The sequence below is a fragment of the Cricetulus griseus genome, chromosome 2 (assembly GCF_003668045.3).
Source record: "Cricetulus griseus strain 17A/GY chromosome 2, alternate assembly CriGri-PICRH-1.0, whole genome shotgun sequence".
Lineage (NCBI taxonomy): Eukaryota > Metazoa > Chordata > Mammalia > Rodentia > Cricetidae > Cricetulus > Cricetulus griseus.
Genome location: NC_048595.1, coordinates 191,758,520 through 191,821,623, shown reverse-complemented (window position 1 = coordinate 191,821,623; position 63,104 = coordinate 191,758,520). Strand labels below are relative to the sequence as shown.

Genomic DNA, 63,104 nt, shown 5'->3' with positions numbered 1-63,104 from the left:
AAGAACAGATAAGCAATTTAAACAGACCTATAACCCCTAATGAAATAGAAGTAGTCATCATAAGTCTACCAACCAAAAAAAGCCCAGGGGATGGTTTCAGTGCAGAATTATTCTACCAGAAATTCAAAGAAGAGCTAATACCAGCACTCCTCAAATTGTTCCACACAATAGAAGCAGAAAGGACATTACCAAGCTCTTTCTATGAGACTACAATTACCTTGGTACCCAAGCACACAAAGACACAACCAAAAAAAAAAAAGAGAATTAAAGACCAATATCCCTTATGAAGATCGATGCAAAAATATTCAACAAAATACTGGCAAATCCAATTCAAAACACATCAGAGAAATCATCCACCATGATCAAGTTGACTTTATCCCAGGAATTCAGGGATGGTTCAACATACAAAAATCCATCAATGTAATCCACCATATAAACAAACTGAAAAAGAAAAACCACATTATCATCTCGTCAGATGTTGAAAAAGACTTTGACAAAAATCCCACATCCCTTCATGATAAAAGTCTTGGAGAGATCAGAAATAACAGGAACATATCTAAACACGATAAAAGCAATGTACAGCAAACCAACAACCAACATCAAACTAAATGGAGAGAAACTCAAGGTAATTCCTCTAAAATCAGGAACAAGACAAGGCTGTCCACTCTCTCCATAGCTCTTCAATATTGTACTTGAAGTTCTAGCTAGAGCAATAAGGCAACAAAAGGAGATCAAGGGGATACATATTGGGAAGGAAGAAGTCAAACTTTCCCTATTTGCAGATGATATGATAGTTTACATAAGTGACCTGAAAAACTCTACCAGGAAACTACTACAGCTGATAAACACCTTCAGCAAAGTGGCAGGATACAAGATTAACTCAAAGAATTCAGTAGCCCTACTATATACAGAAGATAAATGTGCTGAGAAAGAAGTCAGAGAACCATCACCCTTTACAATAGCAACTAACAGCATAAAATATCTTGTGGTAACACTAACCAAAAAATGAGAAAGACCTGTATAGTAAGAACTTTGAGTCTTTAAAGAAAGAAATTAAAGAATATACCAGAAAACGGAAAAATCTCCCATGCTCTTGAGTAAGTAGGATCAATCTTGCCAAAAGCAATCTACAGATTCAATGCAACTCCCATCAAAATCCCAACACAATTCTTCACAGACCTTGAAAGAACAATACTCAACTTCATATGGAAAAACAAATAAAAACCAGGATACACAAAACAACCCTGTATAATAAAGGAACTTCTGGAGGCATCACCATCCTGGACTTCAAGCTCTATTATAGAGCTATAGTCCTGAAAACAGCTTGGTATTGGCACAAAAATAGACAGGTAGACCAATGGAATGGAATTGAAAACCCTGATATTAACCCACACACCTATGAATACCTGATTTTTGACAAAGAAGCTAAAGTTATACAATGGAAAAAAGAAAGCATCTTCAACAAATGGTGTTGGCATAACTAGATTCGGACATGTAGAATACTGCAGTTAGATCCATATCTATCGCCATGCACAAAACTTAAGTCCAAATGGATCAAAGACCTCAACATAAATTCAGCCACACTGGACCTCCTAAAAGAGAAGGTCTGTGGTACCCTTGAACAAATTGGTACAGGAGACTGTTTTCTGAACATAACACCAGTAGCACAAACATTGAGATTGACAATTGATAAATGGGACCTCCTGAAATGGAGAAGCTTCTGTAAGGCAAAGGACACAGTCAGCAAGACAAAACGCCAGCCCACAGATTAGGAAAAGATATTCACCAACCCCACATCTGACAGAGGGCTGATCAACAAAATATACAATGAATTCAAGAGGCTAGCCACCAAAACACCAAAAAATGTAATTAAAAGTTGGTGTGCAGAACTAAATAGGGAATTCTCAACAGAGGAATCCAAAATGGCTGAAAGACACTTGAGAAAGTGCTTAGCATCCTTAGCCATTAGGGAAATGCAACTCAAAACCACTCTGAGATACCATCTTACTCTTGTCAGAATGGCTAAAATCAATAACACCAGTGACAATCTATGCTGGAGAGGATGTGGAGAAAGAGGTACTTGTCCCGCGCAATCGCCTCGCCAGCAAGAACCACACAGGACATTCGGATCCTTCTGCAGTAAAGCTTTAATGTGTCTTGAGAGGAGAGCATAAGCTTACCAGAGCGGAGACCCAGAGCCAAGAATCCCGTCCCCTAATAAAGGCTGGCAGCCGCCGCCTGGGACGTGTCACCCTATGATTGGCTGCAGCTCATCAGGCCATATGACGCCACGGAATAGGCAGAGATCAAGGAATGGAAAATTACCCAGCGTCCTGCGCAATAATCTTGTTTACATTCAGTGCCTGCCGGATGCAGGTGCCATCATTGTAATGGAGAATGCAGGGACGGCTCCCTACAGGTACTCTCCTCCATTGCTGGTGGGAGTGCAAACTTGTACAAACACTTTGGAAATCAGTATGGCGGTTTCTCAGGAAAATGGGAATCAGTCTACCTCAAGATCCAGCAATTCCTCTCTTGGGCATATACCCAAATAATGCACACTCATACAATAAGGACATATGTTCAACTATGTTCATAGCAGCATTATTTGTAATATCCAGAACCTGGAAACAACCTAGATGCCCCTCAACTGAAGAATGGATATAGAAAATGTGGTACATTTACACAATGGAGTACTACTCAGTGGAAAAAAAAAATGGCATCTTGAAAGTCCCAGGCAAATGGATGGAACTAGAAGAAACCATCCTCAGTGAGGTAATCCAATCACAAAAAGATAAACATGTTATTTGCTCACTCATTTTTGATTTTTAGACATAGAATAAAGGATTACCAGCCTATAATCCACACTGCCAGAGGAGCTAGGAAACAAAGAGGACCCCAAGAGAAGATTGCATATTACCTTGAAAAAGGGTAGGGGGACAAGAACCCCTGAACAAAGTAGGAGCATGGGGCATGGGTGGAGAGGAAGGAGGTGGGAAGGGAAGAGGAGGGGCAAGGAGAACAAGAGGACCGAGACAGGGGGAGGATTAGAGGAGGGCAAGAAAGGAGATGCCTTGATAGAAAGAGACAGTACAGGTATGGAGAGAGGTCTGGCACAGGGAAAATGTTAGGGGATTCACAGGGATGACCCCAACTAAGAAGCCAGACAGTGGTGGAGAGGATGCCATTGATGCCCTTCCCCTATGATGAAATTGATGCCTAGCTTGGTTACCATTCCTAGAGCCTTCATCCAGTTGCTGTTAAAGCAGAAACAGGCACCCGCAGCTAAGCACTGAACCATACATACTACTGGAATTCAGTTGTGGAGAGGGAGGAGGGATGAGCAAAGGAGCCAAGACAGGGTTGGAGAGACCGGCAGAAACAGTGGACCTGACCTACTGATAGCATGGAGACCCTAGTGATAATGCTGAGGAAACAGCATTGGATGGAACCAAGCCGTCTGAATGTGGGTGCCAGCTAGGAGGCCCAGACTGTCTATGGGACTTCTAACAGTGGAGCCAGTCTTTAACCCTAGAGCACAAATAGACTTTGAGAGCCCACTCCCTATGGAGGGATACTATTGCAGCCCAGATACAGCAAGGAGGGCCTAGATCCTCCCCCAAATGATATGACAGACTTTGAAGATCCCTGTGGAGGGCCTCAGTATCCCTGAGGAGGAGTTTGGGGGTGGGTTGGGTGGGTGAGTTCAGAGGGAACATGGGAGGATGGGAGGGCGAGGGAATGGGGGGATGCGTATGTAAATATGAGTAGTAATTAAAGAATTTAAATTTAAAAAAAGACACTGAATGTGGTCCACAGCACCCAACCAATCACAGCCTTTGCTCACAGCAACCTAACCAACCACAGGCCTGGCTCCCAGCATCCTAACCAACCAACCACAGCCCCAGCTCACAGCACCCTAACCAACCACAGCCCTGGCTCACAGCATCCTCTAACCACAGGCTAACAGCAACTTAGCCATAGCCACAGATTTGAGTTGGAAGTTATAGCTCTTCATTTACTGACAGATGCATAGTTTTGAATTCCATCAGGAGAAACATTCTATTGCACTTTCCACTACAGACCATTCTTCTGCTAAGTCTACCACCATTTTCTTCCTTGGGCATCTCTGAAACACAGTAGTAATATTTATGAATATTTCCTCAGAGAAGCTATAGGGCCACATTAGTATAAATGAGAAAATTATTCTAGGGGTGCATCAGCCTGTTGGGAGAGCTCTGTGTTTCTGAAAGGAATTTTGCAGTATGGTGTTTACACTCAAATAGAAAAATGGTTAATATTTTTCTTATAATGTGTAAAAATTCATAATATCAAATGTGTCTTGCTCTGTGTAATTTATATTTATTTGAAATATTTGTGTTTTGTATAACACTAAAGGGGTTTTAAATCCCTTTTCTCAATGTACTGTTAAAACATATTTGGCTAAGGTGTATTAAAGGGACGATACCACAAAATTCAGCCACAAAGGTACTCATTTGGCAACAAATTTTTAAACATTTGTTATACATTACTCCATTGCTTTGCTAATAATGAAACAAAAATGCCTATTAAAATAATGTACTCAACACCTACTAAGTCTCAAGTAATTTCTACTCACCAGCTAAATGAATATTACCAATTGTATAACTGAGGTGGAGAAAAGTTTTAGCCATACATGAACATAGTCCTACTTTAGTTAAGAAAACTTCTAAATAGCAAGTTCAAATATTCCCTTTCTTTTCCTAAAAGACACAGTAAAGGCTTAATGCTGGACATTTCTTCTTGAAAGGAAAATCTGAAAATAATGCCATAGGAGGAAAATTTTCCAATTAAAATTTCAAAACAAAAGAAAAAATTGCCAGTTTTCTTTTCATCTTGAGTGTAAGTCTCAGGGCATTGCTTAAATACTGAAGTTAGAGAATTTCCTTAATTCTAGATAAATTCTGCAGAAGCAAAACCTGACTGTTAGTCCACTTCTAATTCTCTAATTGCCCATCGCACCTTATCTGCATTTTCCTGGTGACTACTGCAGGTGGGAAGCAGAGACAGTCATGCAGCTTTCCCTTTGCCTTCTGCCTACGGCATAGTACCTGACTGATCACTGTCTTCCATGGTGCATGGGTCTTCCTGCCTTGTCATAGGACTTCGAGAAATGTGAGCAAAAAATCTAAACACATTTAGTAGCCTTCTTTGCAGAAGGCCTTGTCCATGGATGGCAGGAGAAGTTGTTAGGTGGTTAGGTGGGTTCTCTAAAAAGCAGTGTATCACCATCTTCGGCTGTTGAGGAGAACCTGAGGCTGGAAGTCAGGCACTGAGATGAACCAAGATGAAAGAGGCCCATAACCGGAAGATAGTGGGCCTGTAATTACAACTCCCATTACCCACCTCATACTTCTTTCATTTAACAAGAAATGATGACTAGAATTTGCTTAATCCATGTCTTCTGCTGTTTGCAACTAAACACAAATCCAATAGAAAGAGTCACTTTATCGCCATCTAACTTAAAAAAAAAAAAAACATTACTGGGGCTCATCAGTTAAGAGTACTGAATGCTCTCTCAGAGGACCTGGGTTCAAGTCCCTGCACCTACATGGTGGTTCACAACCATCTATTACTCCAGTTCCAGGGGACCAGACTACCTCTCTGCCTCTTTTGACCTCTTTAGACACCAGCCACACACATGGTTTACATACACACAGGCAGGCAAAACACTCAGACACATAAAATAAAATAATCTAAACAATTTTTGAGAGAGGGAGAGAGGGGGAGAGAGGGAGAGAGAGAGAGAGAGAGAGAGAGAGAGAGAGAGAGAGAGAGAGAGAGAGTTTGGAGGAGGTCAGAGGAATCTGTGGATGTCCGTACTCTACTTCTACCATGTAGGTTCTAGGGATCAGGTTGTCTGGCTTACCAGGAAGTGCTTTTTACTTGCTGAGCTATCTTGCAGGTCCCCATTTGTCTCTTAATATCTCATTAAACTTCTCTGCACCTCACTCTAGTCTTATTAACTGGGCACAGTATTGACCCAAAGATTATTACAAGTACTGAACTAAGATGGGTAAAGAATTGAGAAGGCTATTCAGCCTGGACTGAGAGCTCAGCGAATCCTCTGTGGCTGTCATTCACCTGCATCACCCTCGGCACAGTAGGTGGAGTGTAAATGCAATCGGTGCATGAAGAGGGGAAAAAAACCTCTGCTGGTGTTTCTTATCACCTTCATTAGAGCACAGGCCTGGGCACAGAGCTTCACAGAACACAAGTTATATCTCAACAAAAAAGTTCAGTACAGATTGTGAGGCAGTTTCACCTATCTGAGTTGGCCTAATACCTACCAGAATTTCTGAGGAGGAAATGTTGGTGTTGGTTTGAATGGCAGGTCATAATGAGGGTCTATATAGCTCGATCAGTTGCAGTTCAAGTTCACTGCACCAATAAAGGCCAAGTTGGCTTAGACCTGTTTCATGACCCCAGACTGGTTACAGCTGCTGGACTGTGATTCCAATTTTAAAGCATGTGGGAGAGGAAATGAATGGCTGTAAGTTTTATGTTATGATAAATCTTTCTGCCAAAAGCCACTGAGCCCCACCACCATGTGTGAGCTTTATGCAAGCTGCCCGCCCTAGTCTGGGCCCAAATGAATACACAGAAACTTGTATTAGGTTCAAAGCTGCTTGGCCAATGACTAGGATTCTCATCTGTTAGCTTAGTCTCAATTATCACACATCTATATATTTTATAAGACTTATCTTATCAGATGCCTTATTGGCGTCCCTCCTTGCCGGTGGCTCATATCCTGCTGCTGGAGGAGGCGAACAGGAAAAAGGGGCCCAACCTGTTTCTCCTTTGCTTAAATATGAGTCTCCTTGCTATGTCGCTTCCTGCCTGGATCAGCACGTCTCTACTACATTTCCCAGAATCCTCTTTGACTCCTAGTCCTGTCTACTTGCTGTCTCATTGGCCAAACAGTATTTTATTTAACAATAAATAAGATAAACATACACAGAAGTACTTTCCCCATCAGTTTTACATGTGTTATTTTCCAAAGTGCTGGGGACTGAACCAAGGTCCTTATACATGCTGGCGGGCACACCACCACTGACTGAGCTGTATCCCCAAACCTACTCTGATTTTTTTTTTACTTCCTCTCTTGAGGAACTCACTAAGTTGCCCAGGCTGATCTTGACCTTTCAATTTTCCTGCCTCAGCCTCCCAAATGGCTGGCTTACAGGCATGCACTGATACACCCAGTTGAAATCTCAAATGTTTCCCCAGAGAGTTTCTTTAGAGGCCTTATGAGCCTCTGGGTTTAAACTGCAGTATGCCTCCAGGTAAGCTCTATAGTATGTCTCCACCTTCCACAGGCACAGTGACAGGGATTAGTAAGTGCTGACACTCTGAGCCGAGCATCTGTGCAATGCTTATTCATATTGTCCCATTTAATCCCACAAAATTCCCGAAGGCATGGTCTGTAGAACCTGCCTTTCAAAGAGGAGCAGAGGGTCGAGCAATAGAGGACTGAGTGAGAGTTTGCAGATGAAACAGTGGCAGTCTCCTGACAGACCAGGCCTGCATCTGTAAACACCCCACTTTTCTGCCTTGTTTTTCAAGCCACAACTGCTCAGTTGTTTCTGGGTGTGTTGTAGCGCCCAGGTGCCTTTGAGTGTGGACATACCTTTATTATTGTTACTCCATCTTCCTTTCAGCTATCTCACAGGATTACCCTCTGCTAGTCAGCTCCCTGCACCAGTTTGGCTTCTATCTGGAAGCTTATTGCTTTGATGGGAACTTCTTTCATTTCTTCCCACTTTCAAGTCCTCAGGAGTCTCTGCCCTGGGAGTCCAAGGTCAGCCCTCCAGGGGAATTAGTTCTAAGGATTCTCTTGCTGCTATACAGTTGGGTGAGACCAGCCTCCTGTAATGTACACAAAATGGTGCTTTTCCTTGATCCTAACAGGTACTGCCAATACAATTAGAGCTCTTGTGGAGATGAGGGGTAGAGAGATAAGACTTCTAAAAAGATAGATGATATATATATATATATATATATATATATATATATATATATACATATATATATATATATGTAGATAGATACAAGATAGATGACAGAGAGAGATTAGATGATAGACAGGTAGATAGATGATACATAGATAATTGATAGATGGGTCCTTTTCTTTTTATCATTTTCTTCCTCAAACTTTTAATTCCTGTCTAATTCTGACAGAAGCATCAAGCAAATCCTAGTTGGGGACCATTCCACAAAATACATGGCCAGTCATCAAGAATAAGGAGAGACTCAGAACTGTCACAGCCAAGAGAAGACATGATAATGAAATGTAACACGGCATCCTGGTAGATGTCTTAGAACCAGAAGAAGGCCATTCAATAAAGCCTAAGGAAATCAAATACAGTTAAACATGATACACTGATATTGATTCATTAGCTATAATAAATATACCAAGATGCCCATAATAGGAAGCTAGGTAGGGTTTTTAGGGATCTACTGCAGGTTTTCTGCAAATCCTAAAGTGTCCTAAAGAAATGGCTCTGGGTGTTTTTAAAAGCTCCAACAGTGTGAAGCTGGTGACTCTCCTGGGCTGGCTGCTGTGGTGATCTGGCTTTATGGAGACCTTACATGCTGCCATCACCTCTGCCACTGCACTTCATAGACAAGCACACACTGGCTTTTATTGTTCGTGCCAATCCAGGTGGCAATGAGTTTATGATGACTGTGCTACACAGTCACATGAACTGGATGGGGAATGGCTTGCTAAAGGTCACTAGGATGAGGGCGTTGCTGGGTGTGGTTGTTTAGCACTCCCAATGCCCTTAGAGGCTGAGTGGGAAAGCCACTTAGATTAATTCAGTTCCACTCAATTCAACACATGTTAACTTGCATTTATTATGCATTGTGAGAGCTGGGAATCTGAAACAGAAATGGACGAAGGTTCCTTTTCAAGTCCACCCGGTGCAGTTGGAGAACAACAACTATGAACCAATTAAAGTTCAAGAAACAAAACACCACCACAGGTGTTACAGGTGTGGCATGTGGGGGACACTTCACCAGATTGGAGGGAGTTACTTAGCCCCAGGGCAAAGTCTGAGTCTGAAGCACTAGATATTTCTGACTAAGGGAAGAAAGTGTCTTAGTTCTATAGAGGTTTTGCCACTGCTGGGTTTTCAGAGCCTCAAGGCTTTTGTGAAGTTACTTGGTACCAGTAGGGGGACTAAACTAAGGCCAGTTTTCTTGGCAGGGCATCAATCTGACATTCAGTGGTCCAGTTTTTGTGAGAACATGAAAGGGCTTTGATATGTATGAGTATCAAAATCACAGCTCAAGTGAGTTGGCTCACTCTTGTGCCTCCGAGGTATGAATGGTGGAGAGAGGTTTGTACCGAATTTTCCAGGCTGTAAAACATGTTGGCACCTTTAGAAGAGTGGACACAATCTTTCGTTTTCGTTTATGACCTTAGGACTGATTAGCAAATGAAGACAATGGAGAGAAATGTGCTTTCTTATATCCTTTGATTGGAAGACAAGGTTTGTGTTTTTTCTTTATATATGAGCCAGCTCTGGGAAACTGCTTCTTTGGGTTCTTTTATTCTCTGTGTAATTTAGCAAGTCATGTTCTCTTTAGCTCATAGTTGTAAGGCACTGGGGTAATGCCCATTTTTGCCAACAAGGGTTTTTTTTTTTTTTTCCTTCTTTGACATTAGGTCATCACATTAGAAAAGCAAATTTCCAACATAAAGGTTCCAAGTCAGTTGTCTGTTCCTTGTAAATCCATTCTACATAGATTGGAATTAATCTTCCATTTTCCATGTCATTTTCTGAGGAATGGAGAACAGTCAGCTATTAGCCCCTACCTCTCTGTTTCTCCCTTTCCCTCCCAGGCAATTGCACATCTCATAGCCTGAGAGACTTGATAGCCCTTCCTTCACAGTTTCCTAAGCACCAGAAACTCTACCTGATTGGCTTTACTTAGCACCTGTGTGGCCTCACAGGCTGCATGTTGTGGGTAAATTATACCAACAACTGTCAGGGCAAACTTTTGCTGTTGTTATTTGGAAACAAAGTCTTGATATGTAGCTGTGGTAGGCTTGCTTCTATATAGGACCAGACTGACCTTGCATTTACAGAGACCCCCCTCCCGCCATCTCTCCAGTCCTAGGGTTGAAGGCGTAAACCACTACATCCAGCCTAAAATTTACATGTATGAGTGTTTTCCAAACTGCATGTATGTCTACACATTACATGTGTGGTGCCCTCAGAGTCCAGAAGAGGGCATCAGACCCCCTAAGAACTGGAGTTATGGACCAGTGTAAGCGACTGTGTAGGTGCTGGGAGTTGAACCTAGGACCTCCAAAAGAACAACCAGTGCTTTTAACTGCTGAGCCAGCTCTCCAGCCCAGAGAAATTGGTTTTTTAATATTTTCACTTTTGAGACTTCCCATGATGATGGACAACCCCAGCAAACAAATGAAGATTTAGAAGGTAATGTGTGTGACTACCTTAATAATTCATGAGCTAGATATGATATAAAACCATGATTTTTAAAGTGGATAGACAAGAATTAAGGAGAGTCATTTATCTTTGAGAAGAATGAGTGGTTAATAATTGGATATACATCAGGGAAATTCAAATCAAAGACACTTTGTTTTCATCTTACCCCAGTCAGAATAGCCAAGACCAATAAAACAAATGACAGCACATTCTGCTGAGAATTCAGGGAAAGTGGAACATGAATTCATTGCTGGAGAGAGTGCAAACTGATATAGACACTACAGATATCAGTGTGGCAGTTCTTCAGGAAGCTGAAAACTGATCTATCTCAAGATCCAGCTATACCACTCTTGAGCACTGTATTAGGGTTCTCTAGAGAAACAGAACTTACAGAATGACCCTTCCTCCCTCCCTCTCTCTATAACTCTATCTCTATCTCTCAGATCAGGATGTAAGCTCCCAGCTACTTCTATAACACCATGCCTGTCTGACTGCTGACATGTTCCCTACCACGATTGCCAAGAACTAACTCTGTAAAACTGCAAGCAAGTCCCCCACCCCATCAAATGTTTTTATAAGTTGCCTTGGTCATGGCATGGTGTCTCTTCACAGAAACAGAGCAGTAACTAAGACAATCATATTTTTTTAATGTGCTTTCTCAGGATTGGAGGTGTAGAGTAATTGACAGATTATTTGCCTAGCATGTATGAAGCCCTAGCTGGGTTCAGTTCCCAGCATCACATAAACTGGGTATGATGATTCACACTTGTAATTTCATCAATTGAGAGGTGGAGGCAAAAAGATCAGAAATTCAAGATCATCCTCAGGGACATAACAAGTGTCAGGTCAGCCTTGAATACATAAAGCCCTTCAGTTAGTAATTTCTGCCATATGTTCAGACAACAGTGAAATGACTGACATGACACAAAAGAACCAGAGGAAAAGACATTCGTTTTCAATGCCCATCTCTCTGCCATCCCTCACCACCAACTATCTCCCAGAACTCTGGGGGAAAGCACACTACAGCTATGTGTTCTATGGGCCAGTGACATTTAATGGAGTGCTTCCAGTACACTATAATATATTTATAAGCACGGAAGAAGCATTATTATCTCCCATAAATACTGTATTAAACATTCAAAAGCTAGAATTCAGTCTGCAATCCCCTGACTTACATAAAACCTCATTTAATAAACTGGAGTGAGCTTTCCAAGTAACCAGGACTCTAAAGTTATGTTAGTACATGTCTGTGTACAAAGGAGAGCACAGCAGAAATTTGGATCAGGGCTGTGCCTCATTCAAACATGCTTGGAAATGCATAACAATGCACCTTTCTAAACATGCTTGGAAATGCATAATAAAGCTTCCAGAAACTCACTTGTCTCCTTGCATCTACTACACCTGATAGAATTCCTTATTTTAAAAATATTTAGCTGACAATTTCATACATGTATACAATGCATTTTGGCTATCCCCACTCTCATATCTTCCTCCCATTCCTACTACCCTTCCCCTCCTTACCTGTCTCTTTTCCAGATTCATGACTTTAGTTTTGTTTTGTGGACCATTTAACCAGAGCTACCTGTGTGACCAGTAGGTTGGAGCCTGATAGGGTTACTAAGGGGAACACAGCTGAAGGCAACGACTCCCTCTCTCCCTGATCCATCCATTGGAAATGGTTGAGCAGTGAGGGCCAGGGCCTTATGAGCCTCTCTTCCATCCATGTCTGGCTGGTGAAGGCAGTAGTTCTTTTGCAGACCCAGTGAAGATCTGTAGTTGTTGAGCATTGATTGTGTGGCTGCACAGTGCTAAGAAGATGGTGTTTTGTAGCCCTTCTCCCTATCTCCTGGATTGTACTTTCTTCTTCCTGCCCCCCCCAGTATTCCCTGAGCCTTGTAGTGGGTAATAAAAATGTCTGGTATTATTCTCTGCATTCATGGCAGTTTACTGAAAAGAGGGGCTTCTCTGATTAAGGATGACATGGGTTGTCTATGGGTTAAAGCATAGAAGGCAGTTCAATGTTATGCCTATTTAGCTAAATAACAGAGGAGAACCTAGGAACTCAACCTTCATGGGCTTTTGAATGAGAATATATTACCTGGTATGGATTCATTGCTGTGGAACTCAAATATGATCTGTGAGAGATCTTCAAAGCTTTACTTTTTATATTCAACTTAGTTCCTGTAGAGGCCCCAGATCTATAAAGAGCCAATTGGGATGGTGATGTCTCATGGGATGAGAATAGTAGAATATGGGTAATATGGGAAGTAGAGATTGGGGTTGTTAGGGGTGGAAGCTTTAAGCAGGCAGGGGATGAGAGATAGGGGACATGGGGCAGGTTAGACCAAAATAAAAAGGACATGAAAAAGCCACATGGAAACTCACTATTTTATAAACAAATATAATTTATTTTTAAAAATTAAGAGACATGCCCTGAATGGCTGGGGGAAATAACCCTCTCCCTAGAACCGTGGGTTATTAACCAAAAATCCCAGTGCTGGGTTCAATACACACCTGCTACGAGTTGTTGGTCAAAGAAAGCTTAGCGGCCCCTAGACCAGTACAGGCTCTTGCTATTGCTCCTATTTACTCCCTGGAACCAGACAGCTCTGTTGCATGACATAGTGGAATCAAGCTGGGACTGAGCTCCTGGCTTCCTCACTGCTGGCTAGCTTTCATAGTGCTGGAAAGTGCTGTGCAGGCCACTGGAAGGGAAACAGCACCAACAGTCTTCCCCAGCTGTGAATTTTATAAACTGTGATTTAAAAAAAAAAACCTGCCAGGGGAGATGTGCCAACTTCTGTAATAGTGGCATAACTGCTATGGGTGTAGACATCTATACTTCGTATGTTTTCATCCACAAGGGATGCAGAGATGAAATCTTTTAAATGTAATAATGGCCTAATACACCTCCACTTTGCAAATGCTTCCAATAAAAATGTCTTTCTTTTCTAGTGTTGACATGGCCCCACATGGATAGGCCTAAGAAGAAAATCGAGAACTACTGGTATTTATCCATTTATTTAAAATCTGATTAACCTCCTAAGAAAATAGTATTCTGGTAGAAACAATTGCCTCCTAAAGATACTGTCTGTTTTATTAGGCCTGTGATGAAACATCATGGTCAAAGCAACATGGGGAGGAAAGGGTTTATTTCACTCACAGTTCCATATAACCATTTATCATTAAAAGCAGTGAGAGCAGGAACTCAAGCAGGGCAGGGACCTGGAGACAGGGAATGAAGTAGAGCCATGCAGAAGTGCTGCTTACTGGCTTGTTCCCCCTGATCCAAGGTGACCCCATCCACAATGGACTGACCCTCCTGCAATAATCATCAATTGAGAAAATGTTCTACAGGCTTACCTTCAGCCATATCTTACAGAGGCATTTTCTCAGTTGAGGCTCCCTTCTCTCATGACTCTAGTTTGTGTTAAGCTGACAAAAAAGTTGCCAGCACACTGGTAGGAGACACAGTGAATTTATTATTGTGAAGTCATCTTAGGATCACATGATAGACAACAGAAGGTACCCTATGACTTATTAAATATGATTTCTAAACTTGGTCCTTCATCATAATTACACAGGAAGCTTAAAAATCGTCTCTATCATATATTTCTGATTAAACAAAAACCCTTGCGGTGAAGCGTTAGAATTTACATATTTTTAGATTTACTAAAATAACATGTGGATGTTTAGAAATAACCAGTTCAGAACTGCACTGACTGAAACACAAGCTTAGCTGCCTTCAGGGACCTGCCAGGTGTGAGAAGCAGGAGACAGTCCTTGTAAACATCCCAGAGAAGTGGTCAAAACTGAACAATGAGAGCTTGCTGTTTGAAACATCCAAATTGGCATTTTTTTTAAATTTATTTATTAGTTCTAGTTAGGGAACAAGCTTGTTTCACATGTAAGTCCCTTCTCCCTCTCCCTCCCCTCACCCCCATCCCTCCTCCCCCACTCCCAAATTACTCCCCACCCCATCCACCCACCACTCCCAGGGCAGGGTAGGGCTCTCAACTGGGGCTCTGCAAGGTCCACTAAATCTTCCTGTGCTGGTCCTGGGCCCTTCCCCATGTGTCCAGGGCCAGAGTGTTACCCTTCTCGTGAGATGGGCTCTCAAAGTCCCTTCTTGCACCAGGGAAAAATACTAATCTACCACCAGAGGCTCCCTGGAGTGCAGAGGCCTCCTTATTGACATCCATGTTCAGGGCTCTGGATCAGTCCTGTGCTGGCCTCCCTTGTTCAGGCCAACTGTTCCTTAGGTTTCTCCAGCCTGGTACAGACCCCTTTGCTCTTCATTCCTCTCTCTCTTCAACTAAATTCCCGATTTCAGCTCAGTGTATATCTGTGGATGTCTGTCTCTGCTTCCATCAGCCACTGGATGAGGGCTCTAGGATGGCATAAAGAGAAGTCATCAATCTCATTTTAGGGGAAGGGCTTTTAGGTTATCCTCTCCACCATTGCCTGGATTGTCAGATCGTGTCATCCTTGTAGGTCTCTGGAGATCTCCCTGGTTCCAGATCTCTTCTCCAACCTATAGTGGCTCCCTCTGATATGGTATCTCTCATCCTGCTCTCTCTCCTCTATTCTTCCCCCAACTCAATATTTCTGCCCCTCCATTTCCTCTCCTCTACTCCTCTTCTCTTGCTCTTATTGTAGCAGCTCCCTCTCCCCTACCCTCATGCTCCCAATTAGTTCAGGAGTTCATGCCACTTCCCATTCCTGGGGACCATTTATCCCTTAGAGTCCTTCATGTTTCCTAGTTTCTTTGGTGAAGAGGAATATAAGCTGGTAATCCTTTTGTCTATGTCTAAAATTCATATATGAGTGAGTAATACCATGTTTGTCTTTTTGTGACTGGGTTACCTCACTCAGGATGGTTTCTTCTAGTTCCATCCATTTGCCTGCGAATTTCAAGATTCCATTGCTTTTTTCTGCTGAGTAGTACTCCATTGTATAAATGTACCACATTTTCTCAATCCATTCTTCAGTTGAGGGCATCTAGGTTGCTTCCAGGTTCTGGCTATTACAAATAATGCTGCTATGAACATGGTTGAACATATGTCCTTGTTGTGTGAACATGCACTATTTGGGTATATACCCAAGAGAGGAATGGCTGGATCTTGAGGTAGACTGATTCCCATTTTTCTGAGCAACCGCCATACTGATTTCCAGAGTGGTCTTACAAGTTCACACTCCCACCAGCAATGGAGGAGTGTTCCTTTTTCTCCTGCATCCTCTCCAGCATAGATTGTCATTGGTATTTTTGATTTTAGCCATTCTGACAGGTGTGAGGTGGTATCTCAGAGTTGTTTTGAGTTGCATTTCTCTGATGGCTAAGGATTTTGAGCACTTTCTTAAGTGTCTTTCAGCCATTTCAGATTCCTCTATAGAGAACTCTCTATTTAGTTCTGCACCCTACTTTTTAATTTCATTGTTTGGTGTTTTGGTAGCTAGCTTCTTGAGCTCATTATATATTTTGGAAATCAGTCCTCTGTCGGATGTGGGATCGGTGAAGATCTTTTCCCATTCTGTGGGTGGTCGTTTTGTCCTACTGACTGTTTCCTTTGCCTTGCAGAAGCTTCTCAGTTTCAGGAGGTCCCATTTATTAATTGCAGACCTCAATGTCTGTGCTACTGGAGTAATGTTCAGGAAGCGGTCTCCTGTGCCAATTTGTTCAAGGGTAATTCCCACTTTCTCTTCTAGAAGATTCAGTGTGGCTGGATTTATGGTGAGATCTTTGATCTATTTGCACTTAAGTTTTGTGCATGGTGACAGGTATGGATCTATCTGCAATTTTCTGCATGTCTGAATCCAATTGTACCAGCACCATTTGTTGAAGATACTATCTTTTTTCCATTGTATAGATTTAACACCTTTGTCAACAATAAGGTATTCGTAGGTGTGTGGGTTAATATCAGGGTTTTCAATTAGATTCCATTGGTCTATCTGTCTATTTTTGTGCCAATACCAAGCTGTTTTCAGAACTATGGATCTATAGTAAAGCTTGAAGTCGGGGATGGTGATGCCTCCAGATCCTTTATTGTAAAGAGTTGTTTTGGCTATCCTGGGTTTTTTATTTTTCCATATAAAGTTGAGTATTGTTCTTTCAATGTCTGTGAAAAACTGTGTTGGGATTTTGATGGGGATTGCATTGAATCTGTAGATTGCTTTTGGCAGGATTGCCATTTTTACTATGTTAATTCTACCTATCCAAGAGCATGGGAGATCTTTCCATTTTCTGGTATCTTCTTTAATTTCTTTCTTTAAAGTCTCAAAGTTCTTATTGTACAGGTCTTTCACTTTTTTGGTTAGTGTTACCCCAAGATATTTTATGTTGCTTGTGGATATTGTGAAAGGTGATGTTTCCCTGATTTTTTTTCTCATTGGATCTATCATCTGTATAAAATAGGGCTACTGATTTTTTTGAGTTAATTTTGTATCCTGCTACCTTGCTGAAGGTGTTTATCAGCCGTAGGAGTTTCCTGGTAGAGTTTTTGGGGTCACTAATGTAGACTATCATGTCGTCTGCAAATAGTGAAAGTTTGACTTCTTCCTTTCCAATTTGTATCCCTTTGATCCTCTTTTCTTGTCTTATTGCTCTAGCCAGAACTTCAAGCACAATATTGAAGAGATATGGAGAGAGTGGACAGCCTTGTCTTGTTCCTGATTTTAGAGGAAACGCTTTGAGTTTCTCTCCATTTAGTTTGATGTTGGCGATTGGTTAGTTGTATATTGCGTTTATCATGTTTAGATATGTTCCTGTTATTCCTGTTCTCTCTAAGATCTTTATCATGAAGGGATGTTGGATTTTGTCAAAGGCTTTTTCATCGTCTAGTGAGATGGCAGGGTCTCTGTGTAGCCCTGGCTGTGCCAGAACTCACTATGTAGACCAGGCTGTCCTCAAACTCTCAAAAGAGCTTCACTTTTTAAAAGAGTACAGTGGAATCTCCACTTCTGCCCAAGACAGAGTAGCGAAGATGATTTGTTGTCTTTCAGAAAACATTAAAACTCTGGTAAAATATTTGGGCCAGTGGCTATCAAGACATTAAATATCAGGCAATTGGAAGTGGCCCCTGTGGGACAATGAAAGAGAAATGAGACGAGCAGTTGAACTACCTTGCTCCTGTTGGGACTTCCTAGATAAATCATTATACAGAAAAGAGATACAGGCAGAGAAAGCAGACTGCCTTTTTTTTTCTTAAGATAATGACATTCTTTAATATAATACATATTATACATGATCCTTTAATGTTCACTTATAGCTATTATACATCTAGATTTTCATAATCAACTCAAGATACCTGAAATGCATTTGAGTAAGAACTTGACCATATCTTGTTCTTGACCGCTACGTCTCACTTTTCTTCTATGTTTTCTCTATTCTGAAAATACCAGACCCATCTTTTGGATTTCTTACTTTCTGGGCAAGGTCGATTGCTTCCTTGTGCTATCATTGTGTTTGTTCCCATTTCACTTGTTAGGCACAGTGAATGGCTCAAGGCACAATTTTTTTGGTAAAGCTATTTCAAAACTCTTCACATGTCAGAAGAAATGCCACTTCTGACTACTCCTAGCATCTTCTAAGGATGCTAGTATTAGTGGGCTCAGGTGGTAGCAGCTTGAGCCTTCCACTTTTTTGTTTGTTTGTTTGTTTGTTTGTTTGTTTGAGACAGGGTTTCTCTGTGTAGCTTATGAGCCTATCCTGGCACTCGCTCTGGAGACCAAGCTGCCCTCGAACTCACAGAGATCCACCTGCCTCTTTCTCCTGAGTGCTGGGATTAAAGGCGTGTGCCACCAATGCCCGGCGAGCCTTCCACTTTTAACTTCTCCATTACCATTTCTTCTAAAAGCTTCAGCATCCACTGATAATTGTTGCATAGAACACATCAGTACTTGTGAGTTACTAACACCATCACTGCTTCTGTTTCTGAACTGACTTTCTGAAGAACTTTCACTCATGAACTAGGTCCATTTGTTTACTCTGAAGGTACAGTCTGTTAACCAGATATCACAAAACTGATTGGGGCAGGGAGGGGTGGTGAGCTAATTCTGAAAAAAAAACAAGTATGTATTTAAACGTTGCCATATTCTACCTAAACGCCACCCAGATGCAGGTCTAGCCTAGCAAGTGCCAGCCTGCAGTCTGGCAATGTGTCCTGCTTTGCAGCCTGGTCTCTCTTCCAGCAGCTGTAGGAACTTACTAAGGCTACTTATTCCTGCCTTACATACTAATTCTAACGCAGCATAGTTTTTTTGTAATGCCCAGACATTCTTTCATTTCTTAATTCAGTTATTCAACAGATACTACTTGTGTATGTGCTAAAAGTTTTAAATAGTTTGTTGCTGGTGCCATCAAAGTGTGGTTAAGCACAGATATGTTATTAATAGATGAAATTGTAACCTTCACCCATTCTGAAAGCTGTCTCAGACAAATACAGAGCAAACATACAGTAATGTGCAGACGGTCTTTTGGCAAGTATTCTCCTCCCACCTTCCAGATAACCACTTCTAAGCCCCTCCTGAACAGAAACCCGAGAGTGCCTACTGAATCGAAGGCTTTCCAAGACCAGTCCTTTATATATTTGAATACAAAAAATGGTCAGCTCCTCCTTGTCCACTGCTAAGTCTGATATTCCTATACCAGTCTTTTCAGCTTCTGGTACCCTGGGCCTGTTCTACCGCCCAGCAGTCCAAGCCATGATGTTAACTCCTTTCATTTTAGCTACTGGGATTAATTTTGCAGGTACAGTATATTTGAAAATTTTAATGTACTTTTGCTTTTCTGTTCCACCAAGGTTTTAATTTACCTGGAGGTTTTGAATATTAAAGCAAGTGTGAAGGGAAGAAATATACAGGTTTTGAACTGGCAGCAAACAAGAATCACTAGTCACCCGAGAGAGGATTTTCTAATTTCCTCCCACGGAACATGAAAAATGGTAGCATAGAACACAGGAAAGGAAAAAAAGGATGCTCCTAGCACAGGTGAAGTAAGGAAAATCTACCGGTCCTGACCCCGGGAAAGCATGGAAAGGATGAAGACAGAAAGGAAGCAGAAGGGACAGTCTCGACAGGCACTGGGGAAACTAAGTGCAGGAGATTACTAGCTTGCTAGTACTGCATCTAGATCTGCAAAGAGGAATGCTGCACTCAGGACTCCATTCTGGCACCTCTCCCCACTCGAGGAATCCAGCCACTTTCCAGCCATGACCCAGATGCCAGGTTCTATCATTCCCTGCCTCAACCCACCCCAGGGCCTATCTGGGCTTCCTTCCTGGCTCCTTTCTGGGCTGTGCTCCCAGATTGTGTAGTCCTTTGTCAAAGTTGTAAAAAGTAGAGGTCTGGAGGGGCTGGAGGGACATGGAGCTCAGGCAAATGGGCTAGGACTACTCTAGGGCCAGTGGACTCCCTCAAGGTATGGGAAGAGGAGGGCTGGCTATACACTGGGAATCCCAACACAGATATTTCTAAAGATTCCAACGTTGGCTTTCCAGCCTTACTCTTTAGACAATTTGGTAGGTGTAGGAGGCTCAGCTCATAGGGAAGATTGGGCAGGAATACATGCACAGGGAGAGGGGCATACAGATGAACAAAGAGGAGAATGGGCAGGTGTTAGACACTCACCCCTCCCCCACCACTCCCTAAGACTAAGTGGTTATCTGTAATACTGCCAAGAGCCAGAGCTGGCAAGAAACCAAGTCAGGAGGCAATCTTTTCCAGAGGATAGTCTAAGGTAGGAAAAATGGAACCCAACTGTGGGTGTGTGCTCTTTATTATGACTTGCTAGTCTTTATGCTTTCAATTCTGCCATCATGAAGATGTGTTTGTCAACCAAGGAAGATGGAACATGATTTGCTGATAGGTTTTTCAATATTTAGACATGTGGTATGTAGCATGTTCCTGTGACCTGTTTCTAGAGGTATATCAGACAGACCTTACAGTCTAGGTGAAGCAGACTTTCAGTTTATGTTCTGTCATGGATCAGAGGCTCTAAGAATGGAAAGGTTGCTAGGTATATATAAAGAAAGGGACAGTACTTGGAATATAAAGAACATTTGGAGTTTGGGCACAGACAGAACAGTAAACCTGTTTGTGGGGAGGAGGGGTCAGGACAGAGGAGTCACAGGCATCAGTTGGAAAGAAAGAGGCCTAATTTGGAGCAAAGACACCAGAGTATTAGGACTGAGAAATTAGAAGTAGCCAGAAATATATCTTGGCAGGCCATGCTAAACCAGCAGAAGATAGTCCAGGAGGCACCAAGAGAGGGCCACAACAGTAATCTCTGCAGAGCACCCCCTGCCCTACAGTGGATAATACATATTAAACAGCAAGGAGAAAGAGACTAAAATTGTTAGCTAACACATTTAAAAGGTCCCTCGCTAACCTTCCATAAAAAAGAGTAAATGAACACTGGGCATATTAGAGAAATAAATATCTCATTTGTTTACATATTTGAGTATTCACTACATTTTCTGCCCTATTACCACAGACTCATCATACTAGCTTTTGGGGGATGGGAGTAAAAAAAACTATTGAATTATTAAATTTGAGTTTACTGTTGAATACAACCCCCATTTTCTAAATATAAAACTTACAAATAGTTATTGCTCAAGCTACTTTTCCTGAATCTTGAATTTCAATATGCATCAGATCCAGTCAGAATCTGGTGAAAACAGACATCTGTCACCCTGTGCAGTCTCCTAGTCACCAGAAGCAGGAAACCTGATCTTATGAGATGTTCCAGATGGATTCACCATTTACTCACTGGCCTTTCCTAGTAACCCCAAGATGATTCACCCTGTTGTTGCTGCTGATTCCCTCACTGGTGTTAGAACCAGTGTTTCTAGGCTTCAGTTGCTGACTTAGAACCAATGGCTCTCCAGGAAGCTTCCAGGCTTCTGGCTCCACATTGGGACGATTGAGGCATGAGTCTCTTAAACTAAGCAACTACCAAGTCTCAGCCCCTCAGGTGTGAGACATCTACTGTTGCTATTTCAACACAAACTAACTTAATTCTTTACACATTTATTTATTAAGGGGGGGGGAAGTAGGAGTACTTGTTAATTTTGTTCCAGGTGATGTAAATGCTTCTGTCTGTAAACCACACATTAGGAATCACTGTTCTAAGTCCTATTAGAGACAATTTTCTGATCTCAATTTACAGGCATATAAGCTCAGCATTCGGTATTACACACACTTACCAGAATATGTTACTGTGTATTTGTAACAAGGGGTTACCATTCTCCCCCACCAGAACAAACTAAAAACTGACAGATTCCAATGCAGCAGAAGCTATCTATGCACAAGCCTAGTATCTTGGTGAGTTAATGCACAGTTTGTACAGGACAATTTAACAGTAAGTACCAATATTTTTTTAAACACATATCCTTGGGCCCAGAAATTTATTTTGTGGGAACCCTGCAGAAATCATTCAGTGTTTATAGGAACATGCTTAAGTTAGAAACAAACTAAGGGCCCCTTAGTAGAATGCTGGTCTAGCAGGACAAAGCCCTAAATGCAATCCCTAGCACTAAGGAAACTGGGCATGGTGGTATAGGCCTGTAATCCCAGCAGCTCAGAACCAGAGGCATGAAGATCAGAAGTTCAAGGTTATCTTCAGCTGCACAGACAATTTGAGAACAGCCTGGAATACTGAGGGGGGAGGCGCGGGAAGGAAAATTAATAAAATAAGTACTGAGTCACAAAAGAGATTGTATGAAGGATTACATTGCAGAGAGCTGCATGGAGCCGCACCTTAAAGATGGCGCTGGCTCCCGCCCTCCGCGATCCCGAGAGCGAGCGCTCTCTTAGAAAAACAACTCCATATATGGCTAAGGCCAGATGATCGTAAGCTGCTTGCATATGCATGGACCTATGGACGGTGCCCACGTGGCAATCCAGGGTTGGTAGTCCATGCCTACTTAAGTGCTGGGAGAGGCTTGCCCGGGGAGAGAGATCGCTGTTGAAAAAAGTCCTGAATAAACTGCTTGCAAGAAGAGCTCCGGTGTTGCATTATCCTTGCTGGTCGAGGCGGTCGTGACATTACATGAGTATTTCTGTAGTCTAACCACTGTATAGTTTTTATGACATGTTCGGTGAAAAAAAATCTACAAGAAAATATCATTTGTGGATAGTCTACTGTGGTACTCAACTGCTGAAATGTAAACTATAAGTTTCTATTAGTGTTCTAGGAAGCTACTCAAGTGCACTTATCAAACTGATTATCTCAGCCACAGTTTTCTTCATTCCTCATAGAACTCATAAAATCTATCGAATTCCCCTGACATGTTCAAAAAGGATGAAATGAGGGGGAAGACCGGCTATGAATCTTAGCCATCAATGTATCTTTCAGTTTCAGTTTTACATGCCTTTCATGGCAGTGCTGGGATGGAATCCGGAGCCTGCATGCTAAGTACATGTCCTACTGCTGCCCTACATCCCTCGCCTTTACACACTCTTAAGACAACAACAACAACAACAACAACAACAACTATATTTTGTATTAGATAGTCCTGTAAAACCATATACCACCTTCCAAAATGAAGACACCATGTATGCACAGACTATTACCTCCAGTTATGTCAGAAAATGCCACATAAACTTTTAACAAGTGTAAGTGTCCTTAATTCAAGTCAAGCTTTAATGAAAAGTTACCAGACCACTAGGGAAACAGTAGAAAGGGGCCAGAGGGTGGAAGATAAACACCCCAGTTAAAGAAACATTGCAGACTGAAAAAATAAACATAGAAAGCAGGTGTTCTAGTACTAACACCATTACTGGTAATACAGACCTAATGTCCGTCACTCAGAAACTGGACCTTAGATTAAACTGCAAGATGAGGACAAGGAACTAAGCCACCAGTCTTTCCCAATGCCACAGAGAAACTAGCTAGCAGATTATTTTCGCAGAAGCCTTGGAAGCACGACTTTCTTAGGAAGCAATGTGCCAAGAGCTACCAGAATTTAAAATGTGCCAAAGTTTGTCCCAACAATTCCATATCCATAAACTTACCCAACAGGGAGTGTGAAAATACATTCTCTCAAGCATCTTACAGCAACATATTTGTAACTGTGAAAAACAAGTCACCAATAATGACAACTTAGGCACCTGTTAAAATGCACGTCTTAAAAGACATCCGTGTCACTGAATGACTAAAAACTTAAAATACAAAATATACAGTATCTTGGTGCATAGTACAACATGCAAAGCTTTCAGATAGATGAAACTATACATTCTTCAAGAACGTATAAATATGTGAACAATTACACAGAGTTACTTAGGTAACTAGGTACTTAGTTTCCTTTCTCATTGACTTCAGATGTTGCCTTTATTCCAATGTGCTGCTGGGACTATTCTAACATTTCATTCCCCTTGTTTATCTGACTATTACTTAATACCAAATTTTTGGTTCACTTAGCAATATATTACAAACATCATTGTGTCTTTAACATTTGTATAGTAAGTATCACACTATATGAATGTACCATGAACAATGTCTTTTCTTCTATGACTTATACATTGGAAGATCCTTGAAGCACATAATTTATGTGCTTAATCTAAATTTGTAGTTATGAAATTGTCTGAGCGAAGCGTGTGTGTATTTAATTGATAACTTTTGCCAACACACTCTGGCAGGGCTGCTTTCTTCTCACTTTCTCAGTTTTAATGGCTGGTCTAATATGTTCTCTCAAGTGAAAACAAGCATAGTATTTATTGCAGTGGCATTACATTTACAAACTAACCCAAGAAAGTTGTTTTGATGCTGTCTTCCTATTAACAATAAGGCACATTCTTGTTTGAGTCTATTGTCTTCCAAAAGTTTTCTTTTTCCAAAACAGGACTTTCTTATGTAGGTATTTAAACATGTCTGAATGAGTTCATACATGAGTCTTTTCTATTCCAGCAATCAGAGACCTTGAGGTATGTCTTCTAAATGGTTTAGGTTTATGTAGATATATTTGTGAAGTCTTTTTTTTTTTTACTAAACATTTTTATTGAATTGTATTTACACACACAGAACAATACACAAAGCACGACTGATGGTACAGCTTGGTAAATACTCATAAAATGAATGCACCTATGTAACCAGCACCAGAGAGCCCTTGTATTCTTTTCTAGGGCAAAGAAGCCAAGTAAGACACAGTGTACACCACACAGTTGCAATTATAGAAAGTTCACAAACAGTGGACCTAGCTGGTGACCAAGCCAGCTCTGTAGCACTTATGTTTGGAGAGGGAGGAGGTGGCTGAAAGAGGTGATTTCTGACAACACTTGGCTCAATCTTATAGAACTATGGAAATGCAGTCCTTATGCAGCCTGCACATTAACTACTGCTGCTAATTAAGTTCTTTTATGGTTTGGTGTCTCAACAAATTGCTTTGGGTTTTTCAAGTGATCCTATTTGCCAAGTTTGGACTCTTCCTGATTCATGTCTTTGCTCTAAGTTGCTTGGCTGAAAGTTCTCGTGTGGTGTTACGTAGTAAAGGAGACAGTAGGCAGAGTCTTGTTTCAGCTTTGTAAGAAAGGCTCTTTGGATTCAATGGTAGGATGCTTGCCTCTATGGTAGAGAGCAATGTTAGGAAACTGTATCATTTTCTTATATGAGTGCTTAACTCTATCAAATCAAATGCCTTTTCTTTAACACTATATTAAGATTGTCTAGAACTGAATTATCCTTGCATTCCTAATACAAACTCAACTAAGCCATGATTTTATTCCCTCTTCCAAGTGCTACTGGGTTGTGGGCCTAACAAATCACTAATTTGTATTGATATTTATGTTTGTGTTTGCAGGCATGTGGAGGCCTGAGATCAACCTCAGTTGTTCTTCAGCTTTTTATGTTAGGTTTTAAATTTATTATTATTTGTGTGTATGGGCACATGTGTCATGCATGCATGAGGTCACAGGACAACTCCATGGAGTTGGTTTTCTCACTCCACCTTTACATGGATTCTAAGAAATCTAATTCAGATGGCCAGGCTTGTGTAGCAAGAGCCTCTACCCACTGAAACAGCTCACCTGCCTCACCTTACTCTCTAAACAGGGGTCCTCACAGGATTTGGGGCTCATCAATTAGGTGGGTGGCTAGCCATCAAGCTCCAGTTAGCTGTTTCTCAATGCTGGGAACAAGTGCTCAACATCAAGCCCAGTTTTTCCCTTGGGTGCTGGGGATCAAATCCAGGTCTTCATGATTAAGTGGCAAACACTAAAAGAACTATCACCAGACTGTGGGGTATTAGCAAGCCTTAATGGCCTAGAGCTTCCCTTTTTTTGGCATAATCGTTGTTGTCTTTTTAAATTAATGTCATTATACCAACTCTACAAAGTAAACATTTGAAACATTTTCTTTTATTTAGTAATTTAAGATTTCTAGCCTCTAGAATTATTAAAGCATAGTTGAGATTCTTCAGTCTTACAGGATTGTACAATAGTCTTTTATTTGCATTTCATTATGGTAGTTGTATTCTCTGCATTCAATTTTATCAATTTGCATTTTTCTCTAAAAACTACACCTTTAAGACAAGTGGGAATAAATCAGTGTGTTTAGTGCCCTTTCCCTTGTCATTTAAGTTTCCTACATGCTCCTCCTGTGTCTTAAAAGGCTCGATGATGGGTTATCTCCCTGAGCATCCTTGCCATGCCAGAGCAGGGGCTTCTACATTTCTTACCTTTAGATTAATTGCCTTTTGCTTTTATCTTTCTGCCTACTTCCCCTGCTTGATTTTATTTTGTTCCCTGCTTCAATTCTGAGACCATGTGTGTCACCAAAAACACTCCATGCTGCTGTCACTGACTTTTTAGGTTTCAGGGGCCTTGGTTGGGTTTGCTCTTGTCTGTGCAGACACCGCTCTAACTTTGGGAACAGAATGCTCACCTGCTCTTTTCTTTAAATCATTGTTTAAAATGTTCTAGGAAATGGCTCCATCTTCCCAGCACCCTTCCTTGCTGTGATTGAAATGATTGCGTATGCCTGCATTTATGCATCTGTGTCTACAGGCCTTTCCTCTCAGCATTTATTTTAGCTATCTCTCCTTTATGTGCATGCCTATCCTGTCTAGTTTTGATTCTAATTCTAGTCATTTCTACCCAGTGCTGTGCTTTACCTCATTAATTTCAAAAGGTACATAGTATCAGGCCAGACTGTTCTATCTATTATTATCAACACACCTTCCACTGTCCCACGCTCACTGACCACTGACAGGATGCTGTAGAGTGCTTCCGAGTTTCAACCTTTATTTTCACGTGGGCCCACTGCCCTCTGTAGTGAGAACAAGGCAACACCACAGTTTCCCAATCTGCAGGGCTTCAGAACCCAGCTGCTTTCTTCCCATATCCTCTGCACAGAAGGGGAAACACTGTGGGCTGAAACCATGCAGGTCACATTTGTTCTTTCACTTGTATTCTGAGGCTCACAGGCATACCACCTGTCACCTACTTTTGCAATGACTGTGGCTATACTTGATATTCCTTCTCTTACTTATGGGCAAAGTTAAAAAACTACTCTGTTGGCAGCATCTTCCTTCAGTTTAAACCCTGTTAAGATTTCTATTGTACAAGAGATTTAAAAAAACTTTTATCATCATATGAAACTATAATTAGAAACCTGTTGTATGCAAAGTGCTTTTATATATTATCTCATTTAATCCTGAATCAGCCTAGTGAAGGAAATTCTATTCTTTCTATCATTTTACTAACAGGGGAATTGGGTCCAAGTTCATGACACAATGGGCAGATAGGTGGTTTAAACCTCAAATCATCTTGCTTCAGATGACCTCCTCATCCCTCAGTTTATCAAATACTATCAGGTCTGACATTTCAAATTATGAACATTGTCAGCAAAATTTATATTCAGACTTTATTACTAATACATACCTATTTAAAAACCTAATAAAAAACAAGTATTATAGGTCAAACCTAAATCTTGACCTAATATTGATAAATAAATGTGTCTTGCTACCACTCTTCTACAGTACAGTAAGAGGAGGCTGGCTGAGGGACAGTGCTGCACTTCGGAACTTCATGTTTCTCCTCTTACTGTGCCACTACCACCAGAGAACATGTGCAACGCTGCTTAGAATTTATTTTAGTAATAAATATCTTCATAGACACAACTATTTAGGAAAAGCTAGAAACAGTTCTCCATACTTCAAAACAACTCAATCTTTTTTGGTAGATAATGTTTCTATGAAACACAAACATTCACTGGTCAATAAAGTGTCACACAGAACCTTGCCTCTTAGAGTTATTACAATTATTCTGCTATTAATATTTCTTTGCCAAAAATTACTTTAAGGAGTTTGAAAATATAAATTACTTTTATTTTATAAATCTTCTATTTATTAATAACCAATTTTCTTAACTTCTAACTAACAGTTGGCAGCAACTCAGGAAAAACACTGACTCCCGATATACACCTAGTGCATTTTCATACATGCTATCTCAGGTCTTAATGTGTAACAGATAACTCAGTTGGAAACAGGATTGCTGTTATTTGCTTAGATTTAAACAGAAGCAACTGGAATAACTTGTGGGAGGATAACATTTGTTGGAAAGCTTTTCTCTCCACCACTGGAAGATTTACTTCTAATGAGGATTTGGTTGGCTTATTAGTTTTGGGGCCAAAGATCAAAGCCAGGGAGCGCAGGGCCTCATGCTACCAGGCAGTGAGCTAGACTCCCAGCACTGTTTTATTTGACTTTGCAGACTCAATTCTAAAATTAAGCATGCCCATAAGTGATGTATTGTTTTTAATCATCTGCCGGGTTTCCCTTTACAAGTATTTTTATTTAAGAAATGTCTCTTTAGTTTAGGAAATAATGAAAATGCTATTATCTACCCAGTGACACTAATAATTTAGTTTTTACAATGATGTCTGTAGATTAATAATACAACTTTTATTACTAGCAAGGTTAACACACCTATTTCTTCTAGTGAAGATATTTCCTCTTGTCACCAAGTCATGGATGTGATTTATTGACAAGTGATTGCTAACAAAGGATTTTACACCAGCTTTTGGTTGTCAGTTCACAGAATTGAGACAATAAAACAAGACAATGAATAAGTGAAACCAGTTTATCTCCTCTAGATGGATATATTTCCCTCCCACTTAGCCAAAAATATAAAAATATAAATGACTATGTATACTTCAGTGGTTCTGTTTGTATTTAAAGAATTATCAAACTTGAAAACATTAGAAAATTATTTACAGGTTGAGTATCACTATCCAAAATGCTTGGAGCCAAAAGTAATGTTTCAGATTTTAGATTCTGTTTTCAGATTTTGGAATACATACACACTTTACCTTGTGCATTTATTTCATACACTTTACTCAGTAGTTTCAAGTAGTTTTATACACTATTTATAGTGTCCCTGAAATTCATGTGTGACCTGCTGCATGAAATGGTGGAATTTTCCAATTCTGTCATACTGTCCATCAAAAAATTTAAGATTCTGAAGCATCTCAGATAATGGATTTTATTATTTTTGTTGCTACTGTTCCCCCCCCCCTTTTTTTTTCTTTTTCAGAACAGGTTCTCTCTATGTAGCTCTGGCTAGCCTGGAACTTATTATGTATACCAGGCTGGACTTGAACTCACAGAGATCTGTCTGCCTCTGACTCCAGAGTGCTGACCTTAAAGACATATGTCATTCACTGTGCCTGGCCCAGATATTGAATTTTGGATTAAGGATGCTCAACCTGGAGGATGGAGGATAAAGCAGCTAACTATAGTGGCTACAAAACACTGGGGGGAAAAAAGAGAGAGAGAGAAAGAAAATATCCAACCAACTAAAAAGAACTCAGTTGTAAAAACCATATAATTTACAGTGTTATGAACCTCAGAACCATATAATTACAGTGTTATGAACCTCAGAAGAATAGAACACTGAGTGTCTTTTTTCTAGATAGCAAAGATTATTTCCTCTCTTGTCCCTGACAAAAGGCAGCCAATGATTTGGGATTAAAACAAAACACAACAGGTACTCACCCAAGGGACCTCTTACAATGACACACAACCCAGAACCGTCTCATTCATAATTACACAGTTCAATTTCTTCTCCCTCAATTATGTAGTACTCTCTCTCTTTAGAAAACTATAGTATTAGTTAAGCCTATTTTTTCTTACTATGAACTTTTAATTTCATCTGTATAAGTTACACAAGTCTACTTGGCACATCTTAAGAATAACACAAAATATGTTATTCTTGAAGAAAACTGAGACCATCTATTTTTAAAGAATAATCCCAGATACTTAATTCAATAAAGCAAATCTTACCATCAGCAGTAGAGATTTTTAAGTGATCACTAAATGTTCACCTGAAGATCATCAATGCCATATGAAGTGTAAACTTGAATATTTGTGTCCATTTTGTAAGCCAGAACTTGTACTGAAGAGTTTTAAGAAGATGACCTACATATATATAGTAAATCTGCCCCAAGAAACTTCTCAAAAACACAGTATAAACATTTAAGAGTCCTGCTGAGGTCCAAATTTCAACAAGGATTTTCTTGAAATCCAGTACAGTGGTCAAGGCTCAAGACCACATCCTGCATTGTTAGCAGTACAAGCTTTGACTTAAGACTACTCCTTAGAAAAGAGCACACTTGGTTACACATGGCTTTTAACCTTGAGCTACAGTTATGCTACAAGCCCATTCATCCCCAGGGTCACTCAAGTGGAAATGCGGACACTCTCCGGGAACTCTTCAGAGTCCTTGGTCTTCCAGCTTTGATGGAGATCTCGGAGGCGCTCAGAAGTCCGTGTGCTTACGTTCAGAGCAGGATGAACCTTACAGATCCCACTCTCCTCCATTAGGGACAAGCCGCAGATCCCAAAGTACGCGTGCAAAGCATCTGAAAAGGTATTTAGATCTATGATCAGCATTCTCACTTGCACACACTGCAAAGTGTCCACAGCTAATCACTACATTAAAAAATACTACTTTTTTGAAAGAACTAGTCCTAATTTCAAGTACCATTTTAAAAAGTCAATCAAAATCATGTATTGTATTAGTGAAATTACTATTAGAGGTGTTAGTATTCAAGCATCTTTATTGGCCTGACCTTGGGGTTCTGACAGGATACACCCTCAGCTGCAGCCACATTCCATTTTAAAGGCACTCTGCCCACCTCCCATTTTTTCTATTTTTCTCTCTGTGTCTGTTCCTTTCTGTCTCTGCTTCTCTGCCTGTCTCTGTCTCCATCCCTCCTCACCTCTCTCTTCTCTTCTGCTGCTCCTGTCTCCAGAGACTGGCCGCCTCCCTCCATTCTCTCCTTTTCCCATTCCCTTCCCCCTAATAAAAACGCCTCAACATGAGCTCTGTTGCACGGTGTCTTGTGTCTTTCTCATGCCACTTTTTAAATTACAACAAGAGGAATACATCACATGACTTTCTTGCCTATGGTCTCTAAGGATCTGAATAACAATGCCTTCTGTGAACTACAAAATATAAAGAAAAAAAAAGAATTTACATTCTAAAAGAAAATTTGTCTTTCATTTTCAATTTTGTTTTCATGGTGCTAAGTGCACCCAGAGCCTACCAAATGATTAGTACACCCTTCACCACCGAGCTATAACCAGAGTCCTAGAAAGTTTTCTAAAATGAAAACAAAACAGCAGCAACACCTGCTCTCCCACCCGAGCTTTATCCCAACAGTTCCTACACATACACCATCATTGTATGGAGTAAACAATGTCTAAGCATACACCAACACTGTGTGGAGTCAATGGAACTCCTAAGTATATACCATCACTGTGTGTAGTCAATGCAGTTCCTAAGTATACACCAACACTGTATGGAGTAAACGGAACTCCTAAGTATACACCAACATTGTGTGATGTAAACAGAGTAGAGTCCACCTGGAGAGCTGTGCCATTTCCGCCCTGACAGTCCTCACAGACTCACTTTCTACGTGCTGTAGGACTCTTCTGCCCTTCCTAACCTCACTAGTACCCCATTTCCAGGGAGCCACAACCCTCTGCTGAGCAGTCATGAAAACACATGGCCTCTGCCTGCCTGAGAACCTTATATAGACCTCAGAAGTCCTCAGAACTCTGCAGTTACAGGAACACTACAAAAAAAGTTTCATAGCAACCAAGAATACCTTTCTATTTTTGAAATGGCTAGCATTTAAGATCCTAAGAGCTACTAAAGTTCAGAATACCTTACCAGGTCTAACTGTCACAAGCTAAATGTCTCACTTTCCTCTAATTTTTAGAGTAAAAAAATAAAAATTTTCCCTGTTTCTTACAGTTTACTCTAAAATTATAAGTGAAAAAAGCAGTATTAACTTGTTTAGAAATCAGAAATTTTTCAAGGGGGAAAAAAAGGGTAAAAGAAGGGGCTGGAAAGATAGCTCAGCAGTTAAAGAGCACTGGTTGCTTTTTCAGAGTTGCAGCACCCACGGCTCACAACCATCTGTGCCTCCAATTCCAGGGGCTCTGACACCCTTTTCTGCCATCTGCAGGTGCTGCAAGCATGTGGTGTACAGACAAAAATACAGGCAAAATATTCCACACACATAAAGGTGAATAGCAAGGCATTATAACACAAATTGCCTTAAAACTGTCTTAAATATCTTTATGATTTTTATTTTGTGTGCGGGTATGATAGATTTATGGTGTACATGTAGAGATCAAAAGACAACAGAGGGGTTGGTTCTCCCTTTCTACCATGTTGGTTCTGGCAACTTAACCCAGGACACCAGGTCTGGCAGCTGGTGTATTTACCAACTGAGCCATTTCATTGCCCTTTAGACAGTCTTTTACAAAATGTATTAGTTACTGTAACGTGAGAACTGTGGCAATATTTTCTATCAATTATAATTTCTGAAGACATACACTTACCAGATCTACTCAAGAAGTAAAACTCATACTGCTCTAGATTCAAGCCAAATGTAATTACCTGGATGACTGTCTGGCCATTTGGCAAATCCCCCCACAAGGCGATCCTGAGTTGATAAGATGTAATTCCTGTTCTTCTCAAAGTTAGTGTACTGGAAAATTTTCAGAAGCTAAAAATAAAATGACAAAAATTAACAGGCACAAAACTTTTAACTGGCTTGTGGTTCACATTTCAGCTACTGATCATTTGGATAGGTTTTTCTCTAGCTTCGACTCTCAGAGTAAATCTTTGGGGACTTGAGCATTTAAATTAGCCAATTACAGTTATCTTTTATTTTCTTAGCAAGCTCATTAGCAAGAAGATTTAATATTGTCAAGATATGACTTCTACCCAGGCACACCTACAGATTCAGTAAATTCCTACTAAAATTACACACACACACACACACACACACACACACACACACACCAGGGGGAGTGAGAGGGGGGACGATGACATTACTCAGACATAAAAAGGAAATTTTTATATATACAAAATGGATGACTCCTAACATTATGCTATGGGAAATAAGGAAGAAACAGAACAAATGTTGCATGATTGCATTTATAGGAGTGTGATGACTTACAATGTCAACAGACTCTAGAGCCAATTGGTGGCAAATCTCTGGGCGTGTCTGAGAGGAACTATCAAGATTAGGTTAACTGAGATGGGACACCCCACCCTCACCCCTCATTGTGGGCACACTATTTCCCCAGGCTAAGATCTTGGACTGCATAACAGGAGAGCCGAGTGAGCATCAGCACTCACTGCTCTGTTTCCTGACTGAGGACAAATGTGACCAGCCACTCCTGGCTCCTGTGGCCAGGCCCTCCCTAACTCCCAGAACTCTAAGCCTAATCCAGCCTTTCCTTCTTAAATTGCTTTGGTTAGTTTTTATAACAGCATGATGAGATTCCCAGAAATGGTCCATGCAGATAGGGCATAGAACAGTGACTACAGGAGGCTGGGGGAGAGGATAGTGAGACACACTCCTGACAGAGGCAGTGGTGGTTACATATTATTTTGGATATCACTATTATTATTGGATTATATATAAATGGTTAAAGTGCTAAACGTACTAAGCTATAGTTCACACAATGGAAGAAAAGTTCACAGAGCTTGTAACAGAACAACCAGCTTGACAACTCAGAGTCCTGTGACCAAAAGAAAAGACAGTTTGATATTGGGAGTTTCTGGGTGTGATTTAACAGGAAACACCACCATCACTAAATGATACTTAGTGTGGAGAGCAATTATGGCTCATTTTTAGATGTGGTCTTGATACTAGGATGTTTTCTGTAGTTATTTTCACTTAGAAAACATATGCAAGAATTTGCAGAAAACAAAACAAAAGATTGTCTTGAAGTCAACACAGTTCCTGGGAGGAGTGTATATAAAACTGGTGAAGGACAGCTGCTTTGGGATAACCACTACTGAAGCATGAGCAATGCATGGGAGCTCATTACACTATCCACACTATTGTAAGTTATGTCTGAAATTTTCATGACTAAAAAAAGTACAAACATTTTTAAAATGGTATTAGAAGTACACAGATAGGCTATTGCCTTCATTTTAAACCAGTCTCTTTTCAGATTCCTTTCAACCACACATATGAGGTAAACAAGACTTTACACACAAGATGAAAACAAACTCTAGTTATAGTCAGAACACATCACTAAGTGGTTCTTAAGGGGGAAGGCATTTCAAGAAGCAAACGTTGGAGATAACAGCTCAGAGACTTTATGTAGAAGTCCAATCAACGGAATTTGGAAGTTTTAAGCAATACAAACAATAGAAAAGAAAGAAAGAAAGGAAGGAAGGAAGGAAGGAAAAAAGGAAGGAAGGAAGGAAGGAAGGAAAGATTTTAAGTGGATTTCCAGGGAATGTCCTACAATTATCTTTTAAAATTAACTCCCTATTTCTTGGTATGACTTCCACAACAATCCCTGTTCTACGTGCTCTAGTCAGCTTTATTATGGGTATGTAACAAGTTCTAAGCGGGTATAACTACCAAGGGCTTGAGTGCCTCATTTCCATGGCCTCTCTTACCTTTAGAGTTGCTCCCACCCAGAATGAGTAACAGGTGTCAACGGGCTTATTAGGTCTTCCATGGTATCCATTCTGCTGCCTCATTATACACCACCTCTTTATCCTGTTTAGTTCTTTTTCTGAAAAAACTTCTTCCAGTTTACCCATCAGGCACAGTGACGCAATGCCACAAAAGGTGGATCCTCCTGATGATCAAAACACAAACTGTAAACTTCAGCTCAGGTGTCTATGGGCCTATGAGAGCAGTATAAAATATTGGGAGAAGGAGAATGGTCCTGTTAGCTATAGGACAGTGAAATAAAATTTAACAAAGAACTCAAAACACTAAACAGTGAAGTCTCCCATGTCAACTGACAAAACAGAATAAAATTTAAAGTAATTTAAAGCTGTAAAGGACCTTATACTTTTGGGCTTGGACCAAGATCAAGGACTCTGTTCCAAATTACACAATTTACACCAGAATCCCTAAGTCTCGCTTTTAAGTTCCTTTATGTCCACAGGTTCTACATTCAGGGAGGCAACTGAGAATTCAAACCATTTGAAAAACAAATGGCTTCTATACAGACCTTTCTTCTAGCCACTCCCTGCCCAATACAGCAAAACAGTATTTACATGGGGCTAGGCATTGTTGTAATAATAAAAAAAAAATAAAAAAAAAAAAAAAAAAAAGCGGCACTTGAGAGAGAAAGATCCATTCGACAGGGCTCATGTGGAGGAGTTTTTTTATTAGGGGAAAGTGAATGGAAAAAGGGGGGAGGGAAAGGGGGAACACCAGCCTCTGGAGACAGGAGCAGCAAAAGAGAAAAGAGAGGCAGAGAAGAGGGGGGAAGAGAAAGAGGGCGATAGAAGGAGAGTCAGGCAAAGGAGAGGGGAAGGAGGAGGGAGAGTGGGGGGGCAGGGCCCTTTTAAAAGGGAACATAGTGAATGGGCACAGGTGGTACTCTTGGTGGCTGTAGCTGAGGGTATATCCTGTCAGAAGTCCAAGGACAGGCCAGTACAGATGCCTGACTACCAACAATTATTACCCAAGAGATTTAAAGACTGGAGCAGTAGCATAGGTTCTATACAGATCAAACTGACTGTTTAATGGCTTTGTTAGTTTTATGAATTCTACAATGAGCATGTAGTTAACTAGCATGTGGTCAGAGGTAAAGCAGGAAACTAAATAAGCAAATAGTTAACAAGCATGTAGGCAGAGGTACAGATGGAAACTAAATACACAGGCACATTCCATACTTAAGCAACATACCAAAAACAAACAAACAAAAAAAAAATGGTAAGTTCACAAGAGTTAGGTGTTCAAAGGAAATTAAGGCCAAAGATTTAACATTTCTGTTCTGGATTAAGAAGTAGAGATAATTAAAAAGAATCACAGAATCAAATTAATTTATCTGAGCTTCCTATTAGGAAATTTTTTGGGGGGAGATGGGGGTTTCTCTGTGGCTTTGTAGGCTGTCCTGGATCTAGCTCTTGTAGACCAGGCTGGTCTCAAACTCACAGAGATCTGCCTGCCTCTGCCTCCCGAGTGCTGGGATGAAAGGCATGTACCACCACCGCCTGACCCCTATTAGGAATCTTGAGGGACAAAAATTATTTTGGCCACAGCAAACTCAGATAGCTCAATTCTTGCAGAACATATTAAAACTATACCTCAAAGCTTCTGGTAAAATAATGAGATAACATGAGCAGTACACTTGATGATCAAGGTCACCATTTGCCTGGTCAGTCTTTCTGATTACATATCCAGACTAAGTAAAGGACAGAAATGAGACAACAGACTTAGAAAAAGGAGAAAAAGGAAAATCCACAACCCCAACCCAATATTACATATTCAGACTGAGGATAAAGGAATAAACACACGTGAAAAACCCAAAATAGCATTAAGCAGAAACTGACACTTCAAACTCAACTTTCCATGAAAGGGATGGATACAAAGTGCCACTGAGGACAATCAATTAAACACACACTAGTGGCACAAGCATAATGGAGGTGAGCTCAGGAGATAAGATGAAAGAACTCATTTACAGCCTAATAGATAAACATCGACAAATGAAAGTAGAATGAAGCCAGCATTACAGAAATCAGAGAGCTTGTTCAGGGCTGGGTGGGGACAAATGACAATTACACTGGAACAATGAATGGAAAGGTAAAACTCAAACAAAGGAATACAAGCAGAAGCAGGCACAGTGGATCACAGGCCCTAAAGGACGAGCTCCAGTAATCTCTTCACAGCCCAGAATAAGGACTCTGGGATCTGAGCACAGGCAGGCAGTGCTGCTCCAGCACAGCCACTCTACTCCTTTGAGACTCTACTCCAGGCTCATCTGTGAGCAGTGTAATGGCTAATTCTGACTGTCAATTGATAGGATTTGATTGACGTTTCTACATGATTTTAGCTGAGAGGGAAAGACCCACTCTAGTGAGAATACCATTCCACAGTAGCGATCATCTCCCTGCTTCCCACCTGCAGGTGTGACTAGATGTCTCAATCTCCCACCACCACGACTTCTCCATGTGACTGTGCCCGCCCATTACTGAGAGTCAAAACAAACCCCTCCTTCTACAGTTGTTTGTCAGGTACTTTGTCCTAGCAATAATCAACTAGTAAAATAGGTAAAGGCATGTTCCTGTAACAGCTCCTTTTCCTTTTAATCTTCATAGTGGTTTCTGACTGAACCTATCACTTACAAAGAAGCCTGGTAACAGAGGCCTGGCATCCCAATTAAATGAGATGACATGTAAATTATCAAATGATAGCTAACACAGAGCAGTAGTTAAATTAATAAGTTTAACCTTAATGCACAGATCTGAGATTACAAATTGGTGACATGTGGTGACAATCAGTTTAACTAGATAATTAAAAATAAACATTCAAAATGCAGGACCGCTGGCTACTCTGGAAACTCAGTAGATCTGGTAGTAAGTTATTCCATATTCCCACACAGTGCTAACAGGCTTGGAAATGAAGATCATAAGATCATGGCAGCTATGTATGTGTTGCATGTGCATGTATGTATGTATGTATGTATGTATGTATGTATGTATGTATGTATGTCAGAAACTGATGTCTGTCTCCATCAATCTCCATGCTATTGATTGAGACAAGGTCTATCATTAAACTAGGAGCTTCAGGGATCTGTCAGAGTACCTCCAGTGCCAGGGTTACAGGTGCATGACAGACACCATGTCCAGCTTAAACAGGGAGATCTGAACTCAGGTCATCTTCATCATGCTGATATGGCAGGTACTTTACCATCTGAGCCTGACTGAGCCACCTCCCCACTGTGGTTTTGTTAGCAGGCTGAGTGTGGTAGTGATGCCTGTAATCTCAGGACTACAATAGTTGAAACAGAAATAATACATGGCTGAGGTCTGCCAGGGCTAAACGGCAAGAAAACCCAGCCTCAAGAAAATGAACCAGGATTGGGATGGCTCAGTGTATAAAGCATCTGCAGTATAAATGTTAAGATCCCTGGAATCAACACAAGCCTAGACAAGATATCGGGGATCTGTAATCCCAGCAAGTTACAAGGGCTAGTTTGGCTGGTATATATGCTGGTAAACAAGAGACAACAAGGTAGAGTGAGGACCCACAGCTGAGGCTGTCCTCAGATCTCCACAGATTATATGACATGTGTGTGTGTCCATACTTACACACAAGTACACACACAAACTCAGAAATTTAGAGTATGTGTTCTGAGATGCTAAGATGGTATCATAGACCTGCTCAGCAAACGGATGTAAGGGGTTGGCACTGCCCAGTGAACTCAGTGTTGTCTGATAAAGATGATCCTTCAGCTATATGCCAAATGTGCTATAGGCACATCACTGGATAAAACAGGCAAAGTTACCCTGGAAACCGACAGCAATAAACAATACACAAATACAGTTCACTTAGAAAATGCAAATTGTAGAGAGAAAAATAAAACTAAAACAGTGATTAAAGAATGGGTTACATGTATGTGGTTAACCTTAAAGCCATGGAGCCAAGTTAACAGACAATCAGAAGACTTCAATTTCTGGACATGAATTACAATCCATCACTGATGATACTGATGGCTACTGAGGTGAAACCAACTCAAAAGAATGACTAGAGTGATCCAGGAAGCTTTTTCTTCTTGAAAGGATGCTTCAGAGAGTCTGTCATGTTTGGATAGTCCTTCATATCCCACAAAATATAAATAACTGCAATTGCTCCTGTGCCATGAGGTGTCTCCTCACTAGAGTGCTACAGCAACAGGCACCAGGGCCTATCCTTGTAGAATGCTCCTCTTTGCACAACCACATCCCTCCCAATCACAGGGATGAACAGGAACGTCTGTGCTCCTGAAACTAGTCAGCATCTGGACACACATGGATGGAAATTCCTCAAATAATTAAGTGCTTGTTGTTTCACAATGTAAGTAACCGAAATTCACCCACAGATTCTTCCTAAGTCACGTCTCAAGAATGGAAATTCGTAGAAGCCAGATATCAGTCACTGGTCTTTGATGTAAAGTTACAAACACAAAATCCTCAACACAGAATACACTCTATTCAAAGAAGCATTTGACCTGTAAAGAAATGTGTTGGCCATGCATGTCTAAAAAGGTTTAGGGAAAGTTTCCCTTCACATCACCCAATCAATAAATATCCTCTCCCCGCCACTCCCTGCCTACAATTAATCCCCAGTACTGACTGACTGGGAAGGCAGACTTGAATTTACAGTTCTTGACCTCTTTGTTGACTAGTTTTGAAGCAGAACTTTCTTTTTGCAAACCTAGTGTCATAGAATTGGCTCTTATGCATCATAGGAAGTGAATCTTGCTTGGTATCTCTATCACCAGCTACCCTTATACCTATCTGTAACTCAGGCATAGACCGGAACCTTGGTTATCATATTATAATAGGGGGTCAGAGGAAAAGTCAAGACAATTTTCTATACAGAGGACAAAACTTCTCTTTTGTTGATGGGTAAACCCTTAAGAAAATCTAGGAGGCATGGTTACACAGATGGTGTTAGGGCCAAAGCCCTGCTCCAATCATGCTAGCAGAGGGATGGGGACAACAAGTGAACACAGCATAGCACAGCCAGTGATGAGAAACCTCAAGTTCACCTGGAGTCTTCAGCATCTGGGCTGGAGAATGGAAGCCTGATTACTTCTGAATAGAGATTTTGATTTTGAGGGTACATTATTTTTGATGTGCTAACAAACTTAATGGGTACCATCTCACTAGTCTAGTTCTGCCCAAAGTGAGGGAAAATGTGAGACTGGTTCAATAGAAAAATGTCTTGTGATTATCACTAAGGATAATTATATTACGGAAGGTAAATAAAAATTTCTGTGTTCAATATATCTCTTTGGTTTAGGCTTACAATTGTTACACCAATGAAAATAACCTGCTGTTTTCTAGTAATAGCCTAAGAAACAATACCAAGATCTATTCATGCAGTTAACATTTTAACAGATTACTAGAAATCTCTCTGGCTTGAATACTGTCTTAAAGATTAGTGATCTCAGAGGCTCCAAATAGGTAAGTACCACAGTGTCAAAGACAGATGTGGGAGAGTGACAAAGACAGTCATTTTACAGCAAGGGTTCAGACAGTCTGAGACTTTTTTTGTGCTGAAGACAACCCATGCTATTTTAAAACGACACAATCATTTAAGAAGTCTTACCATGAGATTCAAGTCCTGCTCCCTGTGCCAGGCCATTGTCATAAGACTGAAAAAGAAAAACAGTTTAGTTTAATGGAAAAATAATAATTATAATATTAGATAAGTTGCCCAAACAAAGCTAGCTGTTTTGATCTCTTTTATATCTTCTAAAATAGGTACTTCCTCCAGAGAAGACGTGAACATTATGCAGTCTCCATTCTTCTCTTGTTTAGCAGGTGGAACCATCAAGTGCTTTCTTTCACAGAGGTGCATCTGGGAAGTCTGCAGGGCCCACTGCACACTCAGCTGCATCAGTAGCCATCTCCAATCCCAGCCCTGCACACTCATCCATTGCTTAGAACACAAGGACTTCAGCTAGTCTGAGACACTGCCAGCTTACTGAGGATGACAACCAACTAAGTTTCAAGGACCTCATATATCTTCCAAAATCAAAACAATACGATCAATAAAATTTCTACAACTCAACTTTGCAGACATTCCTAAGTTTCAGATTATTTGCCTACAGAAACAGTACCAAATCTCAGCCAACTAGCTCTGATAACCGTTTACAACATCAATGGTAATTTGTGAACAATTCTGAGAGAGAAGGAGGAGGAGAGCTACTGCTCAGTGTAAGACTGATCTGAAGTCACTGCCTAAGAGGGCCGGGTGTTGGTGGCACACGCCTTTAGTCCCAATACTCAGGAGGCAGAGGCAGGTGGATATCTGTGAGTTTGAGACCAGCCTTGTCTACAAGAGCTAGTTCCAGGACAGTCTCCAAAGCCACAGAGAAACCCTGTCTCGAAAAACCAAAAAAAAAAAAAAAAAGATCATCCTAAGAGTAAAAATATGGGCAGTCTTGACTTTGCTCAGTCCCAGGACATATGAGTTCCACTTACCACAGTTCAAATAACAATAAAAAGATTCAAGTTTTCATAAACACAGTACACTAACTGTGAAATATACAAGCTCGCTCTTTAGTCCACAAATCTTTACATAAATAGAAAGTGTATACATCATGATCATGACCAATCATATCATCTTCTCTAAACTTTGTTAATATGTACTTACTGCCTCCCTTCAGTCAACAAGGTTATTTATTATCCCTGTGGGCTGTTAGTGCTGTGCAAATAAAGACGGCCATACTAGCAGCCACAAAGAATGTGCAAGTCAAGTTGGCAATGCTCAGAGGACATGACTTCTGGACAAGAAAGGTAAAAATGGAAGAGATGGGGTCATTTAAGCATCAGGTAATAAAGGGTAACTAAAGAGAAGAATTTAGAGGCCTGAAAAATAATAGAAGACTTCCTTTCTGCCAGGAAAACCATGCAACATACCATGTTTCCCCCACCACCAAATCACTCAAAGAAATCATACTTTGTTGCAATGAAAAAAAGGGATAACCTGGGACTGGAGAGAGAGCTCTGTGATTAAGAGCACTTACAGCTCTTGGAGAGGACCCAGGTTAGATTCCTAGCACCCACATGATAGTTCACAACCATCTGTAACTCCAGTTCTGGGGAATTTGATAGTTCTTATGACCTCCTGAACACACACACTGAACACACACACTGAACACACACACACACACACACACTGAACACACACACACACACACACACACACACACACACACACTGAACACACACACACACACACACACACACACACACACACACACACACACACGTTTTTTCAAAAAGAAAAATGGGCAACCTTGAGCTCTAAATACTTCAAAGAGAAAAAAATTACTAAATGAAATATATCTAGTGTTGTTAGATAAAAACACAGTAAATGAAATGAAAATCCTACTTCTCAGTGTATGAAAACCAGTCTATAAAGACAAGAAACAGACACAAGGACAGAAGGAAATCAGGAAGTTTAACCCAGCACCCAAAACTCAACTGCACATCTACCAACACTGGGAACATGAAAAGGAAATTAGATAGTAAAAACAGAGAGCTGGGGAAATGGCTCGGTCTATAAAGTGCCTGTGTACCAGGACCTGAGTTTGGACCCCAGAACCCACATAAAAGCCAGGCCTAGTGTAGATGCCAGTAATCCCCACACTAGAGTAGGTAATATCAAGAGGGGATCCTTCAGCTGGCTGGGGCCCAGCCTAAGCAATGAACTTCAGGTTCAGTGATAGATGGTATCAAGAGAAAAAGGCAGAGAGCTACTGAGGAAGAATACTCAACATCTATTTCCGCTCCCACACATGTACACACACCAAAACTTACAAGTACATACATATCACACACACACACACACACAGAAGAAAATGACTAATGGTAGAAAGAAATAATAATGTGTTAAATGTTTTAAAGAAAAGAAAAGTAAGAGATTAGCCAGTTGTATAAAGATTACCCAGTTGTGGTGGCACACACCTTTAACCCCAGTACTGAGGAGGCAGAGGCTGGCAAATCTCTGAGTTTGAGGTTAGCCTGGTCTACACAGTAAGTTCCAGGACAGTGGAGTTACAGAGAAACTGTCTCAAAAAGACAAACAAAAACTCCAACAAAACAAAACAACAACAAGAAAAAGAACTGAATTATAGGACTCCTAAGGAACAATTATTTAAAATGAAAACACAAAAAGGGAAAGAGAGAGGCTGGAGAAATGGCTCAGTGGTTAAGAGCACTCAGTGATTATGAGACAAGCTCAAGTTGAGCCCCCAGCACACATCAGGGAGGCTCCCAGTCACCTGTAACTCCAGCTCTAGGAGGATCCAACTCCTCGGACCTCTACGGTCACCTTGTACTTTTGTGCATACAACTCCCCACCCTGCCCCGACACACACAAAATTATAAATAATAAATCTTTTTCTGAAAAAAGAAGGGAAACCAAATAAGGGCAGAAAAAACACAATTAAGACTATGAAACTGATATATGGAGGTACAAGTGGAGCAGAGACGGAGCTCAGTGGTCAAGTGTGCTTGCTTAGCATATACCTGACCCTGAGCTTGATCTGAAACACTACTTTGGTCACACTCAAAAGAAGTAAAATTGCCAGGGAGAAAGTGACTGAAATGAAAGACCAGCAAAGAACACATATAAAATTGAAATACAGAAAGCCAATAAGCAAAGCAGGGCTGGTGACACAGTTCATTGGTAGAAGTGCTTACCTACCATGAAAAACGATCTAGGTTCCAACACTGGAGGTGGGTAGACGGAATATGACAGGATAAAGACAAAGACAAGAAACAGGATTTTTAAAGAAGTATAACATTCTATTGGCAAGGCTAGATGGAAAAGGCACTCTTCTATGGGGGTTAGAATACAAATTGGCTCATCTTACTGAATACATTGTAAGGGCAGTGAGCTGGGCAGTAACAAGAGTATTACTCATAGCCTGGTCCATATGGTCATCTTTGGGAGTTAGGAAACAAAATATAGCTAATAAAATTGCTTATGTACTTAGCTTTTGATCAAATAATTTACCTAAAGGTATCTCTATAATATGTAAAAAGTTAAGCAGAAGTTTATCAATAACAGCACTATTTGTAAGTAAAAAAAAAAATACTCTTAATACAGAATAGTTGTAAATAAAGAATCTTAGAAAAGACCATGTTATATCCACACATTCAAGTAATGCAAAACTGTAAGAAAAAAATGAGGGAAACTCTGTGATTTTTTTTTAAGGCATATCATTCAAATTACCAAAAAAAAAAAAAAAAAAAAAGCAAATTACCAGAAAAGGTAACTGCAGAATTTAATAAATGATGTGTTGTTTATATGTGGGATAGTTATAGCATATTAGACATAATTATGACCTGGTTATGGTTTTCATTTGGAAACTGAGTATTATATAAAGAGATATGATGTGTGTTTAATTGAGAAGGGGTAGACTTGTGATGGCTATTCTTGGTTGTCAACTTGACTAATCTACAATTAACTAAAACCCACACAGCTGCACACACCTGCAAGGGGTTTTTCTTCATTGGATTATTTGAGGTGAGAAGATCTACCCTAAATCTGGAATTGTCTGAGATCAGAAGACCAACCCTAAATCTGGGTCATGCCTTCTGGCGGCAACCCACATAAAAGGACATGGAAGAAGGAAGCTTTCGCTTTTTGCCTGCTCACCCTCACCCTCACTGGTAAGTTTATCCTGTTGTTAAGGCATTACTTCACTGGTATTAAAATATACTTCTTTGGGATTCCAAAGCAGACTGATGACTGCCTGAGACATCTAGCCTCACAGCCACTGAACAACTACCAGATTCATGACCTTCCATCAGGAGACATCCATTGTTGGACTAGCCAGAGCACAGCCTATGTAAGTCACTCTAATGAAACTCACATTTGATATACATATATGTCTAATACAGATTAGGGTACCAGAAGAGGGTTATTGTTTTAATAAGGAGAAATAAAAGGCATATGGATCTTCTCATCAAACAATAATACAGGAAAGCAAAGAGAGAAAACAGTAACAATGTTACCTATAAAGTGAATAGGAACAAGATGGTAGGTTTGGGGGTTAAGAAAGGGTGTTAGATAAAAGGGAAATAAGAAGTTACACTTGTATGAATTTTTTCTTTAATAGTTCTGACATACAGAAACAGGTTAAGTTATACATATTAAGTAAGCAATCCTATATGTAAATAAATAAAGGCCAACAACTTTTTAGGGGATGGGGAGTCTAAATGGAAAATACCTACAACAGGAATTCAAACAGAAATAAATACATCTAACTGCAGCTGGAATAAATAACTTATTAAAGAGGGAAAATAAATAGATCGTATATAGTAAACTAAAAGTTGGGCTTATCTCACAGACTCATGGTTATTAACACACAGACTACTAAAAACACACAGAAGCAGACTGTGTTTGCATGTGTATGTATAAAGGTCTACGTATACATACATATACAACTTTCTTAGCTCTGCTCGATTAGAAAGGCCTAAAAGCAATGATAGCCAATGTTAATAAGCACACTTAGAACCCAGATCCTTGTTTCTTCAACAACGTCCTTCAGTTAGGACCAGGGCTCCTTCAAGAAATGCCTCATTGCAGGTCCAAGGCTAAGAAAAGTAAAAGTTGAAACAGAAATATCTCATACCAGAAAGCAAGAAAGTCTTCAAAGAATGAAGGGAACATGTCAACTGACCCTGCCTGAGAAGGTTCTCAGTGACCAAATATGGAACAACCTGAGCACCAAAATGTAATGCATTTCTAGTTCCAACTATGATAAAACACTTTCACCAAAAGCAAGTTAGGGTTCTATTTCAGCTTATAATTCATCACTGAGGGAAGCCAGGGCAGGAACTCAAGAATGGACCTGAAACAGACACTCTGGAGAAATGTTGCTTGCTAGCTCAGAGGCTCATGTTTCTGGCTTTGTTAAGCAGCTCAGGCCCACATGCCCAGGGTGTGGGGCTGCCCACAACAGGCTGGGTCCTGGGATATCAATTAACAATCAAGACAATCTCCCACAGATACACACCCACAGGCAATCCCTCACAGAAGACAGTTTGTTCAGATGACTCGAAGCTGTGTCAAGTTGACAGCTAAAGCTAACTAGAACAATGTGATACTGAAAGACGATATTCCATTGAATAAAATAACAATCTATAGTCTATAGTATAAATCTTTATTTACAGTGTAAATAAAGAAATGAAGGCTTTTTATAATGGAATTTCCACTTATTATAGGATAGGTACTAGGGTGGGAAAACCATACACACTACAACATGAATGAATAAAAGGTCATGAGATACAGGCTACTTATTCATACTCACACATCTGAATGAAATGCTGAATAAACACACAACACACACACACACACACACACACACACACACACACACACACACACACACACACACACACAGAACCCACTAGTTTTACAGAAAAAACTAGCACACACCATCTTACCCAAATTAATGTGTATCACCCAACCCCTAACATGTTACTTTCCTTTTCCTTTCCTTCCTTTTACACTCTGCACTCTCATTCCTTCCTCCCCTCCCTTGAATTCTCAGCCATCCTCCTGCCTCAGCCTCCTGACAGCTCAGATTATAGAAATGAGCTCAGCTCTTGGCTCTTTTCCCCTTAAAATTCTTAAGGTCTTTTCTTTTTGCAGTCACAAGCTTTTAAACTCTGTGTATTATACATTCAATAAAATCTATGCATAAGGAATTCAGCAGATAGGGGCAGGGGGATCTCTGTGAGCTGAAGGCCAGTCAGGGCTACATAGTGAAACCCTATCTCAAAACAAACAAACAAAAAACCACAACAACAAAAACAGAACAGAAGAAAACATCGATTCATAGTTAAATCAACTCCTCTAAGAGTTCTGACATTCCATTGTGAGATAGTAACAGATCTGCTACAAGTTGGATTAATTAGCCTTAATAGGCTGAAGAACTCTCATCTGAAAATTATCTGTAAATTTCGAATCCTCATAGTTGGGAAGTGATAAGCCAGGAGAACATTCTGCTGCCTCTAGTTTATCCAGAGGTGCAGGAGCAAAAAGCCACCCTGGCTGCGGCCAAGCTCCTTATCACTGCTAGAATAAATTTTATTGTGTAAGACAAACGTTTCTAGTTATCGTCTTTAAAATTAGATTAGAAAACAGATGTAAGCACTAAATTTTAATGGTCAATATGCTCTTTGAGATTATTTCCATATGGTGTTCTGGAAAACAATCCACCAAAAAAACCTAATCTTGTGACTCTTACTTTTAAATCTTGATGAATGCCAGCAATAACCTCAACTAGTCTGGTTGTACCAACATAACTCACCATACTTCTTCTGATGTAGCTGATGGCTTTTTTCATATCCATGCCTGACCAGTTGTTGAGCATATAGCAAATACAGGAAGCACAATACACGAACCTCATATCATTCTCACTGCCTTCAGGAACAGCACAAAAACTGAAAACAAGGATGTGAAGCTGCATTAAGATCATTTACCTCAAGCAGGAACACAGGCTCTGGGTCTTTACAGAAACATCTATTGCTGACTTTCCTCCCACCACATTCTACAGGTAGAAAATGAACCTAAATCATTTATGCTCACCAGTTGTCACTACCCAGACTCTACTATTCAGACTAAGCTGTTTACTCCCACTAAGGGCAGCAGAAAAAGTAGCAAGTAAAACCTCACACATATTATTTGGGAGTAAGAAACTGCTAACTCATGTTTTACTATGTGAAATTTCTCCTAACTGTATATACAGATAATTATTAGTTGATATTGGGTTTCATTACACATTTAGTTTCAAAGAGGTAATACTGTGTTCCTTCCTCTTTATGGCAGTGATCCAGGACAACACCAGATTCCCAAATATCCATTTATTATGTCCCTTATCAAGAGCAGAGTTCTGAAAACACAGACAAGAAAATAAGGATCACAGTGTACAGGGTAGGGATGTAACAGCAGCAAACTTGTCCGCAAGGTCTTTTGATTGGAGACCATGGTTACTACTTCACATTAACAACTTACAACTGTTCGTAACCTAAACTCTTACATAAGCCACCAAGTATCCATGAGCATTAACTTCTCTATTGTTTAAATATGTCCCTCAATGAGCTAGAAAGCAAGCTATCTCACTTTGAACATACTTAATGTGCATTCCTTTCTCTACCATAAGTACTTTCAAGGCTTTTCAAACTAAATAGCTTATTTCAAATTCATCCTGAAGGGTAAATTAAAAAGAGAAAGGAATTCTAATAGAAAGTGAGCTTTATTTTTGTTCATATAAAATGGGATACTTTTTTCATTATGCACTATGTATACAAACATTCTTTTCCATTGTGTGACTGGGGATCTAACCCAGAGCCTTCACACACTAATTATGCACTAACTCTTGAGCTACATTTCCAGTCCTGGATGGTGCTATTAAGAGAATATGATCCTCTACAAATCTACTATAGTATTATATCAGTTTTTTAGTTCCAAATAGTTTTTACTTAAATATAAAAGAAAAATGAAAAGTTCATACCTCCCATCTTCAAGCTGAAGTGCTCTCAAGCCTGCTAAGCAAGCTTCTTTATCTACTCGGCTTAAGTCATCTCCAAGAATAATTAAACATGAAAGGCCAGTGTAGGTCATCGCTATGTGTCCACTGTCATAAGGATGAGCTGTTCCAGGGTTCTAAATCCAAAATTAATACCATGTCAAATTAACTGAAATTTTAAATTGTATTTCACAAATGAGGTTTGGCATGAGGGTTTAGTGAATGTTCTTTATACCAATTTGTATAAATATCTACCTGAGGGGAAAAAAAGCCTCAATTTTTATGTCTCAATGTCTTCTTAAAAGCTACATAATTTTCTAAATCTTATATTCCTCCAACTTATGAAAGTAGTTATGACATTTGAATTAACCACATATTTGAAACTTTCAACTTCAAGCCTATAATTTGTAAAAAGTATGTCTTATAAAGTTAGAAACTCATTCAATATTTTAAACCAAGAAATTCATAAAAAGAAGTAAAATTTGGTCTGGGAATACCACTCTGTGTTAGAGTGCTTGCCTAGTGTGTGTTGAGGCTGTGGGTTTAATTCCCAGATCTGTCAAAAAAAAAAAAAAAAAAATCAGAAAAAAGTTAAGACATAAGGTAAAAATCTAAATTAAATACCATAGTATTATTCACCACATAACCTTATCATTCTACTGTCATGAAGTTTAATCACTTCAGCATCTAATAAACATTAGCATTCAGAATATAAGAAGTAAAGGTAAGGACTTCAACTGTATAACATGAATCAAGGTCACACAATCTCTGAAATAAACCACATTTAAGCTTCATCTACGGAATCTAGCCAATAAGGTTTGTACATGTGTGTTAAAAAGGGTTAGCAACTTAATCCCACAATTTCCTTGCCCAATGACCTGTGCTTCCTCACAGAGCAAATCTGCATGCTACTCAATACCCTTTAACTCTGAAGCCATCGCCACCCACTGGTCCACCCCACATACAATTCTTTTAAATAGTTTCACTAACACCAAACCAATCTTCATCTTAACACCTCATGACTATTCTATTTCACGTTTATAATGGGCTTCTTGGAATGCCCACAGCAGGTCTCATTTTTCAGTATTTAAGCCAAACACCTGCTATTTTAAAAGAATGGCAGGGAATCCAAACATGAATTAAATGTGAACCTTGCCCATTAAGAGATGAAGAGATATCTGAGGACATTAACTACAATCCAGAGGCGGTCACTCAAGTGGTCCTGAAGGACATACAGTATTACACAGATTTAAACAGCGACAGGTTCTCAGGTGCTGGGGGATCACAGACAGGTGGTCTCAGGACCTCGTTTGTTGAGACCTCTTTTTTTAAAAATCGATGAAAAGGAGCAGGGGTATGGTTCAGTTGGTAGAGCCTGGTGTACTTGAAGCCCTGATTTCCATACTGAACATCATGGTGAAAGAAAGGGAAGGAACAAAAAATTTTTTTTTCCTCCACTTTCCACTGTAAAAAAACACCTTGGTAATTTTGTGCACAAGTAAAACCTCCAGCGCTTGCTCTGGGCCTGCTTCTTTGAAAACAAAGCTCTTCTTTGCTTCATTAGCACTTCTTTGTACACTGGCATGGGCCGGTTCAAAAACCTCTGCCCAAAATGCCAGGAAGCTGAGCTTCCTGATTTAAAAGTCACTAGCCTGGGTCCCCAATTTCTTCAGGGAGAACATCTCACTCTCCTGAGGAACAGGAAGCCAACATTAAGTCCTGGAACACAGGGAAGTTCACTGGCTTCACAGAAAGTATCTGAACATTGTGTTTTCAGTTTCTCCAGGAATCACTACATACACATAATAATAAGAGATAACTGTTGGTAATAACAAATTTCTACATATACATGTACCATAAAAAACTTCTAGAAAGGGGGCTAACAGCTTTACTTAAGACTTTTTTTGCATATATTTAGCATATTGAACCTAGAAGCGTAGTTCTTTCTAAATGTCTTCATCTGCTTTCTCACTAGGATCTCTTTGTCCCTTGCCCATGTTCCAACCTGAAGAGAACTAACCTTTGATGGATTGAATGGAATACCCAGGTATGAAGAGCCTCGGAAACCACAGCGACTTAGATTTGACCCTAGAAAACAAAGTGTGTGCTTATTTAAAATACAGTATCTCTGTATAGAATCCAAAGCAGTTTAACCACACAATTGTTCAATAACCAAAGCTCCATTTTCTCTGTCTGCACATATGGTACATACAGGTGAGTATGTATATGGCTGTGTGCACATGCAGAGAACAGAAGGGGATACTAGGAGTCTTCCTCTACTGCTCCTGACCTGCTATTTAGAGACAGTGTCTCACTAAACCAGAAACTCACTGTTTCAGCTAGGCTGGCACAGCTGGGGTTACAGGCCTGCACAGCCATGTCAGGCTTTTATGTGGGTGCTAGGAGTTGAACTCAGGTGGTCTTGTTTTCACAGCAAGTCCTCTTACACATTAAGGCCCATGGTTTCCATTTCTATTGAGATAATGTTGAAGACTCATCAGAAAACAGACCCGGAAGTTAAGTGACAGCTCACACAACAGGCTCTAGAATCCACTTTGACTCACTGCTTGATATGTGAGTAAGCTACAGATGTAAACCGTTCTATTGCCTTAGAGAGAATGTACATGCATATTTCAGTCTTAAAACTGTGTTCTGAGTGCTTAGCTTTGAAGTAGGCAGAATACTTAAGTTCATACTTGGTCTCTACTCATAATCCTCTTATTTTGTTTTTCTATCTGTAAGTATTCCCTCTTCCAGATATATATGGGATGTAAGTTAAGAACTTAAAAACACAACTATAATTATGGGCATAATGGCTGTTAGAAAACCAGTATGATAGATGTAAAAGGCAAGAATGTATTAGCACACCAGAACAGCCAGCTAATAAAAACTCAAGATGGTCTAAAAATGGGCTTTGATGCCATGAGCTTTCATCTCATAACATACCCATTCACTTCTCCAAACCAAACAATCAATCACCTCACTCAGCTTTTGCTTCCTTGAAACACTCAGTGGTAGTTTATAAATCTTTGCAGAAATGAGAAACTACTAAGTTGAAAACTTCCCACCAATCATTTTCCTCTGTCGGCAGCACTAATGTAGGCAGTAAATTCAGTACATGTGCCTTACTTTTGGTAAGACTAAAGTTGGTAAGCCACTTAGGGTTTGTTAAAGAGAAACCAAACCATACCCTTTGTCTAAGTGACTATCATCCCAGAGTGTACTTCAGGACCTTCATGAGCAAAGCCATATGCACAGAAGTATCCAGTGCAGCATGGCAGTGAAAATTTAGAAGGTACAGAAATTCCTAACAGCTTGCTGTATCTACCAAAGGGTACATTATGCTAACTTTGAAAGGAATTATTAGTAAAACTATATAACAGCATGGAAATCTGTATCTGAACAAGAGAAAACAAAGGATATAAAGCATGTGTATGATATTTTTAATTAAGTAAATGGTACATGCTTAACAGCCTGGAGGGAATAAGCACAATAGTAGCTGTGTGGGATGAGAGGACCAGGGAGCCTTCATCCTCTATGAGTCACTGTCAACAAGCAACCATCACAACTGCAGGGCCTGAAGACACGTTTATCATCTTGCTGTGTCAGATAATTAGAAGGCCAACCCAAGTCTCAGGAACTGCAATCAAGGCCTTCCAGCACAACCTTACTTACTGGAGGCTCTAGAGGAATGGTCAGCCTCCCAGATCAGTCACATTGTTGGCAGATGAGTTTCCTGAAGTCTCAGTTTCACTGCTGGCTATTAGCTAGGCGCTCCCACTGGCTGCTAAAGCCTCTCTTACAGTTTCTTACACAGGAAACTCTTACCAGAGAGCAGCTATCATCCAAATTCTTTCCAAGATTAGTGTCCCTCTGGCTTTCTCTTCTGCTCTTTCATGACATTTTTTGACTGACCTGCTGTTCATGTAACTACTGATATGCACATACCTACATATGCATATACACACACAGGAAGATTATGTGTATGTGGGAGAGACCTACGGATACACTGCATTTTAACATCAGATGATTAGTATAACCTTTACTATCATCCACAAAGTCCTACAGCAGTACCCAATGTCTGACTGAAAATGAATAAACAAGAATCTTTGGGACAGACAGTTCAGTAGAATTCCCTTCTATCTTTATCCTTTCATCATGACTTTGTTTTAACCACTTCAAGGTGGGCAAACAGTATCAAAAGTGTCAGATCACAAAAGTGTGATCTGAATTGAACATCAGCCTCCTCTTTTCCTCCCCAACCCCTTTTAAAGATCTCCTTGCACGCTACCAACTTGATACTTCACTATAAAAATCTGATCCCAGTTCCACTTCTGATTGAGAGAAAACTCTATGCATATTTTGAGCATAGGTCTATCTCCTTACTAGGAAGTTCTTGAGTCCCCTGATAACTTAGGACAATCCAGTTAGGGGTTTCACATACAGTGTGAGTTCAAAGAAAATGCTTCTGAGTAAGATATCACTTACTTAGAGACAAGTGAATACACTCCTGCTTCTGAGATTTAGTTAGGTTAAATTCTTAACTTCTCTGAGAAGCAGCAGCAAGAAAACTGATGCTCAAAAATCCTGTATCGTTGGGTGTTTTAGCATGGACACAAGGAACCAAACTCAAACTCATGACCTTTTTCTTCCTAATACTTATGCTCTACGTGCAAGTAACAATCTATTAGTTTCTCCTGTCTGTCTGTCTGTCTGTCTGCCAGAGTCTCATGTAGCTCAGGTTGGCCTCAAATGTTATCTAGCCAAGGCTTTGAGCTCAGATTCTCCAATCTCTGCCCCCAGATGATAAGACCACGAGCAGGCACTAGCATGCCCAGCTGAAATTTACTCCACTTCCTAACTGGAACAGTAACATACTACAAGTAGGATGCTGCAGGGTTCTCTTAAGGGACAAAGGATATGTTCAGGTTATAGCAGTGACCATGGCTTAATAAACTAATTTAAATTGTCCAATTAATTATTATCAAAAGTGAAACAAGAAGAAATGAAGAGCCTTTCCTGCTTTTACAATACTTTTAAAGGAAAATATCATCAAAGTAAAAAGTGTCCTTTCTTCTTTTCCCAATAGGACAATACACCGTCACCATGAAAATCTATTTAGTTTTTGGAGACAGTCACAACATAGGGAAGACAATGTAGTATTCTGAACTGCTTGTGGAGTATGAAACTGGATTGAAAAAAAAAGTTTCAATGTAAACAACAGCTCACAGGAAGTTCTTATTTCTCATGGCACATTTACTAACTTTTAACCTAGCGTCCAAGAAAGAAGATTTATTCATCAAACTGGTTTATCAGCCATACACTTAAGTACCAATGCTGTGAAAATATGTTCAATAAGAGAACATATTTACCATTTTTAAGTTCGTTGGGCATTCTTTTCTAGTTCTCGTCAAGTCTGCTGGCTACTAGAGTTTCCTTTATAATTCTAGAAACTTACCATCTCATAATATTCAAGGATAAAATGCAATTTGGTCCAAACTTATCACTGCAAGTGACGCCAGGTGAAGTTGAAGCTCTATTCAACAGCACCATCTAGCGTTCACACTAAGCATCAGCAAAACACTAGAGTTCCTTGCATAGTTTGCCCACTAGACCTAGTTGTACACAGAAGTTGATATGATGTAAGACATTGTGGTCCTATCTCAAACTGACATGAAAACCATGAATATGAAGTCTAGATAGTCGTATTTTAAGTGAAAACATCTTAGTTAATGGACCCTCTACTTTTGTGGCACCAACTTCAAAGACAGGAAGTCTACGTTACAATGAAAATTAATAACCACAGAGCAGAAGAGTCCAATAAGAAAAACAAAAACTGAGTAGATGGGGATGCAACAAGCATAAGAATTTATTCATGTCATATGCATATGCGTTCACGATAAAGTATTTGGGGTTGTACTATCAGAGAACATGTTTAGAATGTTTGCTTGAAAAATAAACACTAAAACTGACTCTTGCCTGTTGGCTGGCACTTGAACAGTAGGGCAGCACTGAGACCGGAGAGTCTGTCATGTCAGTCCAACTCTATCTTTTTAACATCTGTGCAAGGACACAGACACAATATTTTTAAGTATTCATTCTTTGATAATTTTAAATTTACAATGTATTTTGACCATATTTATGACTCCCTCTTTTCCCTGACCCCTCTCAGATCCACCCCTCCCTCTCTGCATCCCCCATTCCCACCAACTCCAGTTCCTTTTCTTCTTCTCTCTAGACCAAGTTTCTAGCTGTCCTGTAACTACCTCTGTAGACTGGACTGGCCTTGTACTCAGAAATCTGCCTCTGCCTCCTGAACACTGGGATCAAAGGTATGTGCCATGACCCCCCCCTTTTTTTTTTTTAAATAAACCCTGGACTTCAATTTGTGCTGCCCATACAGTCTTGAGTGTGGGGTCATCCACAGAAGAAAGTTTTATAAAGAACACTGTCCTCTCCCTCTTCCACAAGTCACCAAATATTCAAAGCTCCTCAGTTAGGGATAAGAACTTAAGAGTCCCTCCTCAATTCATGCCCGAATATCAACTGGCTTGGTCTTGTTCAGGCAATGAGTGCAGCAGTCCTTTTATGCCCAGGGATTCTCTGGGCTCCCATCGTGTGTGTGTGTGTGTGTGTGTGTGTGTGTGTGTGTGTGTGTGTGTGTGTGTGTGTGTGTGTGTGTGTGTGTGTGTTATAGTCTCTGTACTTTGACCAGTTTTCCTCTGATGAGGTCTGAGAGCTACACCAATTAAGTGGGAGAAAATTACAGATTTAGAGGGCAGTTGGGTATTAAGTCAATTTAGCAGAATAATAACAATAGATTCATCTCTGGGGCAGCTGAGCTCTTCAAGCATGGGCTCCGGCTAGATTTACTGTGCCAGACATGTGTTTCCTCCTGTGAAGCTGGCCTAAAATCCAATCAGAGAGCAGCTGGTTACCCCCAAATACTCTCTTGATTTTTTCTGGATTAAATGAAGAATAAATCTAGTAACTACCTGACTGTGCTTTGAAAAATTATAAAATATTAATATTCTACTAGCAAATAAATATTTGCATAAATTTCAGTTTGAAATTGTTGACTTTCATCATTTGATGGCTTTTAAATTTAAAAACAGAAACATTTTATTAGATGATTCAAACACAGTAATTATCTTATCTCATTATCCCCTACCTCTGCTCCATCTACGTCCCCCTCCAAAGATGCTCTATACATCCTCTCAAGGGCTTTCTCTATTCATTTATATTTACAGACTGAACTGTTAAAACATCTGTGTTTATTTGCTTATTTGCTTTTGAAACCAGATGAAAGGGTCTCATTAATTTCCTAAGCTAGTCTAGAACTCCTGTCCTCTAGCAATCCTCCTGCATCAAGTTCCTAAGTAGCTGGAACTATAGGTACATACTACCATGCTGACTCTATGTTTTCAATTTATCACTTAACCATATATGCCAGGCAGACTTTTAGTCAATACATATACAGGCCTCCCTTTATCATTTTAATACTACACAGCATTTTTTACTGGGTCATAATTTCCTTAAATATTTTAATTTTGATGAACACCTCTTTTGCTACTAATTTGCTACTATAAGCACTTTTTAATTCATTTTCTGAAGTTATAAATTACAATTGTGGTAATTTACATTTATGTATTTGGGTGTATGTGTACAAGCCTGTGTAGGGCCACACACATGCCACAACACATGTGTGAAGGCCAGAAGACAACTAGCCAAAGTTTGTTCTTCCCTTCTATCATGTTGAGTCCTGGGGATCAAACACAGGTCATTGGGCTTGGTAGCAGGTACTTTTTACCTGCTGAGTAACAAGCCACAGTTTCAGGTCATCGGAACTACATTTATATTTTGTAAAATTGAAGAAACACGGTGTACTTCTTTTTCTCAAAACATGTCAACTGTAAAGTCATGAATTTTGGAGACTTTATTTAAAAAAAACTTTAAGTGTTAAGAAATACAGCAATTGACCAAGAGAATTTTATGAAGATGGGAAAACTTATGACTTAGACTCTTATGACTGAGAATAAGAAACAGAGCAAATTCTAAGGAACTAGTCAGATATAAACATCAAATACAAATAAGGAGTCATTAATGTAGGTACATACAACACAGTGTGCAGCTGTATTTGTGAGTCTCAATATAATTCCCATGACTAAGTTGCTTTCTCAAGAGAGGTTAATGGCAATACTAGTTATGTGTTATATCTACACAGAAGTGGTGCTGAACTACAAGAAAAATAAAGATATGTAAAGTACACCAAGAGTACAAATAAATTCTATGATTTGCTAATCTCATGCATGTCATACCAAGAACAGCTAATCATACTAAAAATAAAATGCTAAAAACTCACTCACTGTCTTCTGTGGGAAGGACTTGCAAGGAATAAATCCACTCTATTATATCATCTTTGTTCACCACATCTAAGGAATCCAACATATCCAGCCCCGAGAGTGCAAAGAATGCAATTGTCAACCTAAAAGAAAGAAAAAAAGTAAAACATCACCTTAACTATCAAATCAGTGAACTATTTCTGGGCCTAAACCCACAACAAAATAAAACAGCAAAAGGAAAAATAACAAAAAACAAACCAACAAAAACCCTCATTCTACTTGTAAAATAATTAAAATCCATTCCTCCACCTTGTCAAATAGGAAAACAAACAAAACCCCATAATTTATTCTTGGTAATCAAAAAGTACCAGTCAAACCTTTAATTTTTAAGGAAGCGACTTTAGGAATCATGAACCTGACTCAACTGTGGGGTACAGGAATGTACTGAAGCTTGCAAGTAAGTCACTTAAAGGCTAAAAGCATGTTATGTATTTATAATGTGTTCATGTCTCTGTATGTGTGCATGCTTGAATGTATACACTGTTAGATTTGCTTTTTTATTTTTAATTAGGAGAGTCTTATGTTTAACTAAACTAGGGGTCCAAGAATGGAGTCATGTGAGGAGAATTCTGATTGCTTGTGAGAAAACTCAAAAAAAAAAAAAAAAATGGTAAGAGTCCTGTGATCTCAGTTTCTTCACAAACCAGAATTGATCTTGGATTATATATTTCATGCTCTTCCAAGGTGTAGTGGATAGGAGTGAGTTTACTTTAGATTATCCATTACGACTGGCTATTGTTATTTGTTTATATGCCTGTATGGAAAAACCTGCTCTGCCACTTGCAGCCTGTCCATCACAAGCAGCTTCCTTTTGTGATTGGACACTTTACTCCTCCTAACCATCAGAGAAGAAATTATTTGATACTCTGAATAAAGTTGGTTACTGAATGAAACTTTAGTCCACTTCATTTATCAGCTCCATTCTCCCAAGTCCCACCACCAGCACAAGTGGTAAATGAGGGGTATGTGTGTGCCCGAATATGTGGGTTTGTGCACAGGAGTGCAGATACCTGGGAAGGGAGGCCAAAGTGAACCACTGTGGCTGCTGAGAACTGAACATTACACACGCTTCCTGAGGGTCCATCTCTCCACTGCCATTTAGTTCTTCCTGTAGCTGCTTGTTTAACATCTGAGAAGACTGCAACTTGATTTATACAGAGCCCTACCTAAGATCTACACAAAGATGGCTTCATTGTTGAAGACGCTTGGAAGTCCCAGTCGGCAGTGGTTATTCTAGAAAGGTGTAAAGCAGGGTTTTCAAAGCTTGGGAACATAGTCCACTCACACAGAGCAGTGCTTCCAAAATACTGTCAAACCATTACTACTTCCCTCACAACACACTACTCACCTGTCTCAGGTCAGTATAACCACATTCTCTTTATCACTGCCCAAAACGGTTTTTGAAAATTTTGTTTTTGTTGATATAAACACAGCTCTTTGGTAAAACAGCAAATAATATACTTATTTTCATGATGCTGGTGCCATTTGAAAAGGAAAATTCATTTATTGTGTAAGCATAAATGTGGTGATATATTATTTAAGATTTATTAAAGCTTGCCTGAGGGCTCAGAATACAAAGCTAGCCACAAGCCACACAGCCAGACTTTTAATCCCAGGATTCAAGAGACAAGCAGATGGACCTCTGCTAGTTCAAGGCCACAATGAGACATTGAGATACATGAAACTGATCCAGTCTAAAAGAGAAACAGCTCACACAAAGGTGATCTCAGCACTTGGGATCACCAAGCCTTTAATCCCATTACTTGAGGTATATAAAATAGGAACAGATATTCAGTCTGGAGCAGTTTGGTCTCCAGCCACATTTGGGAATTAGTCTCCAGCTACACTGAGGAACAGTGAGGAACTGAGACAGCCCTTTCATCCTGAGGCAGAGTTAAGAGCTAGTGGCCAGCTGGCTCTGATCTTTCAGCTTGAAGCTTGAACACCAATATCTGTCACTGGGTTTTTATTATTCATGTTACACATAAAAACCACAACACTCACCTTAAAGGGGTTAAAACATAGTTTATTCTGGAGCCAAGTACAAGTGATCATGGCCCAGGAACACATATTTAGGTAGGTTACCCCAAATTTCATATTCCAATGTGGTTAGAGTTTGAAGTTTTTAAAGCAACAGAACAAAGAGTATCATAAATTAAATCACTTTTCAATACATGGTGGGAATATTAGGTAGATGTCAAAGATTAAGGCAAAAGGAGGAAATCTCTGCTATAAGACTCTCGTTTATTTTCTGATATTCTTAGCCTTATGGTTGGTGGAAGTCTGTTAATACACTTCTACTGTTTTAATCTATTAGTAACAAGGATGTTGTGTCAGATACAGAGGTGGGCACGGAATGGCCATTAAGGTACTGAAGATAGCCCAAGAGATACTGTGATTGGGTCTAGACCTGCAACATTCAAACCTCCCAACAACCACAGAAGTTAGCCAGTCTTGAAGAAGTTCCAGTAGAAGGTGTGGATGTTTTCAGGAACTCTGCTCCATAATTCCTGATTATCACAGTACAAGAAACTGAAATGGAGTAATTTTACAAAAACAGTGGGTCAAAAATATTACTAGGTGTCTAAATATAAATCCAACATTAGCTCAAGAGTGTTTTGGCCAGTGTGGTTGCACACACCTGCAATCCCAGTACTCAAGAGGAAGCAGCCATCTGTGAGCTTGAGGCCATCATGGACCACACAGAGAAACATTGCTTCTGTAAATAAATAAGTAACCTAGGCTGCTTTGTATCAGTCAGTAATAAGAACACAAGCAACTTAAAATCAATATGAACCACAAAAAGAACACCTCAAAACCCAATATACTGTTATCTTTTAAATGAGATTATTAATGACCCATAGGAAAACTAAAATTTTTTAAAAAGTTCTATAGGAAGGGCTGGAGAAATGGCTTAGCAGTTGAGCACATTTGCTCTTCTTGCGTTGGACCTGAGTACTCATATTGGGCAGCTCTCAACCACCTGTAACTCCAATTCCAGGGGATCTAATGCCTTCTCCTGGCCTCCACAGGCAGTTGCACATAAATGCATATATATTTACAGAGGCACACAAATATATAAACATAAATAAAAATCTTCAAAAAATTCTATGCAAGTGTGATGCACTAGACATAGGGGTGAAGACAGCATCTCTGAGCCAATACACTGAGATGTTACACATGCTCTAATATATAACGGTTGGTGTGGAATGCTATGATCATATCAGTTATTTAACGGATTATGAGTTCAGACAATTGTTACTGTTAGGTTATGAGCAGAAATTATATTGTGTACTGTCAACATGCACTACTAATTTTATACATCATACACAATGGGATTTTGAAAGTGCAATCATAAACCTTTATTGATAGCCAGGTTAAACATCTCTTCCCTTTATCAATGGTGAAAGTTTTGGACTTTTTCTTTTTTACTGTCAGGATTAACCCATGGCCTGCAGCATGCTAGGAAGTTGCACTACCACTTCGCCACATTCCTATCCCTGGAAATAGTACTTTGGTGTGTAAGCATGTAGAATATGAAGTGTAGCAACTCATGCTGACCAATCAATATCTGTGGATAAAGGAAAGAGAATAAGCAATGTTCTCCTATTTCTTTTAAAGAATCTGTTCATCTTCAGACATGGCTCACTGGCTGCTCTTGTAGAGGACTGGGATTCAAGGACCAGAGCCCACATGGTGATCCACATCTGCAACTCCAGTTCCAAGCCCCTTTCTGGTATCCATGGGCACCAGGCACAATGCAGGCAAAATACCCATACACAGAAAACACTAACATTTAAATGCTTTAAAAAATTCTGGCCAGGCGTTGGTGGCACACGCCTTTAATCTTAGCACTCGGGAGGCAGAAGCAGGCGGATCTCTGTGAGTTTGAGGCCAGCCTGGTATCCAGAGCGAGTGCCAGGATAGGCTCCAAAGCTACACAGAGAAACCCTGTCTTGAAAAACCAAAAAAAAAAAAAAAAAAAAAATTCTGTTCATCCTGTAGGGCTCAGGTCACACTGACAAATATTTGTTTATGCCCTTTATATGCCAGCCACCACTTAAGGTCCTAGTGCAAAGGTGTCCTGTAAGACAATGCAAATGTTAAAAGAAACAGCAGCCAATGGCTAAAATGTGGTGGAGAACTTGAAATGCATTGGCTATTGAAAAAGAAAATCTGAATTTGAAATCAAATCTAATTAATTCATATTAAAATAGCCAAATGTGACTACTGACAATCAAATCAAACAAGGCAGCCCCGATGTTATACACAAGACAGAATTCTATGCGACAAAAAGCTATTAAACAAACCACTACATACAGGTGGTAGTCAAGAATAGCTTGGCTAAAGAAATCTGGATTACAGTGCATGTGCTTGCATTTACTTCAGAAAGTCAGCATTAGCACACAGCACTGACCTAAATGCTCGCCTGCGTTGTTAAGCTGTCTTTCCACACCTACCAGTTAAGTATTTCTTGATCACATTTGCAGAAATCATTCATAAAAATCCCCAAACTGAACTAATCACCAAGTGTTCAAAATACACCGGAAGCTCCTAATTCAGAAAATATAGGGAACACCAGGACGAAACTATGTAACTGGGCATGGTGGCTCCTGTCTTTAATCCCAGCACTTGGAAGGCAGAGGCAGCAGTTTTCTGACCAGCCTGGTCTACAGGGTGAGTTCCAGGCCAGTTAGGCCTACATGGTGAGATGCTGTCTAAAATAAAACAAAAACCAATGTTTCTTAGCATCCAATCCCAGGCAGCTCTTTTGCCTCGCTCTAAAATACAAACAGTGCACAGCAAACATGTCTTCCTTTGGTTTTCTCAGTTCAACTTCTGTAACAGTTTCTTAACCTCTCTCTGCCAGATGTCAGGCATTTGCCAATTCCAGCCTTACCGTGAACCCTTTAACCCTACCATTTGACAATTCCTCATAAGTAAACTTCTAATCACATCTGAATAGAGGGTTTCCCTGCTTTTCAATTAAGAGTTAATTAAGGGGGGAAGGGCAGCGCAGGCACGATGATGGATAAACGCTTTGTGATCTGCTTTTGAAAACATAAAGAAACGAAAGTGACTCACAGGATGTTAAGGGAGTGGAAAAGGAAGCTCACAGAAAATGGTTGGGACAAGAAAAGAGGCGGAACCAGGAGATTCCAAAAGTCCTGAGCTTGGAGCTCCCTGACATCTCCCGGGACACAGGGAGTAGGTGTCAGCGGCGATGTCAGGAGGGGGCTTAGGAAGTGAAGAGAGGCGGGGAGCCCGGGGCCCAGGGCGGGTAGGGCAGGGCCGGCATCGTGGACGAGGCCGGCCCGGCGGCAGCACAGCCCCGCGGGTCCCGGCTGTCTGGTCGGTCTGCGGCGCGCATCCGGAGGGCCGCCATCGCCAGCCCCGCCGCGGCAGCCTCGAGTTACCTGCTGGTCTCCAGCGAAGAATACCGCTCCGGCAAGACTTGGAGGCAGCGCTGGAAGAACCGCACGTGCCGGTCCCGCAGGAAATCCAGCCGCTCTCCATCCCCGCTCCCCGCCAGCCTCTCCTCCTCCGTGGCCGCCATGCTGCTCCGGAAGCGACACTCACCGCGATCCGGAAGCAGTCGGCGGGAGGCGCCAAGTCAACTGCAGCAGGTTTCCCACAGGTGTCTGTCCAGTGGGCGCCCGGAGCCTGCCTGAGACCGAGGCGACAGCGGGAGCCGCAAGCTGGCGACCACCGAAAAATTCAATAGACCTCCTCGTCTCTCTTCTCTCTAGATTAGGCAGTCTTTTCTACTCAGTCCCAAAGTTTTAGAAACCGTTCTCGCGTCTTGTAAAAGCAGTTCGTAAATATCTTCCTAAGATTTTTTTTGTTTGTGAAAATGACAGAGTGAAACCCATTTCATGTGCTAACCAACACAGTTTAAATCCTGGCCCTACACAACATAAGGGTGTGAGATCTGAAAGTTTAATTTTGCAAAGACTCATTTTTGGAGGGCCACAGTTTTAAGCTGAATGAACAGGCAAGCCAAACTTAACAGGTGGAAACCGGAGACAACCCGTTTTACAAGAGATTTATCAACACTATGAAGATTCAGACATTTTTTCTAATCCTTTTTAGAGTATCTGGAATTATTCTAAAATGCACGCACTGGTGGTCCTCATTTTACAACGCTTGGACCTATGCTGTGTACTGAGTTTTGGTGCTTTAAAAGTGCAGGTGACAAATTGGCAGGGCGCAGTTCAGTTAATTGAAGACCCTTGAAATAGACCCATCAAATACCAAAGAATTCAAGAATAGTAAAGATTAAAAGAATAAGATCAAACATTGGCTCATCTTAAGCTGAGGCAACAGGAATAGAAGATAAAGCAATCCAAGCAGGATTTATGAAAATCAAACAAAAATAACAAAAGATACAAAGATAAGGAGGCAGTATATAAAATGTGTTTGCTAGTCAAGTATTTGCTTAAATATTAAATACTGATTATATAAAGGGAACTTAACAATGTAAGAATTATTTCTGCTTATACTTTATATGCTCTGTTGATAGTTTACAAATACTGATACAGGTTTCTTCTTAAAAATTAAGTATAAACAAAATAGTAAAATTCATTCATGCTTATACACAGACATTTATTCACAGTTGACTTTTTTTTTCTAGAGGGCCAGACCATGTTAGGCTTTATGGTTCAAAC

At 40.2% G+C, this 63,104-nt stretch overlaps 1 protein-coding gene across 1 annotated transcript; it reads right to left on the bottom strand.

Annotated features, from left to right (window-relative positions):
- Positions 1 to 26,183: 26,183 nt before the first annotated feature.
- Pggt1b (protein geranylgeranyltransferase type I subunit beta) lies at positions 26,184 to 61,993 on the bottom strand. Its single transcript, XM_027400855.2, has 9 exons — positions 61,854 to 61,993; positions 56,401 to 56,519; positions 50,055 to 50,122; positions 48,020 to 48,171; positions 46,817 to 46,949; positions 40,090 to 40,135; positions 34,431 to 34,615; positions 32,403 to 32,511; positions 26,184 to 30,351 (listed from the first exon to the last, which is right to left on the bottom strand). Exons 1-9 carry the CDS (start codon positions 61,991 to 61,993, stop codon positions 30,170 to 30,172), a joined length of 1,134 nt encoding a protein of 377 aa, XP_027256656.1. The 3' UTR covers positions 26,184 to 30,169.
- Between the last annotated feature and the right edge of the window lie 1,111 nt (positions 61,994 to 63,104).

What these genes read in the sequence shown, in the direction of transcription:
- Pggt1b (XM_027400855.2), bottom strand. Translation starts at nt 61,993, where the DNA reads ATGGCGGCCACGGAGGAGGAGAGGCTGGCGGGGAGCGGGGATGGAGAG. An exon ending in GCTACATCAGAAGAAGTATG is followed by an intron (nt 40,136 to 46,816) that starts GTGAGTTATGTT and finishes TTTCTTTTTCAG; the next exon opens with TCTTATGACAATGGCCTGGC. An exon ending in AGCAGGACTTGAATCTCATG is followed by an intron (nt 34,616 to 40,089) that starts GTAAGACTTCTT and finishes TTTGATCATCAG; the next exon opens with GAGGATCCACCTTTTGTGGC.